Below are 72,089 nucleotides of genomic sequence, written 5' to 3'. Positions count from 1 at the left end.
GGTGCAAATGCGCTGATCTTTTTATCCAGGATCAATTGCTGCATGCGATGCAGATGTGTTGATAATTTTATCCAGGATCGATCGCCGCATGCAGTGCAGATGCGTTGATCTTTCCATCCACGATCGATCATTGCATGCGCTGCAAATGTGTTGCTATTTTTCGTTCTCGATTGACTGTCGCATGCAGTGCGAATGCGTTGCTCTTTTTGTCCTCGAGCGATCGTCGCATGCGGTGACCTGTTTCCTATAAAAAAAAGACTTGAACATCCCTTTTTGCCATCGCAATGGGGTCAGTGGGTGTGTTTCTCACACTTTACAACTTTTGCATTTCTAAGCCAATTTCTATACGTTTGATGCAACTTTTTCTTTCTTTTTGCTGCATATTCTAAATAAGATGGTATAAATAACTTGTATTTCTACAAGTTATCACCGATCTTTCCTAAAAATGCACGAACATGCACGAATGTCCAGACCTCATGTCCCAACATGCACGAATTAGGATCACTTCATATGTAGAAATTTACAACTCTTTGTAACAACTACAGAGTAGGCTGCATCCCATAGTGTTACCAGAATAAGGTATCCAACCTTATTCATATACTATAAATCATTTTGACTATTTAAACGAACCTGATCCACTTGTATGTCTCCACATAAAGTTCAAGTACTCATGTAATAGTCAAGGGACTTAGGTTTATTGGATTTCTAAAAAAACAATATATTCAATAAAAACTTATTGAATTTTCAGAATAAGTTCTACTATTTAGTAACCATGAGTTTTAGGACATAAAACCCAACATCTACTATCCCAAAAAGCGGCTAGGAGTGAATTCCTTCTTGCACCCTATGTCCCCAGCTATCTAACCAGTCTTACCCCTGAAATGGAAGTTTATTGAGTCGACGCTGTTGAGCTAACACTCACCTATGCAAATCTATGGATAATACCGAATAAACAGGAGTTCATAGTTAGCTTAGGATTAAGATAAGTTTACCTAGGTCATCGCTTTGAAATAGTCAGTCTTAAATAGCAAACAGCGTTATAAAGTAAGAGTGACTGATTTCATGGTCTAATCTTGTACAAACCCATTTGCATAGGACGACCCCATTCCCCATGTCATAACATGTACGAATTAGGATCACTTCGTTTGTAGGACTTTACAACTCTTTGTAATAACTACAAAGTAGGCCGCATCCAATAGTGTTACTAGAATAAGGCACCCAACCTTATTCATACTATAGATCATTTTGACTATTTGCTCGAACCTGATCCACTTTTTGAAGGAAATCGAATCCGAGATTTCCATGACTAGTTGAATAGATCATTCCAAATTACAATCATGAATGAACATTACAAATTACAGTCGTAAATGAAACATATAGTTATGTAATCGTCACAGAAATTACAAAAAGAAAATACAAATGAATAAGAAGAAAAGCTACGAACATTTGTCGACTCATCTCCACGCTTCTTGCTCACGAATGCTCGAACACAGCAACCTCAAACGCTCGAACAACACGACCGCTTCGTAGCACGAACACCACACACTGGAACTCCACGATCGCCTTGGTCACGAACTCCCTAACAACATGAACGTTCTCCACAGAACCAAGAAGGTTACCTTGGTATTCTCGGTGTGAGAATCTAGAGGGTGGGCTCTATGTGGATTTGTAATGAGGCAGACGAAGGACGAATGAATAATCGTGTACACATTGAGCAAGTGGGAGAAGACAGAAACCTATCGCATGGGTCGATGCCCAATCGTTTAGCTAAAGCTAAGAGATCGTCTAGCAAAAGCTGACTCTTCCAAGTAATCTAAAAATACTGCCAAAGACTGAGAAATCATCCATGACTACCTCGACTGACTCCTCCAAGTAGTCTGAAAATATTGAGATCATGCATCGTTGGAAAGTGCCTAGTGCATTACAGAGTCCAAATGGCATGTGTCGGAATGCAAACATACCAAATGGGCATGTGAAGGTTGTCTTGTCTTTGTCCTCTAGCACAATTGCTATTTGGTTATACCCTGAATAGCCATCAAGAAAACAGAAAAAACTCATTCCCAGCAATTCTATCTAACATCTGATCAATGAACGGGAGTGGAAAATGGTCCTTTTTAGTGGCCAAATTCAGCTTGCGATAATCCATGCAGATTCTCCACCCTATAGTTGTCCTTGTGGGAACCAATTGATTCTTGTCATTAGTGATGACTATCATCCCCCCTTTCTTCGGCACTCATTATATTGGGCTCACCCAATTGCTATTAGCTATCGGGTAGATGACAACAGTGTCCAGCCATTTTACTATTTCCTTCTTTACAACCTCCTTCATGGCAGGGTTTAAGCGGCGTTGCCTTTCTACTGATCCATTCTTTCCTTCTTCCAGATGAATCTTGTGCATGCAATACGAGGGACTAATTCCTCAAATGTCTGCCAAGGTCCATCCTAAGGCTTTTGCGTTATTTCTTAGGATCCGTATAAGAGCATCTTCTTTCTCTTTACTCATTGATGCAGAAATGATAATTGGTAACGTGTCGTTACTCCCTAAGTAAGCATACTTTAGGTGCACCGGCAATGGCTTTAACTCTACCATAGGTGGCTCTTCTAAAGATGGCTTGATGCGCTGCGATTCCCGTTCCGATAACATGAGCGATTCAAAATTAGATTCTGCATGAATTGCAACGCAATCCTCCTCCAACATTGCACTGATTTCAAAGTCCTCCTCCTCCATTTCCTTCATGGGTTTGTGCCACTGTTCTCCCGCAACTCTTTGATATATTGGCAGTTCTCTATATCTCCTGGGTACTTTAACGCACTGAGTATGTTGAATTTTACTTCTTAATCATCGACCCGAATGGTCAACTCTTCTTTCTGCACATCGATTAACGCTCTCCCAGTGGCAAGAAATGGGCGTCCCAAGATGATAGGAATTTCTCTATCGGCCTTATAATCCAGTATAACAAAGTTTGCTGGGAAGATAAACTTGTCCACTTGCACAAGAACATCTTCTATCTTGCCCTCCGGAAGCTTTATTGATTTATCGGCTAGTTGTAATGTGATTGTGGTTGGCCTTGCTTCGCCGATGTCCAGCTTCTTAAAAATTGACACGAGCATAAAATTTATGCTTGCCTCTAAATCACACAGTGCGTTTCCGACCATCTTCCCTCCTATGGTGCAGGGCAATGTAAAAGTCCCAGGATCCTTCATTTTTGTAGGGAGATTGTTTTGAAACAAAGCGCTACACTCATATGTTAGTGCAACTGTTTCATTTTCCCCAATCTTTCTCTTGTTTGCAAGAATATCCTTGAGAAATTTCACATAACTCGACATTTTCTCTAATGCTTCTATCAAGGGAATATTAATGTGTAGCTGGCGAAGAACATCTAGAAACCTCTGAAACTACTTGCTATCATCTTTCTTTTTCAGCCTGGACGGGAAAGGTGGAGGATCCCACCGTGTTTTTTGCTCACTTTGCTGTTTGGTGAGGTCCTATGCTTGTTGTGTGTCATTGGGTGGAGGTTGCGTTGATTGAGAATTCAAGTCTTGAGAGGCTTCATCTTTTGTAGATAATCTTACTTCTAAACAGGGGTTGCTTCCGTTATTCAATAACTGGTCATCATCAACAGTTAAATCTGCTAGTGTTATTACCGCATCTAGTACCTTCGGCATAATGGGGGCTGTCGTTCTGCCACTCCGTAATGTCAATGCATGGCATTGTTCTTTACCTCTTGCCCCCAACACCCCGATGAGCTTCCATGTTGTGTACTAGGCTTTTTCTTCTTTAATTCTCTCGTAAACTAATCTATCTGATCTTCTAATTCTTTGAGAGAGTCAGCTTGCGATTGTCTCATTGCCTCGCTCTTTTCAATATAATGCTTTAATGATGTCTCCAGAGACGAGGTACTGCAAGAGGTATCATATGCGAACAATTGGTCACAGTGTGGCGTACCTTGAGAATTACTTGGGTTGCAGTTCGGATTAGTGAAGACCAGAGGGTTGCCTCGATCCTTTTGATAACTAAATTGATAGAAACCATGGCCCTCCTAATTGAGATTCTCATCCAAACCAAAAATTGGGTGACACCCTCAACCAGGGTTATGGTTGTTGCCCAATGCTTTATCATACATACCATATATGGGTTGTTGATTCCATAGGCAGACGTCTACTGGATGTACCTCTTCCCATTGAGTGCAATCAATAGCGGTCGTATGAGTCACGACATTAACTTGCGTTGTTCCTTGGGAAAGAGTTCTCTACTGATTAGCCACCATCTGGAGGAGCAATGTCATCGTGGTCATTTGCTCGACCAATGCGCTCATTGTGTCCGTTGCCGCATCGGCCCTTTCTACTTTTTCTATCTCCAGACATCTTACCTCAAACCCAGTATCAATCCATTCGTCAAAATTTCGCGATATGCGATCCAATATGTTCTTTGCTTCCGCAAATGACTTATTCATTAATCCTCCCTCTGCGAAGGAGTCGGCAACTTCTTGCGTTGATGAGTCCAGGCCATTGTAAAAGGTTTCCATCAAAATACTATCAGAAATCTCGATATGCGAACAGTTCTTTACTAACTGCCGGAATCGCACCCAAACAGTGCTCAGGGTTTCATAACCTTTTTGCTCAAAATTCAAAATCTCCCTCTGCCTCTTTGCGTTGACAGACGGAAGGAAGAATCTGTTCATGAACCTATAACCAATTGCTCCCATCCATGAATTTCACCTGGATCTAATGCTTGGGCCCACCTCTTTGCTTCATCCCGCAATGTGTATGGGAATAGATACAGTTTAAGACTTTCTTGAGTTACACCAGGCATGAAGAATGCGCTACACATGTCTGCAAAATTAGTCAAATGTGCGTGTGGGTCTTCTCCTTGTAATCCTCCAAATTGTCCCACATTCTAAATCATTTGAAGCATGATAGGTTTTATTTCAAAGCTTGCATTCCCCTCAACTACTGGTCTTGAAATCCCTGGTGAAAAATTGTAGAAATCTGGCGCTGCATATTTTCTCATAGGGATGTTCTGGTCAGCAGCAAGAAAAACAAGACCTTGCACTGGCAAATCTCCCCTCTGGTTTCCAGCAGGTGCCATATTCTCATAAACCATACTTCTTCACCAATTAATTTAGCCCTAATGAACTCTGCGCGAAGAATACACTTGATCTCTGGGTCCACTTAGAGTTACCAGATCACCTCAGTACTTCTAAGTCGTTAGATTACTCTCGACGGTGAACATTCAGTACAAAGAGACCTGTCATGCACATAACATGACAATATTTAACATTAACCGTTAACCTTCCCCGGCAATAGTGCCATAAACTTGTAACATGTTTGGATTGATGATATAAATTGCTCACAATGATGCGATACTACTTCTAGTTATGCGTTAATTATGGATGTTCATGTAGTATGCCATGCGTTGTCACAAGTTTCCTTACGATGGAACCAAGTGTAATTCCACCGCAAGTTTCTCAGTGTGATCCAAGGTCGAACATGAGGACTGGTTTAGGTTATTGCGGTACGTTCATGATATATGCGACCAGGTTTTCAATCTTTAAAATGAGTTTATATAAGTATACAAATTGCAATAAAATAAAGGAAAGCAGTAAAGATGCGATAAAAACATAAAAATACAATAAACCTAAGCTAGATGATACAAGATATAGACTTCATGTACAAGATGCTGGGATTAAGGCTGGCTGTAAAAGTTATGCAAAGACATGGGATGCGGCGACAAGTCTTATGAATAGAATAGAAAGACAAAGACAAATAGTACAAACAACACAAGTTCTTAATTGGATTGAAGGTACAAATACTGTTCCGCTCTTCTCTTGGCGTACACCTCTCAGTGATCGGCCGCACTCCCACATGTCTGTGGTGAAATAGAGACTAACGTAATGAATGCAAAGTTGCTTCTATGTCTAGAAGTACTACTCACTTTAGTTAATGCATTCTCCTGACCTTCTATCGATAGATCAGAATGACAGCTTCACTTCTGCTCTCATAGGTGAAAATATCATCTAGTATGCTTTAGCTAAACGTATTTTATATCTTTAATACAGATTAAGTTCTTAGTGATTCATATTGCTCATCAAGGGGTTAAGAGACATCATGGAGAAAGTGATTAGTGGGTGAACAGAAATAGACAATGAAAGAGAGATAGAACAAATACAAACAAGTGCCATGTCTTGGCACAGATTTAATAAAGATCTGCTTGTCGGATAGGATGGATTTGATGGTAGGAAGAGCTTCCCTCTCAGGCTTGCTCTACCGGTAGCAGGGATCTTTGCATAGAGCTTCCGATCGAGAGTTTGGCAGGTTGGATCTGAGATTCACCTCTCGGCCTTATCTTGTCTTCTTCCCGGATTTCTTCTCTTAAGCACTTAACTCAGCCTTTTCTCTACAATCTAGCAGTACTTAGCCCCGTATCAAGTAGCATATCTTTTCTCTGAAATCAATGGGGTATTTATAGGTGCAGATCTTTGACTCTAGCCTTGTGGTCCCCACTCATGGTTATGGTAATTCCGAAGATAGAGGGATATTATTCCTTCTATTATGCAATCAGACCGTCAATTCTGCACAACCGTTAGTTGTATACGTGTCTCAATCGTCCGCTCTTGCATTGCTCAGTTACATCTTTCGATCATAGGTTCGCATGCGGTGTTTGTTTTTATTACCGCATGTGGTTGAAGCACAACTCTTGGATCGATTGTTGCATTGCGCCATCATTGCTGTAATCGTCTCTTCATTGTTGATTGACGGGCACAATGTGACAGAGATGCATTGATTAGTCTCTAGTGAGTCTTGAGCGCAAGCGATGACTTGGTCTCCTGCAAAACAGAGTAAAGTTTGGCTTGTTTTTCATCTTTTTGGTGTTAATGGGTGTAATCGCAAACATTTATAATTATTGCAATACTAGGCTAATTTTTATACAATTGGTGCATAATTACTAACTTTTTGCCGCAATATCTAGATAAGGTGGCATAAATAATTTGTATTTCTACAAGTTATCACAAAACAATGAGACTCCGGGAGAATTAGGATACCAATCCCAACACTTTTATGTCTCAACATAAAGTTCAAGTACTCATGTAATAGTCATGGGTCTTTTAGGTTTATTCAATTTCTAATAAGCTATAAATATATTCATAACAACTAATTGAATTTTCAAAATAAGTTTTATTATTTTACAAAACCATGAGTTTTAGGACAAAAAACCAACACCCCGGGGCCCAAGTTTTGTGCGCGAACCTTACGGCGCGAAAACGAACCCAAGGGTTAAGAACTATAAAAAAAAGCTGCGTGGCAGACGATTTTGGGAATGGAGCTCATTTAGTGCCCCAAATGGCCCCTGGAGCCTTGAGGGCCCAATTTTTGTACACGAACCTTCCAACGTGAAAAAGCGTGAAAACGGACCCAGGGGTTAAGAACTATGAAAAAAAGATGTGTACCAAACGATCTTAGGAATGGAGCTCGTTTGGTGTCAGGCTGCCCCGTGGCCCAATTTTTGCGCGAATCTTCCGGCGTGAAAAAGCACGAAAATGGACCCAAGGGTTAAGTACTATGAAGAAAAAGCTGTGGGCCAGAAGGTTTTGGGAACAGAGCTTGTTTGGTGCACCAAACGGCCCCCGGGGCCGTAGTGTCCAATCTTTGTGTGCGAACCTTCCGGCGCAAAAAAGCAGGAAAACAGACCCAGGGGTTAAGAACTATGAAAAAAAGCTGTGTGCCAGACAGTTTTGGGAACGAAGCTCATTTGGTACCCTAGACGGGTCCCGGGGCAATTTTTGTGCCCGACCATTTCGGCACGAAAAATTTCAAAAATGGACCCAGGGGTTAGGCATTATGAAAAAAAAAAACCGTGTGCCAGACGATTTTGGGAACAGAGATCGTTTGGTGCCCAAAATGGCCCTTGGGCCTCGCGAGCTGCCCTGGAGCCCAATTTTTTAGCACGAACTTTTCGGTGCGAAAACGGACCCAAGGGTTAAGAACTATGAAAAAAAGTCGTGTGCCATACGGTATTTGGAGCGGAGCTTGTTTGGTGCACTAAACGGCTCCCGAGGCCCAATTTTTGTGTGCAAAACATCTGGCGCTAAAAAGTGTGAAAACGGACCCAAGGGTCAAGAACTATGAAAAAAAGTTGTGTGCCAGACTGTTTTGGGAACAGAGCTTGTTTGGTGCCCAAAATGGCCATTGGGCCTTACGGGCTGCCCCGGGGCCCAATTTTTGTGCGCGAACTTGCCGGGGCGAAAATGTACGAAAATGGACCCAGGGTAAATAAGTATGAAAAAAAGTCGTGTGCCAAACAGTTTTGTGAACGGAGCTCGTTTGGTGCCCCAAACGTCCCCGGGGACCCCGTAGGCTATACTCGGGTCCAATTTTTGTGTGCAAACCTTCCAGCATGAAAAAGCGCGAAAACAGACCCACGAGTTAAGAATTATGAAAAAAAAGCAGCGTATTAGACGGTTTTGGGAATAAAGCTCGCTACGTGCCCCAAATGGCCCTCGGGGCCCCATGGGCTACCGCAAGGCCCAATTTTTGTGCGTGAACCTTCCGTCGTGAAAAAGCGCAAAAACAGACCCAACGGTTAAGAACTATGAAAAAAAGTTGTGTGCCAGACTGTTTTCGGATCAGAGCTCGTTTGGTTCCCTAAATGGCCCCTAGGGCCCCGAGGGCTACCCCGGGACCCAATTTGTGTTCTAACCATTCGGTGCGAAAAAGCTCGAAAACGAGCCTAGGGGTTAAGAACTATGAAAAAAAGCTATGTGCCAGACAGTTTTGGGATCGTAGCTCATTTGGTGGCCCAGACGGCTGCCTGATAATGGGTAGAAATGCACGTTATTATAGCGCAAGGATATAAAACAAAGAAGGATTGTGATGGTAAAAATATATAAAATTGCGTCAAAAGCATTAAGTTTATAACATTGCAATCGCATGCGTTGATGCGTTATTTTATGTGATGAAATAATGGAATGAAATGCGGTGATGGGGATGCATTGAGCAACAAGTTTTCTCAGCAGAATCCAAGTATAAATTCCACTGAGTTCCTGGTAAGTCCAGGGTCGAACTCAGGAACTAGGAAAAACAGTATTCGGTGATAATTTTTAAGAAGACTTTGCGGTAACCAATAAATCTAATAGTTGTTTTGGGTTGTTGTTTACGGTATAAAAAGTATGCGGCGGATTTGAGAAAAGATTGATTATGCGGTAGATACATTGAGTATGCGGAGGAACAGGTTGAGAAGTTCTTTAGCTAGTGTTTCTCGAGAATGCGTCAAACTATGCAATCATGCTACACTCATGCGACAGCAAATCATTTTCCAATGCAAATGCAGTGCTTCTAGTTCTAGGATGCATGTGATGAATTTGATAATGTCCATAAAGCTTACTCCTAAGTCTCCACTTTTTGCCTATGCGACGATGCAAGATGCACACAAAGACAAGGTGACCACACACAATCATAACCTATCTCTAGGATACATGTGATGCGTTAATAGCAAACAGTGCTTATTCCTAAGCTCTTATCTCTTGATTATGCATGCTAATTTGACTCTCCCGAGCCTAGATTCTAACCTGACTTTTCCAAGCCTAGATTCTATCCTTAGACTACCCTCCCGAGTATCTCTAATGGACGAATGATGCATACATAATAAAAGATAATCGCATAAAATGAAGATCCTCAGTTATGTTAGCTAAGTGCTTCTCAACCCATTCGACGGATTTAGCTACTCATGCATAATAAACAGAGAGTGAAAAGATATAAAGAAGTAGATTCCATTTCTATAGATGAGTTTATGTACAAAATGACAATGGAAGATAAGGATAGAGAGCTCGGTAGCAATCCCTTGCTTCCCAAGGTTTTTACACGGTTAACTCTATTCTATTCAAAAGATATTTCTGCTTCAGCAAGAGTTGGCCCTCTCTCTGATCTCGACGCTTCCGACACTCTTCCAAGTTCACTGGAACGATCTATCGACACATCTCGCTTCTCTCGCTTCCACTTAAGTAAAATAAAAACTAAGTACAAGGCTACTTCTAACTATGGAGAAAATTATCTAACTGACGAACTGGACGAAAAGACAAACCGAACCCCTTCTTTAAAGGTTGCCTTTGGTATTTATAGAGCTTCGGGTTGAAAGGCTTATTCCCTCTTATGATTACACTGATGGGATGGCATTAATTTTCTTTCTGATGCGCCGAATATTTGTCACCGAAAAGTTGAGTGTACTTGCTACAATAATTCGTTAGCGGCTTGTCAACTTAATTCTGAATTGACTGTCATCAGCTTTCTGTCCCATCGTGATTTCTTATGCTTTTCACCCAGATGCGCCCACCAAGTTGCGTCGGCTCTATGCGACAATCCTTCTTGAGCAGATATTTGCGAACACAAATCACCGCAAAGCCTTGTGGTAACGCTGCGCTCTTGATTTCTTGTGATCACATTTTTCGCCTTGTGTCAACGTATATTCTGCACAAAGATACAAAAGTTAATTGTTTTCATGCAATGAACACATGCGACCGCAATGTTATGAACTTAATGCTTTTTGGATGCAATCTTATATATTTTATCAATGCAAACCTTCATTGTTTAATACTTAACACTGTAATAACGTGCATTTCTGCCCGTTATCACACCCCCAAATTTAATCAATGCTTGTCCTTAAGCATAAGCTAAAGATTTTCTTTAGAAAGTCGACCGCAATCTCTTTTCCTAGATTTCTCAAGGATACTTCATTCAAATCTTATGCACCAAAATTTCCTTAATTCTTATTCAAGTCTCTTCTTAAAATATTTCTAAGACCTAGGAACCGCAAGTTTAACCTTCAAAAAGACTTTACTAGATTCCATGACATCGCATGATTTATTCAAAAAAAAAAAAAAAACTTTTTCACTGGGGTGTTAAATGATTTTTATCCTTGCATATTTTTGACATTATTATATATATATATATATACTTTTACCTTGCGCTGATCCAAGTGCCTCGCCTTCGTTTTGGCTTGCCCCCACGTGTGTTATGCGGACATCCAACTACGAGTAGGATCCGATCGCAACTTAATGATGATTTTTTTTTTAGAGAGCTAAAAATAGGAAGGTCGAAAATAAATACCTCACCCCCAAATTTAAAATGCGGCAATGTCCTCATTGCCAAAAGATTGAAAGAAATCATGCGATGTTCTTAGGAAGTTTAGTAAAGGGTCAATTTGAAAGAAAACTAGCAAACCACTAACTTTTAGAAACATTTCATGAGGTGACTGTCCTAAAATTAAGTTGACTCCAGTGTATATGAAAAAATAGAAGCATGTGTTTCATCATTGAAATCATAATTGGCAAAGAGAAAGCATGCGGTGACTTACTAAATTTATCAATGTTAAATGATTGTGGTAACCAAAGAGGATGCGATGATAAAAGTTTCAAAATTAAAATGTGATGCGATAGTGCAGAATTTGAAATAAAGTCAAGGAAAAATACAACACTCAAATTTGCGTTGTCGCCCACATTATTTGTTGACACATCCTGCTTTGCAGCGATCTTCTTTCTTTGCAATGCAGTGATGAAATAAAGAAGTTGCGTCTTCGTGTAGCGTCTCCGCAATCATGTACCTTGATTGTTTGCAAAGAAAACATTGAGAGAGTCAAATAAAGTAAAATGCAGATAGATAAACGATAATTGAAACATCGTAGTAATGAGAGTTCATGAATCATAAGTAAGCAAAAGGATACTCCAGAAGACTTGCACCCCAGATGATTTTTCTGTTGCATGCCAGCACAGGGGCCACTCCATTTCCTTTATTTCGGGTTTCTCAGGTCTACAGAGGTCTTTTCTCGCTGAAAATCACCCCCACAATATGCCTTGACTCTTTGCTCATTAACCTTAAATGTACGGGTCCCTTCCTCAGTAATCAACTCAACCGCACCATGCTGGAATATTTCTTTAATTATAAAGGGTCTGGACCAACGTGACTTTAACTTGCCAAGAAAGAGCCATAGCCGTGAATTGAAGAGTAAGACCTTTTGTCCGACATGGAGATTTTTACCGTGTAGCTGGCTGTCATGCCAATGTTTTGCTCGTTCTTTGTATATTTTGACACTTTCATAAGCTTGCGTTCTCCACTTATCAAGCTTGACTAGTTGTAGCTTTCTTGCTTCCCCTGCTGCTTTTAAGTCGAAATTAAGCTTCTTCACCGCCCACAACGCTTTGTGCTCCAACTCCAATGGCAAATGACATGCTTTACCAAATGCCAACGCATACGAAGACATGCCTATCGGTGTTTTATAGACAGTCCGGTATGCCCACAACGCATCGTCCAACTTTGTTGCCCAATCTTTTTACAAAGGCTTTACCACCTTCTCTAATATCAACCTAATTTCTCGGTTGGACACTTCAGCCTGACCATTCATTTGTGGATGGTATGCGATGACCACTTTGTGGAGGATATTATATTTCAGCAGTAGATTTTTAACAGAGTAATTGACAAAGTGGGAGCCTTCGTCACTTATTATGGCACGTGGAGTGACAAAACGCGTGAAAATATTTTTCTTCAAGAATTTGGAGACGACTACCGCATCATTTGCTGCGCATGCTATTGCTTCTACCCACTTAGACACTTTGTCGATGGCTAACAGAATATACTTGTGACCATTCGAAGGTGGGAATGGTCCCATGAAATCAATGCCCCAGACGTCGAACAACTCCAGTTCTAGAATGATGTTCATGGGCATTGCATGTTTCCATGAAATGTTACCCGTGCGTTGGCACCAGTCACACTTCATCACGTAGTCTCTGGCATCCTTAAATAATGTTAGCCAATAGTACTCACTTTGTAAGACTTTTGCTGCAGTGCGCTGCCCTCCAAAGTGTCCACCATATGGTGAATCATGACAATAATATGCATTGATGAGCAGCATCTGGTACATATAGTCGTATAATCTGGTCTGACCTCCTCTTATACAGATTTGGCTTATTCCAATAATAATATTTGCATTCATGTTTAAGCCTCTTATTTTGGTGGTCTGTGTACTCTTCGGGAAATTGCTCGGAAATCAGATAGTTGACTATGTCTGCGTACCATGGCAATTCTTCAATCTGAAATAGTTGCTCATCTGGAAACACTGCACTCACCTCTGACTCATTGCAGTTAACCTCAGGATTTTCCAATCTGGATAAATGATCCATAACTTGGTTTTCCGACCCCTTGTGGTCAATTATTTCCATATCGAATTCTTGGAGGAGGAGAACCCATCTAATCAGCCTCGGGTTCGCGTCCTTCTTTGTCATTGGATATTTTATCGTCGAGTGATCAATATGGATGAGTAGTTTTGTTCCCAGCAGATATGCTCTGAATTTCTCTAATGCAAATATTATCGCAAGCAGCTCTTTTTCTGTGGTGGTGTAGTTAGTCTGAGCAGGGTTTAAAGTCTTATTTGCATATACGATGGGATCAGTATTGTTTTTCTCTTTTATGCTAGCACTGCTGCCATCGCATACCTGCTCGCATCACACATTACTTCAAAGGGAAGTTTCCACTCTAGCGCGATCAATATGGGCGCAGTCATCAGTGCGTTCTTTAAAATCATGAATGCGTTGTGGCAATTATCATCAAAGTCAAATTTCCTATCAGCTTACAACAATGCACTCAACGGTCATGCTATATTTGAGAAATCCTTGACCAAATGTCTGTAAAATCTGGCATGCCCCAAGAAACTCCTTACAGCCTTTACACTTGTTGGGGGTGGGAGCTTTTCAATTGCTTCTATTTTTGCCTTGTCCATCTCCAACCCGTCCCGAGATACCTTATGCCCCAGCACAATGCCCTCTTTCACCATAAAATGGTGTTTCTCCCAGTTAAGTACGAGATTCGTCTCCTCACATCTTTTCAATATCTTTTCCAGGTTGGCAAGACAGACTTTGTATGTGTGCCCATAGACAGAGAAGTCGTCCATGAATATTTCAACAGAGTTTTCAAGATATTCTGAAAAGATGGCCATCATGCACCTTTGGAACGTGCTCGGCGCATTGCAGAGGCCGTACGGCATGCGGCTAATGGAACACGAGACATACGCAGTGGAATTAGGACCTAATTATACTTTAATTCCTCTTAAATTAAAGGAAATAAACATGCATCATGAAGGAAAAAACAATGAATTGAAAGTGTAGAGATGCTACCTTTGAAGCTCCCGAAAGCCGCTTTTCTCCGTTGAATCTCGACTTGAACTCTTTTGGACCACCACTAGAGTTGACCTACTATCCTCTGGACTCAGAACCGAGTTGTGGGACCCAGTGGATGAAGAGAATCGAGAGAGAGAAAATAGATGAAAATAAGGAATGGAATTTTGAGTAGGTTTGGGTGTTTCCTTTTTTTTTTCTTCACAAAGTTGCAATTTTCCAGCCCAAATATCAGAAAACTAATTTTCAAAATGGCAAAAGTCTTTTAACTAAATTGAAGAGCCCAATTTATAGTAAAAAGGCATGCAACAATTGCATGAAAAAACTTCACAAAAACCCAACACCTAGAATCCACTCACTTAGTGGGCTTAATGTTTCCACTATAAGCCAACATCTAGCCCACTATTTTGTTAGTGGAATTATCCAACAAAAGTTTGAATTTTCCCACTAACTATAGTCAAAGGGCAAAAAAGTCATTTGGTCAAATTCAAACTTTGACCAAAAAGTCAACATTTTGACTTTTTATGATTTAATCGTGTTGACTAATTGTCACCTCCCGAGCAATGAATCCGCATTCATTTTTTCGAAATTCAAATCACATTTGAATATAAGGTCGGTCAAAGTTTGACTTTTCAAAGTTAAAAAACAACTCTTTGACTTTTTACAACTTTGACCATTTCCATTATTTCCGAGCTTCCGAATATGAACATATTCATATTCTTGATATTTAAATCACATTTAAATATTAAAGCTGTATTTCTAAGCTGAAAAACTTGACCACTATATCACATATACTTGTCGGTTTCTCTCTCTCTACCTAATTCGAACAATTCGAATTATTCTATCATACTGTTCTAAGTTTATTCCATATGAGCTAGTAGGGGAACCTAATGGACCTATAGATCATGGGCTTCAACGATTCGAGATTAGCTAGCTAAACTCTTTAGACGTAGCTAATAAACATTCGTTAACTAACGGGTCATTTGACTAAAGTCCCATAGTTGCACTCCCCTCACTATAGATATATTTGTGTCCATTTGATATAACCATGATTAGTAAGTTAATCCTTCACAAGTTGTTCATAATCTCGATTGGGTCATAAAAACCGTTTTACCCTCAAGACCACATCTTGTTCCTTAAGTTCCATTGATCCTCTAATGAACAATTGGTTTAAGGTCTAACCTATAAACTGAATCCCTCTTGGGCCAAGGAGAGGGTGGGGTCCCTTGTTCAAGACCTGGATTCAGTACTAAAGGGAACAACCTATCTACTGTCCCTATAACAGGTAGGAGTGAATTCCGTCTTGTACCCTAGGTTCCCAGCTATCCACCTGATCTTACCCCTGAAATGGGAGGCTTATTGGGCCAGCGATATTGAGTTGCCCTCACATATGTAGATCTAAGGATAATTTTGAGTGAACAAGAGTTCATAGTTAGCTCAGGATTAAGATTAAGTTACCTAGGTCATCAATTAACGAAATAGTCAGTTTTATACATAAAACGGTATTTAGAAAGTAAAAAGTGATTATTTCATGGTTCAGTCTTATGTAAGCTCTTTACATAGGATGCCCTCTCTCACATATCTCTATATGAATGATTCAGGATCACATCGTGTGTACTAACTATAAAGTGGGCCGCATCCATAGTGTCCCCAGAATAAGGCGCCCAACCTTATTCATATACTATAGACCATTTTGGCTATATATTTGAACTTGATCCACCTTTATGTCACTACATAAAGTTCAAACTACATTAAATAGCCTCAGGACCTTAGTTTATTGGATTCAAGATTACAATTTCAATGACAAATTTATCTATAAAACAAAACAGAATATATTTATTAATTTACAAACTACGAGTTTTAGGACATAAAATCCAATAGCGGCGAAAAAAAAAAGTTCCATACGGGCAGGTGAATGTTCTCTTTTCCTGATCTTCAGGAGCAATCATAATCTGATTATAACAGGCATACCCATCCAAAAAGCAGTAGAAGTCATTTTCGGCTAGTCGATCCAACATTTGGTCAATGAATGGTAAAGGGAAATGATCTTTCTTCGTTGCTGCATTCAGCATGCGGTAGTCCATGCAAATACGCCAACCAGTGACAGTCATTTGCGATATCAGCTCATTATTTGTGTTGGGGACTACCGTCATCCCACCTTTTTTCGGCACACACTGCACGGGGCTGACCCACGTCTTGTCTGTTATCAGATAAATGATGCCTGCATCTAACCACTTGATTATCTCCTTCTTAATGACCTCTTTCATCGTAGGATTGAGTCTGCGCTGATGTTCGATCGATCCCTTGTGGTTTTCTTCGAGACGAATTCGATGCATACAGTATGCGGGGCTAATTCATCGAATGTCTGCTAGTGTCCATCCAATCCTCACACATATTTTCTCAAAATGCTCAACAACGCATTCTCCTGGTCTTCATTAAGTGCAGAGGAAATAATTATTGGCAGCTTTTCATTCTGCCTCAAAAATGCATACTTTAGGTGGTTAGGCAGGGTCTTCAGCTCTATTATTGGTGGTTCTTTTAAGGATGGTTGCATTGTTTTTCTTTCTTCATTTACTGTTGGCTCTTCTTCTTGGGTTGCGATCCTCATTTTCCTTGTTTGTTTTTTCTATGATCGCATTACATGCAACAATGGATGCGCTCGCATCCTCATCTTCGCTTTCGTCTTCAGGCTTCTCTTCTTCATTCAAACTCTGGTCGTCGTCAGATTCATTCAGGTCTTCTACATCAGAATACTTCATGGCACGGATGATGTCGAACTTGAGCTTCTATCCATTTATGCTCAAGGTGATCTCTCCTTTGCGCACATCAATCTGGGCACGACCTGTTGATAAAAATGGTCGCCTCAGGATGATGGGCACATCTTTGTCGGCTTCGTAATCTAAAATGATGAAGTCGTCTGATAATATAAATTTGTCGATTGTAACGAACACGTCCTTCACTTCCCCTCTGGATGCACCATAGATCTATCTGCTAGTTGGAGAGTCATGATCGTGGGCGCAAGTTGCCCCACATTCAACTACTTAAAAATCGACAGAGGCATCAAGTTGATGCTGGCTCCAATGTCACACAATGCTTGCCCGATGTACAATCCTCCAATGAAGCAAGGTATAGTAAAGCTCCCAGGATCACTCATCTTTAGTGAGATTATAGATTTCGAGCTCTATGTCAAAGCCACCGTGGAAAACTTACCAGTGCCTCCCTTCTTGGTCACCATATCCTTTAGAAACTTCACATAAGCGGGCATTTCCTCAATCGCTTCAGTGAACAGAATATTAATATGCAGATTTTTTAACATAGTCATGAAGCATTGGTACTATAACTCATCATTCTTCTTCTTTTCGAGTCTCTAAGGGAAAGGTGGCAACTGTACCTTCACGGTCCCCTGTTCTATTGGCTTTGAGGTGGACGCAATCTTTGGCTCTATCGCTTCTTTTTCTCCTTCTTCTTCTCGAGTCACCGCAATCTCAAGTTCCAGCGCAATAGAAGAAGTCCAGGTAGACTCCTTCTTCTTCTCCTGCGCGCAGACAGTTTTGGGAACAAAGCTCGTTTGTGCGCACTTTTCGGAGGGCGAAAATTTGAAAATGGACCCAGGGATTCAGAATGATAAGAAAAATTCGTGCGTGCAGACGATTTTGGGAACGAGGCTCATTTGGAGCCCCAAACGGCTAGAGGACCTGGCCGAGGTGCCCCGGTGCCCAATTTTTGTGCGCAAACTTTCTGGCAGGTAAAAATTTGGAAAGAGACCCAGGGTTTCAGAACAAAGAGAAAAATTCGTGCGCGCAGATGGTTTTGGGAACGGAGCTCGTTTGGTGTCCCAAACGGCTATTGGGCCCGATGAGGTGCATCGGGGCTCAATTTTTGTGCGCGAACTTTCCAGCGGGCGAAAATTTGAAAACGGACCCAGGGGTTTAGAACGATGAGAAAAAGTCGTGCGCGTAGACGGTTTTGGGAATGGAGCTTGTTTGGTGCCTCAAACGGCTATCGATCCCGGCAATGGTACCCTGGGGCCCAATCTTTGGCACGAACTTTCCGGCGATCGAAAATTTGAAAACGGACCTAGGGGTTAAGAACAATGAGAAAAAGTCATGCGTGCAAACGGTTTTAGGAACGGAGCTCCTTTGGTACCCCAAACAACTATCGGTTCCGCGAGGGTGACCTAAGGCCCAATTTTTGTGTGCAAACTTTTCGGCGGGCGAAAATTTGAAAACGGACCCAACGGTTTAGAACGATGAGAAAAAGTCGTGCGCGGAGACAGTTTTGGAAAATGAGCTCGTTTTGCACCCCCAAACAGCTATCGGGCCCCGGGGGGCTACTCTAGGGCCCAATTTTTGTGCCCGAACTTTTCGGTGAGCAAAAATTTGAAAACGGACCCAGGAGTTCAGAACGATGAGAAAAAGTCGTGCGTGCAGACGGTTTTGGGAATGGCGCTCGTTTGGCACCCCCCAAATGTCTATCGGGCGAGGGCTTTGGGAACGATGAGAAAAAGCCGGCAGGGGTGCCCAGGGGCCAAAATTTTTGTGCGTGAACTTTTCGATAGTCGAAAATTTGAAAACGAACTGAGGGGTTCAAAACAATGAGAAAAAGCTATGTGCGCAAACGATTTTGGGAACAGAGCTCGTTTGGTGCCCTAAACAGCTATCGGGCTTGGTGAGGGTACCCCGGGGCCCAATTTTTGTGCGCGAACTTTCCGACGGGCGAAAATTTGAAAACGGATCCAGGGGTTCAGAACGATGAGAAAAAGTCGTGCGCGCAGACGGTTTTGGGAACGAAGCTCGTTTAGTACCCCAAACGGCTATCGGTCACGCGAGGGTGCCTTGGGGCCCAATTTTTCTGCGCGAACTTTCTGGTGGAAGAAAATTTGAAAACGAACCCAAGGGTTCAGAACGATGAGAAAAAGTTGTGCGTGCAGACAGTTTTGGGAAATGAGCTCGTTTGGCGCCCCCAAACGGCTATTGAGCTAAGCAAGGGTGCCCTAGAGCCCAATTTTTGTGCGCGAACTTTACGACGGGCGAAAATTTGAAAACAGACCCAGGGGTTCAGAACGATGAGAAAAAGCTGTGCGCGTAGACGGTTTCTGAAACGGAGCTCGTTTGGCACCCCCAAACGTCTATCAGGCCTGGCGGGGGTGCCCCGGGGGCCAATTTTTGTGCGCAAACTTTCCGGTGGGCGAAAATTTGAAAACGGATGCAGGGTTTCAGAACGATGAGAAAAAAGCCATGAGCATAGACGATTTTAGTAACGGAGCTCGTTTGGTGCCCCAAACGGCTATTGAGCCCGGCGGGGGTGCCATGGGGCCCAATTTTTGTGCTTGAAGTTTCCAGCAGGTGAAAATTTGAAAACCAACCTAGGGGTTCAGAACGATGAGAAAAAGTCGTGCGCGCAGACAGTTTTTGGAACGGAGCTCGTTTGGTGCCCCAATGGCTATCGGTCCTGGAGAGGGTGCCTCGAGGCCCAAATTTTGTGCGTGAACTATCCGGCGAGCGAAAATTTGAAAACGGACCCAGGGTTCAGAACGATGAGAAAAAGCCGTGCGCGTAGGCATTTTTTGGAACTGAGCTCGTTTGGTGCGCCCAAACGACTATCGGGCTCGGCGGGGTGCTTTGAGACCTAATTTTTGTGCGCGCACTTTCTGGCGGTCGAAAATTTGAAAACGGACCCAGAGGTTCAGAACGATGAGAAAAAGCCGTGTGCGTAGACGGTTTTTGGAACAGAGCTCGTTTGGTGCCCCCAAACGTCTATCGAGCTTGGAAGGGTACCCTGGGGCCCAATTTTAGTGCGCGAACTTTCTGGCGACTAAAAATTTGAAAACGAACCCAGGGGTTCAAAACAATGAGAAAAAGTTGTGCGCACAAACGGTTTTCAAAACGAAGCTCGTTTGGTGCGCTAAACGGCTATCAAGCCCGGCGGAGGTGCCTCGGGGCCAAAATTTTTGTGCTTGAACTTACCGGTAGTCGAAAATTTGAAAAAGGACCGAGGGATTCAGAACGATGAGAAAAAGCTATGTGCTCATATGGTTTTGGAAACGGAGCTCGTTTAGTGCCCCAAACGGCTATCGGGCACGGTGGTGGTGCCCCGTGGCCCAATTTTTCTACACAAACTTTGCGGCGTGCGAAAATTTGAAAACGGACCCGGGGGTTCAGAACGATGAAAAAAAGCCGTGCGTGCAGACAATTTTGGGAACGGAGGTCGTTTGGTGCGCCAAACGGCTATCGAGCCCGGTGGCGGTGTTGTGGGCCCAATTTTTGTGCGCGAACTTTCCAGCGGGAGAAAACTTTAAAACAGACCCAGGTGTTCAGAACGATGAGAAAAAGTTGTGCGCGCAGACAGTTTAGGGAACGGAGGTCGTTTGGTGTCCTAAACGGCTATCGGGCCCGACGGGGGTGCCTTGGGGCCCAATTTTTGTGCACGAACTTTTCGGCCGGCGAAAATTAGAAAATGGACCCAGGGGTTCAGAACGATGAGAAAAGTCATGCGCGCAAACGATGTTCGAAACGGAGGTCGATTGATGTCCCAAATGGCTATCAGGCCCGACGGGGGTGGCATGGGCTTAATTTTTGTGCGCGAGCTTTCCTACGGGTGAAAATTTGGAAACGGACCAAGGGTTTCGAAACAATGAGAAAGAGTCGTGCATGCAGACGGTTTTGGGAAACAAGCTTGTTTGGTGTCCCAAACAGCTATTGGGCCTGGTGGGGGTGCATCAGGGCCCAATTTTTGTGCGCGAACATTCCGGCGGGTGAAAATTTGAAAACAAACCTAGGGGTTCAGAATGATGAGAAAAAGACGTGCGTGTAGACGGTTTTGGGAACGGAGCTCGTTTGGTGTCCCAAACAGCTATTGGGCCCGGCGAGGGTGCATCAGTGCCCAATTTTTGTGCGAGAACATTCCGGCGGCTGAAAATTTGAAAATGGACCCAGGGGTTCAGAACGATCAGAAAAAGCCGTGCGCGCAGACGGTTTTTGGAACGGAGCTCGTTTGGTGCCCCAAACGACTATTGGGCCTGTCGGGGGTGCCCCCGGGCTCAATTTTTGTGTGCGAACTTTCCGGCAAGCAAAAATTTAAAAATGGACCCAGTGGTTCAGAACGATGAGAAAAAGTCGTGCACACAGATGGTTTTGGAAACGGAGTGCGTTTGGTGTCCCCAAATGGCTATCAGGCCGGGCATGGGTGCCTCGGGGCCATATTTCTGTGCGCGAACTTTTCAGCAGGCGAAAATTTGAAAACGGAACCAGGGGTTCAGAACGATGAGAAAAAGTCGTGCACGCAAACTGTTTTGGGAATGGAGCTCGTTTGGTGCCCCAAACGACTACCGGGTCCGGCAGGGGTGCCCCGACCCCCAATTTTTGTGCTTAAAGTTTTCGGCAGGAGAAAATTTGAAAATGGACCAAGGGGTTCAGAACGATTAGAAAAAGCCATGCGCGCAGACGATTTTTGGAGTGGAGCTCGTTTGGTGCCCCAAATGACTATCGGGCCCGACGTGGGTGCCCCGGGCCCAATTTTCGGCTGCGAACTTTTCGGTGGGCGAAAATTTGAAAACGGACCCAGGTGTTCAAAACGATGACAAAAAGCCGATCGCAGACGGTTTTGGGAACACAGCTCGTTTGGTGCCCTAAACGACTATCGAGCCCGGTGGGGATGCCCCGTGGCCCTATTTTTGTTCGCGAACTTTCCGTCGGGCAAAAATTTGAAAACAGACCCAGGGGTTCGTGGAAACAATTTTGGGAATGGAGGTCATTTGGTGCCCTAAACAACTATCGAGCCCGGCGGGGGTGCTGTAGGCCTAATTTTTGTGCGCGAACTTTCCGGCGGGTGAAAATTCTAAAAAAGACCCAGGGGTTCAGAACGATGAGAAAAAGTCGCGCACACAGACGGTTTTGGGAATGGAGCTCGTTTGGTGCCCCAAACAGCTATCGGGCCTGGCGAGGGTGCCCCAGGGCCCAATTTTTGTGCGCCAACTTAATGGCGGGCAAAAATTTGAAAACAGATCCAGGGGTTCCAAACGATGAGAAAAAGTCGTGTGCGTAGACAGTTTTAGGAACGGAGCTCGTTTGGTGCCCTAAACAGCTATTGGGCCTGAGGGTGCCCCGAAGCCTAATTTTTGTGTGTTAACTTTTCGTCGAGGGAATATTGGACCCAAGGTTTCAGAACGATGAGAAAAAGTCGTGCGTCCAGACGGTTTTTGGAACGGAGCTCGTTTGGTGCCTAAACGGCTATTAGTCCCGGCGAGGGTGCCCCGGGGCCTAATTTTTGTGCGCGAAGATTCCGACCGAAGAAAATTTGAAAACGGACCCAGGAGTTCAAAACGATGAGAAAAACTCGTGCGCGCAGGTCGTTTTGGAAATGGAGCTCGTTTGGTGGCGCAAACGACTATCGGGCCTAGCGGAGGTGCCCCGGGGACCAATATTTGTGTGCGAACTTTCCAACGGGCGAAAATTTAAAAATGGACCCAGGGGTTCAAAACGATGAGAAAAAGTCGTTCGCAGATGATTTTGGGAACGAAGCTCGTTTGGTGCCCCCAAACGGCTATCGGATCCGGCATGGGTGGCCCGAGGCCATATTTTTGTGTGCGAACTTTCCGACAGGCAAAAATTTGAAAACGGACCTAGGGGTTCAGAACGATGAGAAGAAGTCGTGCACGCAAACGGTTTTGGGAACGGAGATCGTTTGGAGCCCAAACAGCTATCGGGCCTGACAGTGGTGCTTCGAGGCCCAATTTTTGTGTGCGAACTTTCCTACGAGCGAAAATTTGAAAACGGACCCAGGGGTTCAGAACGATGAGAAAGAGTCATGCGCGCGTTTTGTGCCCTAAACGAATATTTGGCCTGGCGGGGTTGCCCCAGGGCCCAATTTTTGTACGCTAATATTCCGGCGAGCAAAAATTTGAAAACGACCCAGGGGTTCAGAACGATGTGAAAAAGTCGTTCGCGCAGGCGATTTTAGGAACGGACCTCGTTTTGTGCCCCAAACGGCTATCTGGCTCGACGGTGTTGCCCCGGGATCGAAACGAATTTTTGTGCGAGAACTTTCTGGCGAGCGAAAATTTGAAAACGAACCCAAGGGATCGAAACGATAAGAAAAAGTCGTGCCCACAGACAGTTTTGAAAACTGAGATCGTTTGGCACCCCTAAACGGCCAGGGCTATCAAGCCCGGCATGGGTGTCCCGAGGCCCAATTTTTGTGCGCTAACTTTCCTGCGGGCGAATATTTGAAAACGTACCCAGGGGTGCAGAACGATGAGAAAAAGCCGTGCGTGCAGACGGTTTTGGAAACGGAGCTTGTTTGGCGCCCCCAAACGGCTATCCGCCCTGGCGGGGGTGCCTCGGGGCCCAATTTTTGTGCACGAACTTTCCGGCGGGCGAAAATTTGAAAACAGACCTAGGAGTTCAGAACGATGAGAAAAAGTCGTGCACGTAGACGATTTTGGGAACGGAGCTCGTTTGGCACCCCCAAACGGCTATCGAGCCTTGCGGAGGTGCCCTAGGGCCCAATTTTTATGCGCGAACTTTTCGGCAGGCAAAAACTTGAAAACGGACCCAAGGGTTCAAAACGATGAGAAAAAGCCGTGCGCGCAAATGGTTTTGAAAACGGAGCTCGTTTTGTGCCCCAAAGGGCTATCAGGCCCGGCGGGAGTGCCTTGGGGCCCAATTTTTGTGAGCGAACTTTCCGGCGGGCGAAAATTTGAAAACGGATACAACGGTTCAGAACGATGGGAAAAATTCGTGCGCACAGGCGGTTTTGGGAACAGAGGTCGTTTGGTGCCCCAAACGAATATCGGGCCCGGCATAGGTGCGCCGAGGCCCAATTATTGTGCGCGAACTTTCCGGCGAGCGAAAATTTGTAAACGGACCCAAGGGTTCTAAACAATGAGAAAAAGCCGTGCGCGCAGAAGGTTTTTGGAACGAAGCTCGTTTGGTGCCCCAAACGACTATCGGGCTCGGCGGGGATGCCACGGGGCCCGAATTTTTTGCGCCAACTTTCTAGTGGGCGAAAATTTGAAAACGGACCCAGGGGTTCAAAATGATGAGAAAAAGCCGTGCGCGCAGATAGTTTTAGGAACGGAGGTCGTTTGGTGCCCCAAATGGCTATCGGGCCCGACGGGGGTGTCGTGGGCCCAATTTTTGTGGCGCGAACTTTCCAGCGGTCGAAAATTAGAAAACGGACCCAAGGGTTCAGAACGATGAGAAAAAGTCGTGCGGGAACACGATTTTGGGAACGGAGTTCGTTTGGTACCCCAAACGGCTATCGGGCCCGTCGGGGGTGCCCAGGGCCCAATTTTAGTGCACGAACTTTCCGGCAGTCGAAAATTTAAAAAACAGACACAGGGGTTCAAAACGATGAGAAAAAGTCGTGCGTGCATAAGGTTTTTGGAAGGAGCTCATTTGGTGCCCCAAACGGCTATCGGGCCTAGCGAGGGTGCCCCAGGTCCCAATTTTAGTGCGCAAACTTTCTATCGGGCGAAAATTTGAAAACGGAGCCAGGGGTTCATAACGATGAGAAAAAGCTATGCGCGCAGTTGGTTTTAGAGACGGAGCTCGTTTGGTGCCCGAAATGGCTATCGGGACCAGGGGGCGCCTCAAGGCCCAATTGTAGTGCGCGAACTTTTCGGTGGGTGAAAATTTGAAAACGAACCCAGGGGTTCAAAGTGATGAAACAAAGCCGTGCGCGTAGGCGGTATTGGGAACGAGCTCGTTTGGTGCCCCAAACGGCTATCGGGTCCCGTGGGGTGCTACGGGGCCCAATTTTACTGCTAAACTTTCTGGCGGGAGAGAATTTGAAAACGGACCCAAGGGTTCAAAATGATGTGAAAAAGTCGTGCGTGCAGACGATTTTGGGAATGGAGCTCGTTCGGTATCCCAAATGGCTCTTGGGCCCGACAGGAGTGCCCCAAGTCTCAATTTTAGGGCGCGAACTTTCCGAAATGCGAAAATTTGAAAACATACCCGGGGGTGCAGAACGTTGAGAAAAAGCCGTGCGCGCAGACGCTTTTGGGAACGGAGTTCGTTTGGTGCCCCAAACTACTATCGAGCCCGTCTGGGGTGCCCCGAGGCCTAATTTTAGTGCCCTAACTTTCCAGCGGGTGAAAATTTGAAAACGACCCAAGGGTTCAAAACGATGAGAAAAAGTCGTTCGTGTAGACGGTTTTGAGAACATAGCTCGTTTGGTACCCCAAACGACTATCGGGCCCGACTGGGGTGTCGTGGGCCCAATTTTTGTACGCGAACTTTCCGGCGGGTGAAAATTTTAAAACGGACCCAGAGGTTCAGAATGATGAGAACAAGCCAAGCACGCGGACGGTTTTGGGAATGTAGCTCATTTGGTGCCCCAACGACTATCGTGCCCGGTGGGGGTGCCCTGGGGCCCAATTTTAGTGCACAAACTTTCAGGCGGGCAAAAATTAGAAAACGGACCCAGGGGTTCAAAACGAAGAGAAAAAGTCGTGCGGGAACTTGGTTTTGGGAACGGAGCTCGTTTGGTACCCCAACCGGCTATCGGGCCCGTTGGGGGTGCCCAGAGCCCAATTTTAGTGCCAAACTTTCCGGCGATCGAAAATTTAAAAAATAGACACAGGGTTTCAGAACGATGAGAAAATCCCGTCCGCGCAAAAGGTTTTTGGAAGGAGCTCATTTGGTGCCCCAAACGGCTATCGGGCCCGGCGAGGGTGCCCCGGAGCCCAATTTTAGTGCGCAAACTTTCCAGTGGGCGAAAATTTGAAAACGAAGCCAGGGTTCATAACGATGAGAAAAAGCTATGCGTGCAGCCAATTTTGGAAACGGAGCTCGTTTGGTGCCCCAAACGACTATCGGGCCCAACGGGGGCGCCCCAGGGCCCATTATAGTGCAAGAACTTTCCGGCGGGCGAAAATTTGAAAACGAACCAAGGGGTTCAGAGCGATGAAACAAATCTATGCGTGCATACGGTTTTGGGAACGAGCTCGTTTGTTGCCCCAAACGAATATCGGGCTCGGTGGAGGTGCTCTGGGGCACAATTTTAGTGCGCAAACTTTCCGACGGGCGAGAATTTGAAAACGGACCCAAGGGTTCAAAACGATGAGAAAAAGTCGTGCGTGCAGTCGGTTTTGGGAACGGATCTCGTTTGGTACCCTAAACGGCTATCGGGCTCGGTGGGGTGCCCCGGGGCCCAATTTTAGTGCACAAACTTTTCGATGGGCGAAAATTAGAAAACGGACCCAAGGGTTCAGAACGATGAGAAAAAGTTGTGCGGGAACACGATTTTGGGAACGGAGCTCGTTTGGTACCCAAACGACCATCGGGCCCGTCGGGGGTGCCCAGGGCCCAATTTTAGTGCGCGAACTTTCCGGCGGTCGAAAATTTAAAAAACAGACACAGGGGTTCAAAACAATGAGAAAAAGTCGTGCGTGTAGAAGGTTTTTGGAAAGAGCTCATTTGGTGCCCCAAACGGCTATCAGGCCTGGCGAGGGTGCCCCGGGGCCCAATTTTAGTGTGCAAACTTTCCAGCGGGCGAAAATTTGAAAACGGAGCTAAGGGTTCAGAACGATGAGAAAAAGTCGTGCACTCATGCGGTTTTGGAAACGGATCTCGTTTGGTGCCCCAAAGAGCTATCGGGCCCAACGCGGGCACCCCAGGGCCCAATTGTAGTGGGCGAACTTTCCGGCGGGCGAAAATTTGAAAACGGACCCAGGGGTTCAAAGTGACGAAACAAAGCCGTGCGCGCAGGCGGTTTTGGGAACGAGTTCGTTTGGTGCCCCAAACAGCTATCGGGTCTCGCGGGGGTGCTACGGGGCCCAATTTTAGTGCACAAACTTTCCGGCGGGCAAGAATTTAAAAACGAACCCAAGGGTTCAGAACGATGAGAAAAAGTCGTGCGTGCAAATGATTTTGGGAACGGAGCTCGTTCGGTATCCCAAACGGTTCTTGGGCCCGCCAGGGGTGCCCCCAGTCTCAATTTAAGGGCGCGAACTTTCTGGCGGGTGAAAATTTGAAAACAAACCCAGGGGTGCAGAACGATGAGAAAAAGTCATACGCGCAGACGGTTTTGGGAACAAATTTCGTTTGGTGCCCCAAACTACTATCAGGCCTATCTGGGGTGCCCCGAGGCCCAATTTTATTGCCCTAACTTTCCAGCGGGTGAAAATTTGAAAACGGACCCAGGGGTTCAAAACGATGAGAAAAAATCGTGCGCGTAGATGGTTTAGGGAACGGAGCTCGTTTGGTGCCCCAAACGGCTATTAGGCCTGACGGGGGTGCCCCGGGGCCCAATTTTAGTGTGCAAACATTCCGGCGGGTGGAAATTTGAAAACGGACCCAAGGGTTCAGAAAAATGAGAAAAACCCGTGCGCGCAGGTGGTTTTGAAAATGGAGCTCGTTTGGTGCCCCAAATGGCTATCGGGTCCGTGGGGCGCCCCTGGGCCCAATTGTAGTGCCCGAACTTTCCAGCGGGCGAAAATTTGAAAACGAACCCAGTGGTTCAAAGCGATGAAACAAAGCCGTGCGCACAGGCGGTTTTGGGAACGAGCTCGTTTGGTGCCCCAAACGGTTATCGGGCCCGGCAGGGGTGCCCCGGGCCCCAATTTAAGTGCACGAACTTTCCGGCGGGCAAAAATTTGAAAACGAACCCAGGGGTTCAAAACGATGAAAAAAAGCCGTGCGCGTAAAAGGTTTTGGGGACGAAGCTCATTTGGTGCCTCAAACGGCTATCGGGTCCGGACGGTGTGCCCCGGGGCCCAATTTTAGTGCGCGAACTTTTTGGTCGGCGAAAATTTGAAAACGGACCCAGGAGTTCAGCACAAAAAAAAAAAAAAAAAAGACATGCGCGTAGGCAATTTTGGAAATGGAGTTCGTTTGGTGCCCTAAATGGCTAACGGGCCCGGTAGGGGTGCCTTGGGGCCCAATTTTAGTGTGCGAACTTTCCGGCGGGCGAAAATTTGAAAACGGACCCACGGGTTCAGAACGATGAGAAAAAACCGTGCGTGCAGACGGTTTTGGGAACGGAGCTTGTTTGGTATCCCAAACGGCTATCGGGCCCCGCGGGGTTGCCCTAGAGCCCAAATTAAGTGCACAAACTTTCCGGCGGGCGAAATTTTGAAAACGAAGCCAGTGGTTCAGAACAATGAGAAAAACCCGTGCGTGCAAGTGGTTTTGGAAACGGAGCTCGTTTGGTGCCCCAAACGGCTATCGGGTTTGACGGGGGCGCCCCTGGGTCCAATTGTAGTGCGTGAACTTTCCAGCAGACGAAAATTTGAAAACGGACCCAGGGGTTGAAAGCGATGTAACAAAGCCGTACGCGCAGGCGGTTTTTGGAACGAGCTCGTTTGGTGCCCCAAATGGCTATCGGGCCCGACGGGGGTGCCTCGGGGCCCATTTTTAGTGTTCGAACTTTCCGGCAGGAAAAAATTTGAAAACGCACCCAGAGGTTCAAAACGATGAGAAAAAACTGTGCGCGTAAAAAGTTTTGGGAACAGAGCATGTTTGGTGCCTCAAACGGTTTTTGGGCCCGGCAAGTGTGCCCCAGGGCCCAATTTTAGTGCGCGAACTTTCCGGCGGGCGAAAATTTGAAAACAGAGCCAAGGGTTCAAAACGATGAGAAAAAGCCTCGCGCGCAGACAATTTTTGAAACGGAGCTCGTTTGATGCCCCAAATGGCTATCAGGCCTGGCAGGGGCGCCCGAGGGCCCAATTGTAGTGTGCGAACTTTCTGGCGGGCGAAAATTTGAAAACGGACCCAGGGGTTCAGAGCAATGAAACAAAGTCATGCGCGCAGGCCGTTTTAGGAACGAGCTCGTTTGGTGTCCCAAATGGTTATCGGGCCCGTCGGGGGTGCTCCGGGCCCATTTTTAGTGCGCGAACTTTCCGGCGGGCAAAAATTTGAAAACGGACTGAGCGGTTCTAAACGATGAGAAAAAGTCGTGCACGTAAAAGGTTTTGGGAACGGAGCTCGTTTGGTGCCTCAAACGGCTATCGGGCCCGACAGATGTACCCCGGGGCCCAATTTTAGTGCGCGAACTTTCTGGTTGGCGAAAATTTGAAAACGGACCCAGGGTTTCAGCACGATGAGAAAAAAACGTGCACGCAGGTGATTTTGGGAACGGAGCTCGTTTGGTGCCTTAAACGGCTATTGAGCCCGGCAGGGTGCCCTTGGGCCCAATTTAAGTGCGCGAACTTTTCGGCGGGCGAAAATTTGAAAAAAGAGTCAGGGGTTCATAACGATGAGAAAAAGCCGTGTGCACAGATAGTTTTGGAAACGGGGCTTGTTTGGTACCCTAAATGGCTATCGGGCACGGCAAGGGCGCCCTAGGGCCTAATTGTAGTGCGCAAACTTTCCGGCAGGCGAAAATTTGAAAATGGACCCAGGAGTTCAGAGCGATGAAACAAAGCCGCGCCGCAGGTGATTTTGGGAACGAGCTTGTTTGGTGCCGCAAATGGCTATCGGGCCCAACGGGGGTGCTTCGGAGCTCAATTTTAGTGCTCGAACTTTCCGGCGGGCGAGAATTTGAAAACGGACCCAAGGGTTCAAAACGATGATAAAAATCCGTGCGTGCAGACGGTTTTGGGAATGGAGCTCGTTTGGTATCCCAAACAGCTATTTTGCTCGGAAGGGGTGCCCCGGGTCTCAATTTTAGTGCGCGAACTTTCCGGCGGGCGAAAATTCTAAAACAGACTCGGGGGTTCAGAACGATGAGAAAAAGCCGTGCGCACAGACGGTTTTGGGAACGGAGTTCGTTTGGTGTCCCAAGGCCCAATTTTAGTGCCCTAACTTTTTGACTGGCGAAAATTTTAAAACGGACCCAAGTGTTTAACACGATGAGAAAAAGTCGTGCGCGCAGACGGTTTTGGGAACGGAGCTCGTTTTGGTGCCCCGGCGCCCAATTTTAGTGCGCAAACTTTCCGGCGAGCGAAAATTTGAAAATGGATCCAGAGGTTCAGAACGATGAGAAAAAGTCATGTGCGTAGGTGGTTTTGGAAATAGAGCTCGTTTGGGGACCTAAACGGCTATCAGGCCCGGTGGTGGCGCCCCAGGGCCCAATTGTAATGCGCGAACTTTCTAGCGGGGGAAAATTTGAAAACGGACCCAGGGGTTCAGAGCGATGAAACAAGGTCGTGCGTGTAGGCGGTTTTGGGAACGAGCTCGTTTGGTGCCCCAAACGGCTATCGGGCCCGGCAGGGGTGCCCCGGGGCCCAATTTTAGTGTGCGAACTTTCCGGCAAGCGAAAATTTGAAAACAGACCCAGGGGTTCAAAACGATGAGAAAAAGCTGTGTGTGTAAAAGATTTTGAGAACGGAGCTCGTTTGGTACCTCAAACGGCTATCGGGCCCGGCAGATGTGCCCCGAGGCCTAATTTTAGTGCGCGAACTTTCTAGTCAGTGAAAATTTTAAAACGAACCCAGGGGCTCTACACGATGAGAAAAAGATGTGTGCGCAGGCAATTTTGGGAATGGAGCTCGTTTGTTGCCCCAAACGGCTATCGGACTCGACAGGGGCCCTGGGGCCCAATTTTAGTGCGCGAACTTTCCAGCGGGCGAAAATTTTAAAACGGACCCAGGGGTTCAGCACGATGAGAAAAAGATGTGTGCACAGGCGATTTTGGGAACGGAGCTTGTTTGCTGCCCCAAACGGCTATCGGGCCTGGGGGGTGCCCTGGGGCCCAATTTTAGTACGCCAACTTTTCGGCGGGCGAAATTTTAAAATCGAACCAGGGGTTCAGAACGATGAGAAAAAGTTGTGCGCATAGGCAGTTTTGGGAACGGAGCTCGTTTGGTGCCCCAAACGGCTATCGGGCCCGGCGGGGATGCCGCGGGGCCCAATTTTAATGCGCGAACTTTCCAGCGAGTTAAAATTTGAAAACGGACTAGTGTGGAGTTCTGAACGATGAGAAAAAGCCTTGCGCGCAGGGCGAAAATTAAATTTGAAAACGGACCCAGGGGTTCATTCCCTTACCTTGAATGCTTTTTAGATGTGGAAGTTGTCTCCACAAACCAACACAGGTACACGGGTCCTTTCAACATGCTTTGTCCTCACTCACATGCATCATAGGAAAAATTCCCAAGAGGTCACCCAACATAGGATTGCTCCAAGCTAAGCACACTTAACTTTTGAGTTTTTATGATTAAGCCACAGAAAAGGAAGGTGCACTTTGTTGGTATAGTAGTAACTTTCAATTCTTTTAAGCCTTTCTTAACCATACTTTCATGTCCTTAAGATCCCTCTCATTCAGATGTGATATCGGTTCATTCATGCTAAAAGAACTCGTGTTGGTTTGTGGTGAAAATTTTCACTTCTAGAAGCATCCAATGCAAGTGAGGATGACGTTGCCAGGTCGTAGAGGATGTAGGGGAATGTCGGGGCCATCAAGTGCTGAATCCGGATTCCGAATCCTGGTCCTAGGGCATTACATAACGAATCTCCTTAATTTCAATGCAATTATTAGTTCATAGTTTTATTTAACACACCTCGATAGTTTAGGGTATAAATAAATTTTGTTCCTAATAGCATTATACCAGTAATTTTTATTTATTTTATTTTTTGCCATTGGAATATAATTTTGTATGTGTGAAATTCATATGCAACTAAAGTTAATATTTTTATTTACATCTATCTTTTTGCAACATTGCATTCGTAAGCTCCAAAAAAGATGGGGTCCATAATTTTTAATTAAAAAAATTCCATTTAGATAATGGAGAGTTTTAAAAAATAATACCTAACAATGTGTAGGCATAAAAGTGAATATTATCTCATTATTGCTAAGATATTTGAGAATGATTTGTAGTATTGACAAAAGTATATATCAAAGTGGTACCTCAAGTATTTGCAGCCATTAGAGAGAAAGGATGAGCCCTAAATATATGGATTCGATATTAACAATAATGAGATAGTGCTATGATAGATTTGATATTCAAAAATACAAGTACAATACATGTAAGTATGAACTTATGGATGAATTTAATATTAAGAGTCAATAATTTTTCATTTGTAGTAACTAAGTGTATAATAAATTTTAAAAAACAAATTACAAATATAGTAAAGTCTATCGATGATAGACTTTTATAGTTAATAGACTCTTACCTACGATATAGTTTATCATTGATAGACTATTTAAAATTTTTCATATTTGTAAATTTTCTTTTATATTATGCTATATTTGTTCATGTTTTGAACCTAATTACTATATTTGCAATTGCTCCTAAACAAATGATTGCAGAATATTTTTATGTATTGAAGTATGTTTGGATTGACAATCATATATTTGATCTTCTAAGATCAATTTATGGATCAATTATGTAGTTAGAACGGTATAGAAATAAAAAAATAACCATACACTATATATAGTGTCCTTTTTATCGTACTGTACTACATGTTTGAAATGTACTATCAACTAAGATTATTATTTTATTTTATTTTATTTATCTTTTCTTATACTTGGATAACATATAGTTTCAAACTATATTCAAAATAATATTTCCATAGATGAATAATTCGGTAGGCCTCTTTTTGGGCCAAGTCCAGAGTGATGCAGATGACTAAAGCCCTACTCGCTGTCCATAACAGCTGTAGTAGTCTCTGAGGAATGGAGAAATTTTTTTCCTTTTTAATTTTAGAAAAAAAAGACGTAATTAAGTATAACTATTTTAAACGGTAAAACTCTGAAAAATACTTTTATTGATCTATGAATAATAGACGGTAATAAACTTCCTATTACTAAGTGATAAAAGTCCAACACTTAGTCATAAAAAGTCTATCGTCATCTATTATTGATAGAATGTGATATTTTACTATATTCATAAATAAATTGACTCGTTTTTCTTTGTTTGAAAACAGTCCCATAAATTAATTAAAGATGAACTTCAATGACTATTTTGATATCTTTTTTAATTGTGGTATTATTTATTTTTATGTATAAGAAAAATTTGTTTGATAAATATTTTTTTTTTCAAACAAAAAAAAAATCTACTTTCTAAATACATAAAAGAAACAATGTAAAAGAAAGAGGAAAACAACAAAATTTTATCCAAAAATAAATATCTTTGAAAGGACACTTTAAGAACTAACCTAAAGTCTTCAACATTTGGACTTCATTCACCATAGTATTTACATTCAATAAGATATCTTTCAATTAAAAAAAAAAAAAAAAAAACGGAAAAGGGGAAGGGGAAAAAAAAAAGAACGAACCTTTTTTCTTTAAGCTATAATTTTATGTTAGGTCGAGCATAACTTTAAGTAGTTAATTAAGACATTTAATAATCTCTTCTACTAAAAACAAAACAATATGTTAATTTGATTGTGTACGGAAGAGACTTTAAACAAATATAGCTCATTCATAGTGCAATTTATATGACTTAACAACTACAAACTTATTGAAAATTATTATTATAATAATAATTGTAATTATTACTATAGATCTAGTTTAACTTTAGCCGCAACTATGGTTTAATAATTGATATTCCATCACTAATATGGCTACACTCTACATTCCTCTAAAAATAGTAGAATTTCCATGATGTAATTGTAATTACTTTGAATTCTCTACACTTCTATGTAAATATTTCCTCAAACTAACCTAGATATATTCAAATTAAATCCAAAGTATTTCCATCCAATAACAACATGAACCATAATATAATTAAATCATCCAACAAAATATTGCAAAGCAAGAAAATAATAATAAGGGACAGAGAATTTCAGATCAAACCATATGATGAGCTGAATTTAAACTGATTAATAATACAAAGGTTTTCCAAAGACCCAAATCTCCCCCCTTTCTCTATACCATGACATCAACATCATTATACCCAGCCCCACCAAATTAACAAAAGTTGAAAAATTACCCCCCAAAAAAAAGTCAAGTTCTTTCCTCATCTAATCTTTCATTGAGGAAGTGCAACATATACCAGCCCCCACTAAAACCCCACAAACCTAGCTGAAATAGTGTAAATCAAGTAGATTTTTTTTTTCTTTTTCCCCCATATTTACAATGCAACAAAAAAACAAAATAAAACCCAACTTACTGAAATTAAATAAAAGAGGAAAGTTAAAGAAAAGGGAAAAAAATGACAACTTCTACCCTCCAAATCTGAAAGTTTCAAAAGAGCTAAGCTTCAACAGAATCTCTTGCGTGGAAGATTGATTAATGATGATCGGAATGAGAGATTCAAACGACAGATTTTTTAATTCTTAACACATATGGTATGTCAATTGAGCTAAAGGGATCGAGGTTCCTCTCGGCGCAAAATCCAGACGGAAATGAAAATGAAAAATTCACAAACTTTTCAATTTGAATTCCTACTTCTTGCTGCTGACATGAACACTCCGATCCCCAAAGTTTGCTCTTTCTATTTTTCTTTTTTTCTTTTTCTTTTTTTTTTTCCTTAAGAACCAAATGAGACCCATTAAACTTCACAACAAAGTAGAGAGAAAAAAAAAAGGAAGAAATTCTAAAATCTAGTGAAGATATCAAGAAAGTGGGGTTTTTTCTTTTAAATTAAAATTCTTTCTCCCTAGATGAGGGAAGAAGTGATAGAAGAAGCAAGATTTGGTGGATCATGATGCCAATTTTGAGAGGTCCAATTATTATTACCAAAAAGAGAATTATGATCATTAGATTGAGCAACAATTTCATCTGTCTGATGATTTTGTTGTTGATCATCATCCTCCCAATTTAACCTCTGCATCCCATCTTCCAATTTCACATCTTTCACATTCAACCCTAGTTGATTTCCACCGTTAGATCCCATCACATGATCATCAAACGGTTGAGAAGAAGCTAGGTTTCCAAAAAGATTTGGATCAAACTTAGAAGCAAGCAACGAAGAAATAGAGGTTGAATTAGAAGATGGGTTATTGTTGTTATTACCAAATAGACTAGAATAGCCTGAAAGGAGTGAACTTGAATTGAACCCATTAAGATTAAAGTCCCTATGATCAATATTTGGAGAAGAAAACCCTAAACCAAGAGCATTTAAATGAGTTTGAAGATGATGATGATGATCATACCCGGAAAATGGAAGGTTCAGATCAGAGGTGGAGCCATAAAAGATATTATGAAGTGGGTTAGTGTTACAGGAAGTTGAAGATGAAGATGTCGAATCCGGGGCGGTCGGGGCGGGGGACGACGAGGAATGCGTAATGGTGGCGGTGGCAGAGGCAGTAGTAGGTCTTTTGAGACGCTTGTTTTTCCGACAACCACCACCGACGGGGACGTTCCTCAACGTGCCGCCACGAGTCCAGTAACGCTTACAAGCCTTGCAAAAGTGGCGAGGCTGAGACAAGCTGTAGTTGTTGTAGTAACAAAATTTGGTGTTGGAAGAATCACAACGAGGACATCTGAGTTGTTCTTGTTGTTGTTGTTTTTGTTGAGTCTTTTGATCTTGTGATGTTGGTAATTGTTTGTTGTTGTCCATTATTATTCCAGAAGATGAGCCTATAAGATTCAAACCCTTTTGATGATCATGATCTAAATTGGTTGGATGATTATTATTCTTCATCATCTATATCAAAAGAAAAGAGGAAGAAAAAGGGTTGTGAGAATTAATACATACACATATTATTCCAATTCCAAAGAGAAACCAACAAAACAAAGATGGGGTGTGGTCAGTTTTTATTTGCTGTAATAATTTGAGAGAGAGGGAGAGAGAGAGAGAAGAATTGACTTACTTGAGGCCATTGGTTAGGAGATGAAGAAATGAGAAGCATTTTCTCACAGTTTCCCAGCATTATTTTGGTTTTGGATCTCTCTTTTCTCAGAGGGGAATTTTGTTAGAGAAACAAAGTGTAAACAGACAAAGAGTAGGTGATGAAGATTATATTTGAGACTCTTTCTCTCTCTGACTGTCCTTAGGGGTTGAAAATGTTATGACTTAAGAGGAGTGAGATTGGGCAGAGGATTTCAAGGGATTAATTTGATCATTTATATATATACATATAATTTAATGAGAATTTCACATGCTGTGTGGATCTAAACTTTTTTAAACCAAACCTATACTCTCTCTCTCTCTCTTCACTTTTTCTTTCTTTGTGTCTGATCAGAACAGTGAAAGAATGTAGAGAAACATTCAGAAATCCAATAATAAAAAAAAAGGAGGGGTAATAAAGTTTCAAGAATATTACAGATGAATCTTTAGAGGTTCAAGAAAAGAAAAAGGGGAATGTGTGTGAGAGAGACTAGAAAAAAAAAAAAAAAAAAAAAAAAAAAAAAAAAATGGCATGCACAAATTTGATACTCTTTCATTTAATTTCTTTTTCCTATTTTGTATTGGGGTAGTAAGAAAAATTTTACGTACTATACCTTAATCTTATAATTTATAATTAGAAATTAGCCCTTGTGATTTTAAAACCATGTGACTCATAAATAATTCCTATGGTAGGATACTATTTATGGAAATTTTTTCAAATTAAAAACTATTTATGAAGTTGTATCAAACTATATGGACAAAATCCTAATTTTTAAAATCATAGAGAGTGTGTGTTTGAAATATATTTTCAAGTGTTTAATTTATAAATTTATTCAGTTTGAAAGGAATTGGAGTGTTTGACAATCACTCAAAGTAACTTTTCAAGTGTATTTTAATCACTTTTTATCAAAAGTGTTTAAATAAAAATGAGTTTTTTGAAAAATAATTTTTTTCTCAAATTAATCTAGACAGACTCTAAATTATAACTTTCTCCAAATGATAAGGACCAAATTTATAATTTAATCAATATTTAAGAATAGTGGTAGATGTACATACCAAATAAAATAATATATCATTTCATTAATGAGGAAAAATATTTAAGTGTATCCTGAGCTGCATCTATTTTTCCGTCATTTAACTATAATTTGTTTTTCTTTTTTTGGTTAAATATTTTTTGAGTTATTTCTTTTATGTAGTTAGATTGAGTCGTTAAAAGATGAGTATAGTTTAGAATGTATCCAAATGTTCAAAATGATGTGTCAAATGCTAGTATTTTTATTTTTATTATTATTATTATTATTATTTTGGCTTACCATTTGACTGCAGTAACATTTTGCTTTATGTTGAAGTAAAAGTAAAACCAAATATATACAGAGGGAATCCCTAGAGTGCTCAATGCCCAATGTAAAGCATCTAAAACCATAATCCCACCACTTCACCACTTCCACTTTAACCCCCAAACCCCTTCAACGTTTTCTTTCACTGTCTGGTTGTTTTAAGAAAAAGCTTTCCACAAAATCTATAATATTTTGATCAAAGTATCTAGTTAAACTCAAAAATATATTATATTATATCAACATCTATGTTAAATCACTATTGAGTTTACAACTTAGGGGATTATATTTAATTCATTTTTATTAGCAAACTTGGTACTTTTTTTTTTTTTAATCTCCACATCATAAAGTACTCCAAAGGTTAATATATCTTAGTCACTAAACCATGTAAATTTTTTATTTTGGATAAGATAGAACTAAAATAATAATTAAGTAAAATTATAAGATTTGTTTGAAGAAAAATGAACCATATCAATCAATGTACTAACATAGACACGCGCATTAAAGTAAAAGCGATAAAAATCGAGCTAAGGTAGATAGAGTGGGAAATTATTAAAATGGGGTTATTGGTAAAAATTGATATGTATTTAGATTTGAGTTTAGGTAGGGTTTGTGGGGATTAAACATATTACTTAGGTAGAAAAATAATATAAGACCCAAAGGCCAAAGGTTGTGATAATAATAATAAGGGGTGTGGGTTTGGTAGAAAAGAAAAGGAAATTGAGAGAGATGGGGAATGGGGCCAAAACATGCAAAGAAGGGGGTTAGTGAGTAATAAATAGTAATTGCATTATTGATGGTTATAATTTAGATGACTTTTGTGGACATCTAAAAAAGCCCTATTTTGAAATAGGGGAAGGGAAATATTGAAGGGGTTGGTACAAAAACTATATCTTTCTTTCTAAATGGGAAGTATTCCTTTTAGGCATGAATTGGTGATAATTCCAAGAGCAAGGGGACAAAAGAGAGTAACATGTGGGGGTGTCCTTTAAAAAAAAATCACTTTATTCTCAAGGAGGGGATTAAGAGAAGAGCATAAGGGTTATTCAAAACAAAAAAGGTGTTTGAGAGGGCCATGTGGTGGGCAGCTCAGCCTGTTACAAGGGGAAGAGAGAATTAAAGGGAAAGTAATATAGGGTAAGGAACAAATGGATTTTGTAGTAAACCAAGGGATTTTCTCATTTCCCCTAACATTCCATCATTATTCCCTCACCACTTCTCTTGTTTTCTTATATATTAAATTTGCTTTGGTTTTAGGGGAATATTTCACTTTTAATATTAACTCTCTCTCTCTCTCTCTCTCTCTCATACACATCTCTTTAAAATCTATACTTGTTTGATTATTCATGAAATAAGACTTAAGATTAGTTTTTTTTTCCCATAGATTTTAGAGATTAAAATATTATATATACATTCAATTAATAACATTATCTCATCATTCAGCTTTTTACATACAAGAGAGGGAGATTTTCCAAGTAGAAGATATACTTATATCAAAGAAATATGAAATTTTCTTGAGTAAATTATGTATTTCAAATCTTGTATCTCATAAAGATGGTGAGATGTCTTCATTTGTCAAATATGTGAATTTTATATACTCCCTCAAATTATTTTGCCAGTTTTCATATTGAATTAGATGAGAGTAGTTTTGGAATAGAAAAAAAATCAAGTAACGTAATTTTTAGTCATCTATATTATTTTTAACATATTTTACCATATTTACATTATTTAAAAGGTTAATGACATAGATGTTAAGATATAATCAAAATTTGATACTCAAAACAATTCCCTTAAAATATAAAGTTATCTACTAGATATCATAACATTGAAAGTTCAGAGATATTTAAATTAACGAAAGTGAGAAAGTGAGAAACAAAGAAAAAATATTTTAAAAGAAAAAATATTTCATGCAAGACTAGGTTGCACTTGTTTATTACGACATAGTATGTGGCTCAACCATAACTTGTCGCATGACAATTTTTTATAATATTTTAATTTTTATGTGGCTAAACGGATATCAAGGTTTAAAGCGTTGAAGTCTTAATTTTATAAAAAAATTCAAGAAAAGTGTTAATAAAATGTTGATATCGATTAAGATTTTTAAAAATATTTAAATTCAAACAAATTAATGGATTTATTATATATATTATATTTACATTAGTTACATTTTATTTCTTATTATGTACATTTCCTAAATTTTAACGATATTAATTAGGAAAAAGTACTATTTTACCTCTAATATAATTAATATCATTTTGATAGATAGAAAGATGGTTTGAAACATCATATGTCGACAGAAGTTTAATACCATTTCGAGTTGCTGTATTTTGAAGGGAGAGAGAGAATTATGATTTATGGGGTCCTATTGAGAAGAAAGGGGCAGGAGAGGAAGGGCAAGCAGCAGACAAGAAAATACAAACTGGCAAATATGAAAGAAACCCAACATGCACGCTTTTGAAAGCAAACATAATACTTGTGGAATTTTGAAAGCAAAGATAATATTTGTGGAATTTTGAAATTTCAATCAAAGAGGAAAAGGGAAATTAAAGAGGGGACCTCAATAACTCATTTACATATCCCATTTGTGTTCATCAGACAAAGATCTCCATTCTCATTTTGCTTGCCTTGCTTATTTGGACATCCACTTCCAATTTCCCTTTAAAAAAAAAATCAAATAAAAAAAATCTTCCTCTAATTAATTATATTTGTATTTGGGTGTGTCAATCATAACCTCTAACTTGAGTCCCTATTCAATGATGTTTCACACCCACTTCTTTTTTTTTTTTCAATGACACACCCAAAATGTTTTTCCTTATATTCAATCTTTTTGTCCATCTTCTCTCATGGACGATAATCATATGCTATGAGTAGTGATAAGATCCATTTCAAATTCTCCATAAAAACTCAAATTTTGTTGGCCCGCAAAGTGTTTGTTCCATCATTGAGTGTCATTTCAATAGATTGAATACGTTAATAATATTTTCATATGTTATCAACCTCGACTTAATTATAGCTCTTAAAATTGATAATAGACACGTGATTCCTTCTTAAAGTTAGTAGTTTAAATGTACAAATTAGCTCCATTATAACAAAAATTGAATTTTGTATGCTCTTATATAATTCAATGAAAAAAGTAAATGGAGAGAAATTGGAGGAGTTAAAATGTTAATATAACACCTCACTATGTATTTATCAAGAAAATGATTAGAAATAAAGTGATTGGAAAAGATATTTTCTTGTTCACCCCATAATTAGTAGGAAATTATGCTTAATGGTAATTTATTGTAATCAAAATTAAGCAATCACAGTCATAGACAATGATATGATTTGTCACATACACCTTGAAAAAAAAAAGTAGTTGTTTCAAGTATGGCTTTGTTATAATGTGTTTATAACTCTAAAAAAGCCAAAAAGTAACCTTTTAAGTGAAAAACTATATATGAACATTAACTTGAATTAAAATAAGAAAATTTTTGGAATTCAAATCTCTCTTGTTCAAATACCATTTTATGTCACATATTGTATATTATTGAGGTGTTGTGATCGGAAAAGTGAAGTAATTTTGTATAGAATTATGGAGCAGTTGGTTGATATGAACTAGTGGAGGGGAGTTCCCATGAGATGGTCAAACTTGGGAAATTGGAAAATTCCAGTGAAGTAGTAGCCATAGATGGCCTTTATTTTAAACAAATACTTCTCTCTTAAAACTTTTTTACACATGCCTTATCTTGGACTCTTGCTTGTGGAAGTTTCTCTATATCCTTAGCTTCTATATGGGGGCATCAAATTAATTCTAAGATACCCATTTCCTCATTCATTTATGAGAGGGAAGAAAAATTATTCAATATGACCGTTATCGAAGGATATTCAAGACAAGACACGGGTCCACAAGTAGGTTATTTAGATCCAAAATGAAAAGATGTGATCTTGAGTCTTGAGTTGGTATTCTAGTTGAGTCTATGCAATTTTACCAAAAGGATAATAATAGAGCTAAACTCACCGATCAAAATCATGTAACATTGACAACCACATCGATACACAGACACCATCAACATTACACATGTCTATATTACACCATGGATTCTATAAATAGTCACATTCTACTACCTTAAGGTGTAATAATCTGTGAACTTAGTCAAACTAAGAAAATATACTCATGAAATCACATCAGTGCGGTTCTTTTATAAGTTAGCTCGAATCAAGTATTCGAACCAAGGGCCAATAACAAAAAAAGGAGCAGCCTGGCGAGAATTATGCACCAACAACCGTCACATTTACTTGACTTATCTTTTTAGTTTATATGGTTGAATGTAGGATAGATGAACAAAAATTCTTGACAATATACCATTGTTCATCGCTCATTGTACCAACTTTTTTGAATCAGTTCGACCTCGTTTCGCAATCATTCTGTTTTTTGTTTTGATTTTTTGAAAATTAAGTCTATTTTCTCTCTATTTCTTACAATGATTTGCATCTTTATTAAGTATAATGGTATAATTCTTAGCCAAATTTTAAAAACAAAAACAAGCTTTTAAAAGTTATCTTTTTTAGTTCTCAAAATTTAGTTTGGTTTTTTAAACTATTGATTAAAAGTAAATAAAAAAAAAAGGAATATAGAAATGGAAGTCGTGTCTATAGATTTAATTTTTATGAATAAAAAATTAAAAAATAAATAATTACCAACAGAATCTTAGAAATATAATATATGTTTGAAATTGTTTGTGAAGAGGGAGAGGAATTGGGTGAATTTCTTTAAAAATTAGAATTAAACGGAGCAACATTTTTAGTGAAAAGAACACAAGTGGGAAACCAACATCTACTGGCAATGCAATGACGACGCTCGTCAATTTTCTTTTAGAATTACAATTTTAAAATCAATTTGTATATTTAATGATATTAATTTTGATTCACGAGGTTATCAACACATGAATTATATAAATATAAAATTTATAAAAGGTTAAAACATCACTATTCATCCTACACTTTTATTTTAGTTTTAATTTACACTTGGTTTGATAACCAATTTATTTTTTGTTTTTATTTTTAAAAATTAAGTTTATAGGCATTACTTCCACCTCAAAATTTCTTTCTAGTTATCTATTTTTTATCAATGGTTTAAGTAACTAAAATAAATTTTGAAAACTACAAAAATGTAGCTTTCAAATAGTTGTTTTTGTTTTTAGAATTTGACTAAGAATTCAACTATTATATTTAAGAAAGAAGCAAGTCATTATAAGAAATGTGGATGATATAGACTTATTTTTAAAAAAAATAATAAATCAAATGATTATCAAACAAGATATTAATCTTACAAAAAAAAATGCCACCCATAACATCTATGTCAGCCTTTCCGTCTGAATGCATTCAAAAGGCATTCCGAAAAAACCTTTAATAAACCTTCGATACACCTTTTTTCAAAGCCTATCTAACATTTGAAAAATGTTGAAATAGATCCCATTGAAAAAAACTTTTTCAAAAATTTACTTAATTCGAAAATCATTATTTTTCGAAAGTCATATGTCTTCGATAATTGTCAAATTATTTATCGATAATTATTTATTGTTAAATAGTTTTTTCGAAGGTTTTCATTATTTTTAAATGCTTATAATGCTATTTTCAAATATTTTAAAACCTTCATAAGAACTTATTTATCAACAATTATACATCCTTCAAAAATTATTTCATAAAGCTTTCTACATTTATTGACAAATCTTGAAAGGTCTTTTTTACTAATCCATCTACCTGTAATACCTTGAATCACAAAGTATAAAAATAGAATAGAAAAAATAGACAACGACATGGATGAAAGTAAATTTATATATCATAAAAGTACAAAAAAAAAAAAAACTATCGAAATCCTATAACATCAAATTACAGTCGATCAACTAGAAACAAATTCTTGATGTATCTTTGCCATCATTACAATTAGTATCCGTAGAAACAAATGCATCTGCTTGAAGCTACTTTTGACCCATCCTTTCTATCTTTTCTGGTTGAAGCAAAACATGCTCCTAAACCTACAAATACAAAATATATCTTTCTGATTAGAAAATAAACATATAAATACAGTATACGAACAATGACCAAAAAGATGTCCTTAGATGATAAACTCTTGGACGAACAAAAACAAGCATAACTGTGTATTACTCTAGAAAAATATACATTTTCAGGAAATCACCTCTAAGCATTTCATGTATGCATTTTCATAATTGCACACAACCCAGAAAAAAGAGGTGATTTTTCACTCCTCCTAAGGGATGTGGTAAAGATACATATTCTCTTTTCTCAATCACAAAATGAGTTTACTCAGTTCACAATTGGCCAAAAACTAAACACCAAAACAATAACAGGGAAAAAATAATATGAATTTTAACAAATATTGTTGTGAGTTGAGGTGAAAGACATGCAGGGCAGAACAGAGAGAGAGAAAAACAAAGAGAGTTGAATGTCAAAAGAAAGCAAACTTCACTCTTTGATAAGACACTATGTCTTCTCCTCAACTTTTCCAAAATTTGAGAAACCTTAGAGCTATACAATATTAATCTAAAATATAAGAGAACTCAAAATCATTTAGTTGTTCGGGCCTCAACAACATATTAGTCAGACTTTGATGTATATATGAAAGAAACTTCCTTTGATAAAACTGTTTAGCCACCTATAAAGCGCTATATCTAATGACTAGTTCATACCTAATAATATATGTTTGTCAAATCATATGTCATTGTGAAAAACATAAGAACAATCTCACATTGATTACTAAAAGGTTCAAAGACTATATAATAAAGATACATATAATTAAGTGAAATAGAGTGAAGTTACTTACATCAAGGCTTTCCATTTTCCTTCTCTGCTCAGCGAGAACAACATATATCAGTTGCCAATTATCAAGAAAATAGCTTTTCTTCTTAAAAATGCATAATTTAAATTTAAGAATATTATATAAACTTAAAGGTACAGGCTTTCAATCCTACCTTTTTGTCATTTCCTGAGGAGCTTGAGCAAACCTAGCGATTATCTCCTCAATACTACCAACAAGTAAGGAAGAGCAAAGCATTAAGATTATAATCACGCTAACGTTATGGAAGTTCCTGGCACCACCACCGCTTAATCCACGAAGTAGATAGTAATGAAGTAGAAGATCAAAATCCAGTCGTATATCCAAAGAACAATTTGAGGATTGATTCTTATTCACTGAGCGTACTATCCTACCTCTTGATACAAAGGTTTGGAAAATGGTCCCCAGGTCCCTTTGTGATCAAAACTGTGCTACCCAACAGAACTACGTTTAAGTCACCATCTACATCAGTGCCAGAGAGAGCTCCGGCTTCTAGGTGAAGCTTAGTCCTTCGGACCTTTCAATCTCACAACTTTAGTAGCTCTAAAAAACGGTTATTTTCGCATTTGGATTGACCTATCGTACATTGAGAATACCCTAAAATGGTCTCGATCTTATTCTTTCTTAGCATTATTGTAAACCATTTGATCCTAGTCCTCTTGCGTGGAAGGAGCCAGATGAAAGAGATTTTGCTTTTCTCGAACTGAACACGTTTCCAATACTGACAGCAGCTCCCACTGAAGCAATTGTAGCAGCTCCCGCTGCATGAATGCACAGTAAGACCAGGAATGCCCTATTTAATCTCTTCCTCTCCCATCAAGTTCATCCGCACTAGCACTAGTATATGGCGTGGGCATACGCTGGTTCGATAAGCCAAAGAAAAACAACCACCGCTTGGTTCGATAACCCATCGATCTTCGTTATAACCAAACTTCATATCTCGAACCAAGCGTGTGGTTGTTTTTCCTTGGCTTATCGAACCAGAGTATGCCCATTCTTCCTTTCAATCCACATCGGCAAATTGAAGGTATTGCACTAAGAAAGACTCCTGTCATTGCTAAAGGTCAGATTTTCACTCAAGCTATTTCTTTAAAAAAGAGGAGCAAGCAAGGTCAGGCTTTTCAGCTGTATCTATTTTATTAGTTCATGATCAAACACACTAAGCCAATTACTAAACTTTGATTTTTAAGAACATATTGTGCCTTGTTTTCTCAACATTCCCTAAACATGTTTCAATTCTTATGAAATTTATAGGTAGAAGTGTTTATAAGGTTAATTTTGATGAAGCAAAAAGGAAAAAGTAGAAGTTCAAATGAAAATACGAATTGAGAAATGCATAAGAAAGTTCAATCATATATGAATTAAAGTTTATTTGTACCACTAGAATTCACACAATGCATTTGGAGGAACTTTGATTTGTTGTTATGCAAAGCTAACTCCACCATAATGATCGTCAATAAACACAAAAAGTGTATAAATAAGTATTACAAAGGATCCCTGCTTATATAGACAACATCATGTCACCAACCTTACCTTGAAGAAGAGGCTTAGATTCTCTTCAGATCAATTAATATGAAAGTAAGGCTTCTACTTCATCCTATATCTGCTGGGGCTTGACGATTATAGATCACATACACAAGAGAGAGAATAAACAAGTAAAAGAAAAAGATAAGTTCTCTAATTTCCAATAATTAATGTTTGCAAAATATTATGAATTACTTCAAATCAATATTCAATAGAATCACTAACAACAAAACCTTAGTTTATCTAAAATTTATGAGTTTAACCAACAGATTAATCCGAATGCCCAAAGACGATCCCCAAATCTTCAGAAATTCACAATGTCTCCATGAAAATTTATTCAAATAAAATTTCCAGAAACCATGATCCTGTAAAGAAACGAATAAATTCAAACAATCAAAGATTCAACTTCCAAATCAAGTCATCGAGGCAAGAATTTTGGTTTCGAATTACTAACATTGAATTTGATCGTGTATCAAATAACTTCCACACTTGAATTTAATGAGAATTATTGATGTGTGTTGCTATGTTTCATAAATAATAATGATAATGTGCCCTGCTATTAGAAGAAAGAAAGAAAAAGTTATGAATGAAACATAAACAATAAAGTTAATATATATATTTGTTGGAAATAGGGTTTTAACCTAGGGGCATTTATGTAATTGTGTAAGACCCCTAGGGTTTCATACTGTCTATTTATACCGTGAGTCCTATGTATTTAGTGTATCAGTTTTAAAAACAAATAAGAAAAGACTTTATATTGTGGTTTTTCTCCCTGCACTAGGGTTTCCACGTAATCCTATTGTTTTTCTCTTCCCTATTCTCTTTTTTAACATGATATCAGAGCGCGGTGACGAAAACCTAGCCGTTATGGAAGAGAATCAACCTCAATCCTTCTCTGTTGATGGGTCTTCAAGTTTTGACATGAGAATGGCAATCCGAGCAGCGGTAAAGGAATGTTTTCAGGATGCCCTACCGGAATTCATATTTGCCGTTCAGGTACAATCCATGGGAAATTGCCCTCAGCCAACCGGGTATCACCATTCCGGAACTAGTCAGAATCCGATCGGAGCTGGAATTGGCTGCGAGGAACCATCGATTCACGATCCGAGCTATCACGATCATGGCAGAGTCGACGGCGGTCACAGCAGAGTCGGTGGTCTCAGACGTGAAGAACAAACTGGCCACGAGGAGACGTTGACCGTCGATCGGAGCTATCAAGGCAGAAGCAGCAGTGTCGAGGGCGAGGAGCAGAAAAGTGATGATCTAATTAGGGTTAGTACCGGTCTGGAGCAAACCGGACAGGTTCGAGTTGAACCAGGGCAGACCAGCTAGACCTGGTATTTTGATTTTAATTCCGACCGGAACCGATCCGACCCAAGGCTATCTCGAACCAAGAACGCAACTTTTAATTCCGACTCGCGATCCAACCCACGCCTGGCCCAACCCGAAAGATCAGTCCTTAATTTCGACCCGTGATCCGACCCACGCCTGGCCCGACCCGAAAACTCATCTGTCCAGTTTTTTGCGCCAACCGATCCTCTTTCAGCCATCCAGCCCGACCCGGTGACCCAGTTTCCTTCAACAGTCGACCCAATGGTTTTTTCACATCCAATAGCCAAGGTCTCAAGCAACCAATACCTGTTCCAATCAATTGTGGTTTAGTTTGTTACCCAGACAATGTGAGACAACGGTTAGCTTACCTGTAACAGCAGATTTCTGATTTGGATACAATGTTCGGTGCAAATCCTCAATCGGTTTATTCATAAAATCTGGTAAATTCATTACCTGTAGTGCCTAACGTTTCCTACTTATCTGGTTCGATGGGTAATTATGCAGGATTTATCATTGGAAAAAAAATTAAATGGTCAGAACTATTTCTTTTGGCCTCAATCGATCCGAATGGCCTTAGAAGGGCGTCACAAGTTTGGATATTTGATAGGAAAAATTCCAAAGTCGGCCTCAGGTGATCCACAAGAACGAATTTGGAAAGGAGAAGATTCGTTGCTTCAGTTTGTCTTGGTGAATAGTATAGAACCCCAGATAGGAAGACCGCTATTATATGTTGCCATAGTCAAGGATATCTGAGAGGCGGCACAAGATCTATATTCTAAACGGCAGAATGCCTCTCAGCTATATACACTCCATAAACAGGTTCATGAATCCAAACAAGGGTCTATGGATGTTACCTTTTATTTTAACAAATTGTTGAAGCTATGGCAGGAAATGGACTTGTGTAGAGAAATTGTCTGGAATTGTCTACAGGATGGGGCCTAATATTTGAAGATTGAGAAAGCAGATCGTGTTTATGTGTTTTTGGCTGGATTAAATCCAAAGTTTGATAGGGTTCGTAGTCGGATCTTGGGCCAGCGCCCGATTCCTTCACTTCGAGAAGTCTGTTCTGAAATACGACTAGAAGAAGATCGGTCGTGTGCCATGAATAATACCACCTCAACTACTGATGTAGCCGCTTTCGTTGCCAAGCCGTCCAATACTGATGGTGATAAGAAACCTCCTCCCGTTTGTGAACATTGTAAAAAGCTTTGGCATACGAAGGATCAATGTTGGAAATTACACGGGAAGCCCCCAAATAGCAAGCGACGGCAGTCTCATGAAAAATCTAATACTAGTCGTGCCCTGGCAAGTGATTCAGTAGATGACAAAACTCAAAAGAAGTCTCCTGGTGACGATAAACACAACTCAAGTATAGTTGGGGTGAGTGCAATTGCACAGTCAGGTAATTTTCCTTCTTTTGGCCTAATTAGTGTGAATGGTAAGAAACCATGGATTGTGGATTCAGGGGCTACTAATCATCTTACGAGTTCCTCAGAGTTATTTATGTCATATAATCCGAGTGTTGGTAATGAGAGGATTCGAATTGCAGACGGGTCTTTTGCCCATGTTGCAGAAAAGGGCAATATATCTCCATTTCATGGTTTAATTCTATGTGATATCTTACATGTGCCTAAAATATCATATAATCTATTATCTGTCATAAACTAACAAGAGATTTGAGGTGTAAGGCAATTTTCTCACCTGATTCAGTTTTATTTCAGGATCTGAAATCAGGGATGACGATTGGCCTGTCCGACACGATAGGGGACTCTACTTCCTTTCTGACGAGGCTTCCTCTAGGAATGATCACCAATCGGGGTTTATGTCTTTAAATTTCTCTGTTTCTGAAAATGATATTATGTTATGCTATTTTCATTTAGGACATCCGAATTTTCAATATATGAAATATTTATTTCCTCATTTATTTCGTAATGCTAGTACTTCTTCTTTTAATTGTAATGTTTGTATTCGTGCCAAGCAACATCGTGTTTCTTTCCATTCTCAGCCTTATAAACCCTCGAGTCCTTTTTCTCTTGTTCATAGTGATGTATGGGGTCCCTCACCGGTTACTACTTTCACGGGAAAACGGCAGTTTGTCACGTTTATAGATGATCACACCCGTCTCATCTGGGTTTTCCTGCTCACTGATAAATCTGAAGTGTCATCTGTTTTCCAACAGTTTTATACAATTGTCGAAACTCAATTTAAAACAAAGATTGGGATTTTAAGAAGTGATAATGGGCAAGAATTATTTAATGCCTCTTTCAAAGAATTTCTCGACTCTAAAGGTATTGTTCATCAGAGCTCATGTGCTTACACTCCGCAACAAAATGGAGTAGCTGAGCGTAAAAATTGGCATCTGGTTGAAGTAGCCCGATCTCTTATGTTATCCGCCACCCTTCCGTCATATCTTTGGGAAGATGCAGTTCTTACTGCTGCTCACCTCATTAATCAGATGCCCTATCGTATTCTTACTCTTCATACCCCTTTAGAATTGTTTAAAGAGTCTTTTCCTACTACTTAGTTGATCTCTGATGTTTCTCTCCGGTTTTTGGTTGTGTTGCTTTTGTTCACTCCCATGGTCTAAACCGCACGAAATTTTCTCCTCGTGCTCAGAAGTGTGTCTTTGTTGGATATCCACTCCATCAACGTGGATATAAGTGCTATCACCCGTCATCTCGAAAGTGCTATGTCTCAATGGATGTCATCTTTCTCGAGGATCAGTCGTTCTTCCTTATTAGTCGTCTTCAGAGGGGGAACATAAATGAAGAGACTAACTAGTCCTTTTATACTATTCCTTTAGAGTCAGTGCCCATTCAAACCTTTTCTAAACCTAGTTCTGATCATGATAGTCTGGTTCTTCCTACCAATCAAATTCCTTGGAAAATGTACTACAGGAAGAATTTCAGGAAGGAAGCAGTGTCACCTATTGAACCAGAACTACCGGCTCCAATACAGGAGTCAGACTTGTCATCAGGTCCAGGTATATATATTCCTAATGATGTTGATTTATGTATGGAGAATGATGAAGGCAGGCATGACAAGGGGGAAGGAAGCAGTGATACGGAGAGAGTGATAGAAAGGGAAACTGTAGAGGATGAAATGATTGAAGCTACGGAGGATGAAACGATCTGTGCTAATGATGATGTGGAAGATACTACTGAAGTTTCTGATATATAGATAGTAAATCATGGTGAGAAGCCTGAAGAGGTGAAAGAATGTGATGCGTCACTTGATCTTCCTATAGCCCTAAGGAAAGGTACCCGTTCATGTACTAAATATCTTATGCATAGTTACATGACATATAGTAATCTGACATCCGAGTTCAAGGCTTTTACTACTAGCTTGGACACTGAGGTGGTTCCAGATAACATAAGTATTACAATGAAAAAACCAGAATGGCGGTCTACTGTTATGGAAGAAATAAGAGCTCTGGAAAAGAATAAAACCTGGGAACCGGTGATTTTTCCTGAAAGACACAAAACAGTAGGATGTAAATGGGTGTTTACTATAAAGTACAAGTCAGATGGGACGATTGACCGATACAAGACTAAACTTGTTGCAAGAGGTTTCACCCAAATATATGGAGTGGATTATTCTGAGACTTTTTCACCTGTGGCTAAACTTAATACGATCTGAGTGCTTCTATCAGTAGTTGTGAGTAAAGATTGGCCCCTACATCAGCTTGATGTTAAAAATGCATTTTTGAACGGGAAACTTGAGGAGGAAGTCTATATGAGTCCCCCTTCCGGGTTCGAGAGTCAATTTAAAAATAAAGTGTGTAGATTGAGGAAATCACTATACGGGTTGAAACAGTCTCCAAGGGTCTGGTTTGACAGGTTCACGACGTTTGTGAAAGCACAGGGATATATTCAAGGATATTCCGATCACACTCTTTTTGTAAGAAGATCAACATCAGGGAAAATAGTTGTTCTTATTGTCTATGTTGATGATATTGTTTTATCTGGGGATGATGATGTAGAAGTCACAAGACTAAAAACAGAGATGGCTAGAGAGTTTGAAATTAAAGACCTCAGGAAGCTAAGATACTTTATGGGAATGGAAGTGGCTTGCTCAAAAGAGGATATATCAGTTTCTCAACGAAAATATACACTGAACTTGCTAAAGGAAATAGGTATGACTGGGTGTATACCTGTTGACACGTCAGTAGAATACAATGTGAAAATTGGTGATAAGAGTGATGGAATTCCAATTAATAAAGAAAGGTATCAACGGTTAGTTAGGAAGTTGATATACTTGTCTCACACAAGACCAGATATTTCTTATGCAATAAGTGTTGTGAGTCAGTTCATGCAAGCTCCTTGTGAAGATCATATGATAGTAGTTAAACGTATTCTTCAGTATCTGAAAGGAACTCCTGGTAAAGGCCTAATGTTCAAGAAAACCAATAAACGATCTGTTAAAGCTTACACTGATTCTGACTGGACAGGATCTGTTGTTGATAGAAGATCAATGTCTAGATATTGTACGTTTGTCTGGGGAAATCTAGTCACCTAGAGAAGTAAAAAACAAGAAGTTGTTGCTAGAAGTAGTGCTGAGGCAGAGTATCGGGCCATGAGTCTAAGGATTTGTGAAGAAATCTGGTTGAAGAAAGTATTATCAGATCTCCAACAAGATAATGAGCTTCCAATGAAATTATTTTGTGATAATAAAGCTGCCATAAGTATTGCAAACAACCCAGTTCAACATGACAGAACTAAACATGTGGAGATAGACAGACACTACATTAAGGAGAGGTTAGACAATGGAAACATATGCATCCCTTATATTCCTTCAAATCAATAAGTTGCTGATGTACTTACAAAAGGGTTATTGAGACAAAATTTTAATTATTGTGTAAGCAAGTTGGGGCTTGTTGATATCTATGCACCAACTTGAGGGGGAGTGTTGGAAATAGAGTTTTAACCTAGGGGCATTTATGTAAGTGTGTAATATCCCTAGGGTTTCCTACTATCTATTTATACAGTGAATCCCTATGTATTTAGTGTATCATTTTTAAAAACAAATAAGAAAATACTTTATATCGTGGTTTTTCTCCCTGCACTAGGGTTTCCACGTAATCCTGTTGTTTTTCTCTTCCCTATTCTCTTTTTTAACAATATTAAACCAATCAATCTGATGTATATATCTTTTTCATAGGTGCTCATCCCATGGCTGGAATAACTAGTTCAGACAGGTTTGATTGCAAAAGAGGTTTTAGAGTATGATACGAAAAAAAAACGAACTATCTTCTACACATCCTCTATGAATTTAATGGTATAATCAGGCTCAATCAATACACTATTAACATTTGCCAAAGAAGCTAAGTTTTATTGTAATAACATCATTTGATATGTTTAGCACTCTCGATGGACTCTAAGAGCTAACAATAAATAACAGTTTCGCTTTCAGAGTTTATCGAACACAAGAATCTCCTAAGTTCATACCTCTTGATGAATCTCGAAAGGCAGAAGAAAGACATTGTTGCCACATTGGCGAGCGAAAACTTGAACAATGTGATTGAACGATCTTGCATGATTGCTACCACAAGAAGCACAAGCCATACCAAAATCGGTCTACAGAGCCAACACACACAAAAATGGATATTGAAAGAAAAAAAAGACAATCAAATACAATCATATAATGCAACAGGAAAAAAAAAATGATTAAATTATCTTACATAGGCGGAGACGACGGAGACGACGGAGGAGATGCCGAACAAGTAACAAAGTGATCAAGAGGAGAAGTACCAAAGTGACCGAAAGGAGAAGCAACCTAGTGGAGATAACCTGGAGTGACAACGTGTTTAAGAGGAAGAGAATTAAGCACTAGAAAAGTGGATACAACGATTCTAAGCAAGAATTAAGACCTAGAGAATGGTTTTTTTTCCCTTTCTAATTTTGGTTTTTTTTTCCTTTCTATTTTTTTTTTTTAAAATCATAATCTTTTTCAAAGATTTTTGAAAATTCATCGATAAATATTGATTTTTTTCAAAGACTCTAAATAACCTTCAATAAAAGTAGGTATTTTCAAAGGTTGATAAATATCTTCGATAAAAGTTAAAACATTTTTCTTATTTAATAAATATTATCTTCTTAAAAAATTTAATAATTTTTTTGTAAGAATGTATATATTTTAAAGGTTTTGTAAAAATCTTCCTAATATATTTTGAAAAGGTTCTTAAAGTCCTTTAATAAATGTATATTATTTTCAAAGGTCACAATAATCTTCAATAAAACTTAGATATTTTTTAAAAGCTTTCTAAAAACCTTCGATAAAGGGTAAATATATTTTTCAAAGATTCTTAAGTTTCTTTGATAAATGTAATTTTTTTTCGAAGGTGTCTTATAAGGTTATATCTTTTTCAAAAGTTCTTTAAAACCCTTCGTTAAAGAATAATATATTTTTCAAAGGTTTTTAAATCCTTTAATAAATATACACTTCAAAGGTGTTTAAATAACCTTTGATAAAAGGTAGATATTTATTAAAGGTTTTTTCAACACCTCTAATAAATATATATCTTTTTTTAAGGTTTTCACTAATCTTCAACAAAAATTACATATTATTCAAAGGTTTTTCCAATACCTCCAATAAATGTATATCTTTTTTTAAAGAATTTAATAACCTCCGATAAAAGATGGTTGAAATAGGTTAATTTTCTTGTAGCATGTCGAATTTTGCTTTCAATGCCGTGGTTATTCCACACAAACAACAACGATCAACATTTGGTTCTACATTTGGTTCATACGTTTAATTTGGTAATAATTTAGCTTTTTAATTTTTACAAGTAACAATTTTGTCTTTATACTTTCAAACTTATGACAATTTAGTCATTATCGTGAAAAATATCATCAAGCTTAATTGTCAATTTTGATTATGTAACAACTTAGTCTTTATAATTTATAAACAAAATTGACCCTTATTAATAAGTTTATCGATCTACATATGTAAGAAATTTTCATGAAATCTTGATAGTATTTTCATTATAAGAACTAAATTGTTACAAATTGTAAAGTGCAAGGATTAAATCGATAGTTATTAAGTTGGACTAAAATTATTACAAATTTAGAAGTATAGAAGACTAAATCGTTATAAACTAAAGTTCATATACTAAATTTTTATATCTTTGAAACATGGACCAAATGTGATTTTTAACCCAATTTAAAATTATAAAAAAAATAAGCTTAAAAGATCATATATACGTAGATCTAAATCTCACAAAGACACATGAATTGCCATTATTGTACCTAAAACTGTAAACTATTATAGTGGAATAATTTAATTATTATTTTTGGATGAATTATTTTATAAATACACAAGTGTAAGTGTGAGGAAGATAGGTGTTATTCTGTCCCATGTTGCAAAGAAAGATATATTAATAAAAGAAGATTTAAAATTGTAAAATATCAATATGTCATCATTATGTTGATCTTACAATGATCTGCTTACGTTAAATTTAAATTCTTTGCATTTGTAACCTTGTTGTCGTCCATTATCCAGTGTGTCGTAATTAATTATTTATCTCTTTAGCCCTTTAGTTTAATCAATTTATTAAATCTCTCTCCTACCTAATTTAGGTTCTCCTCGTCTACCCATCAAAGGCCAAAACAGAGGATTTGCTTCTCTATATATATAACAGCGATCCCACCAAAAAAAAAAAAAAAAAAGTTACAATAATAATTTGATGGTTGAAAGACAAAAAAAATAATAATAATTAAAAAAAAAAAAAGAAAATAAAGCCATCATCTCGTTGGTAATAACTAAGAGTATACATGAGTTGGATTGAGTTGAAGGTATTTTTAGGACTAACCCGAAAATTTGGGTTGATTGGGTTAGCAACTCAAATGACCCGACCCAACCCAACCCAACCCTTAAAATTCGGGTTCGGTTGTGTTGGGTTGTCGGGTTATAACTTTTTTTTAATTAAAAATATATAAATTTATATATAACACATAACTAATAACTAAAATTTATAAAATTTAAATACTAAATACCAAATATCTATGATATTTATTGTAACTTTAAATAAAGATAAATATCATAACAATTTTAAAAGAGAAATATTAAAAAATCACAAATTAATCAATATGAAATAATCAAACTTTAAACAAAAATGTATACATATTATTAATATATATAAAATTTGGGTTGGGTTAGGCCAACCTAAATTTTTTTTAGCTAACCTACGTCCCAATCCAACTCAACAAAAATAGAAAAAGTTGAACCCAACCCAACTCAAGAATAAAACTAACCCAACTCAACCCTTACATTTTGGATTGAGTAGTCCAGATTGTTCAAGTAATCGAGTTATTTGAACACTTCTAATAATAACTCGGCGTAGGAAGCGATGTTAGGGTTTGGATTTCTTAATCATAAGTGAGACTTGTCAAATTATTTGAATTTATTTGATCGAATCTTGTAATTTATACTAATTAATTCTTAAGGTATCATTATAAGCTTGATTTAAATCTTAATCATGCTTTGTTATAGTTTATCTTAATCCAACTAATTGACACATTTTATATATTAACACTTTGTAACTTTGTTATAAAAGTTTAAAAAATATATATAAAAGATAAAAATTAAAAAAAAAAAAAAAAGAACAATGTAACAAGAATAAAACGTTGAATTTCAATAAGTTTTCGATTTGATTTCTACATTATATCAAATATTGGTAGCATATTGAATACTAATCATATTTTTAGTTTTTGTTAAGAAAAACAACACTTAACAAAACAAACTAAACTATAAATTAATAATATAAAAAAGTAAAAAAGAATACGTCCATAATGGGCGAGATCATCAAGTCATATTGCCTTCAATCCTAGTCTAGCGAGCATGTGAAGCAAGTTCATGGACAACTTAATTGCACTTCTGATTGATAAGGAGAAAATAATGGATTATGTCTCTTCAATTCAATGAAGATCTTGAATGAGATGAACAAAAGTAGGGAGCTTGTTATGTGGCATAGGCTTAATATTCTTATTTGATTAATAAATTAAATTAAGAATCTTAATGTTATAGAAACCAAATTGAAACTACATCAGAATTTATAGGAATTTAATTGATAATTTGACATAATGTTGATTTACGCGTTATGGTTTAAGATTGTTTTCAAAATTGTACATGTTAAAATAATAATGATACTAGCAAGTATCCATGATTCTAAATAATTTCTCTAAAATAAATGATGCCTAAAGTCTAAAGAGCTAGTGAAATAATGATAAAAAATAAAATAAAATAAGAGAAATTTTCATATTTGAAAAACAAGAAAGCATTGTGATGGAAAGTTATTGAGGTTATCACAATGTAACTGATAATTTTATATATTTTAAATGATTGAAAGAAAAATTATAAAAAAAATATTTTAAATTTATATATAGTGATTATTAAAAAATATATACATTTTCATAATCACATCTACTATACTTATATTTCAAGTGGCGTAATTGAATAATTATTATAATCACATTTTTAGTTATTGAATTATTATTTGTGGGGAAGGGATAAGGGTTAAGAAGTGAGATTTTGGGTCTAAATTATGAAGGTAAATAATAATGGTTAGAATATAGGGTCAACTACGAATAATTATTATAAGTAAGTTTTAATTACTCTCACAAAAAGCCACTAATCATGCCCACTTTAGCCCTAATTTTATGGAACTTAAAAAAAAGGAAAACAAAACAAAATAAATAAATAAAACCCTAATTTTATGGGACCGTGCTTTGTAAATTTAGCCCATTATGTGGTCGGCTGAGATTGGTGTACGGCGGACGCGCACCGCCATTGTTACCATCATTATTTCTGCCTTAAAATAATTGCAATTTGGTACATTTCATTTCACCGACACTTTCCCCGACAGTTGGTTCTGTCGGGACGATATGGGCCTTATTGGGCCATCGACTGAATGCAGAATTCGGAATTATCGGGCCTTGTCAATTCATTTCGTGGGCTTATCTTGATTTAAAAGTGGGTAAAAAAGAAGAATACGTTAGTTTAATTATGATCTTTGTAGTATGTAGCGAAAAAAAAGGAAAAATCTAAAAATATAGCATCCTTTAAAATATTTACAAATATCGAAGTGTTGATCAGTCAGCTTTTGATTTTTTTTCTAATTTTCAATTTTTCCTTCTTATCTTATTGTTCATCTCGTTCTTCCATTTTTTTTAACTTTCTTTCCTTTTCTCTAGTTTTTATTATTTTCTTTCCTTTTTTTTCATTTTCTTTCCTTTTCTCTGGTTTTTCCTTTTCTTTCTCCAGTTTTTATTTTTTATTTTTTTAATATCATTTCTTTAATTTTTTTCTTTCCTTTCTCTAATTTCTTTTTATTTTATTTCCTTTCTCGAGACTTACTTGAAAGTGTCTAATTTATAAATGACTTGATATCAATAAATCAATCATCAAGTTTGATTATTATAATGAAACATTAAATAGGAAATGAAAACGGATTTGAAAGAAACTAATTTTTTTAGTCCTCAAATTTGCATCATTTTTAGAAACATTTCTTAAAAGTCTGAAATAAGAAACAATAATAATTATTAAATAAGTTTATTTCTCAAAAGATGAGAAATGAGAAATTATCAAACAGACCAATAGTTTTTTTCCCCTTTCTATAGGATTTTAAGAGTATAAAGTCTATTAGTAATAAACATAAGAAAATGAATTATCAATTGATAATTCATTATAAACTTTAAGAGTATAAAGTTTATAGATGACCCAAAATGAGGGGCACAATTTAAATATTTGTGTATTTGTGTATTGGTATTATCATTTTTTAGTGATTTTAGTGACAGAACTTAGATAGATATCATTCATATTCATGTATAGTGATATCAAACTTAGGTAGATATCAGTGATAGAAGTTTATTAGTAATAAAAGTCTATTATTAATAATCACGATAAAAGTTTATCAATAATAGTCATTCATAACATTGAGTGTTAATCTTTCAAAATTCAAGTCACTGATGAAAGTCTATCGTGATAGCCACTGATATATTCTATCATTGATAACTTAACCTTGGATTTTCTTTCACAGTTAACAACTATTTATTGAAGTCTATCATCGATAGCCAATTTAGTGAATTTAATAAATTAATAAAGTTGAATCTTTGTGTAACAATCTGACTTTTCAAAGACTATACTAGGCCAATACCTCATGGATGCAAATTTTGAAAAAAAAAAAATCATAGCAATATGTCCATAGTGCATAAATTTATTTAGAAACAAATATGACAACTTCGAAACTATTTATAAAATGAGAATTTAAATCAATAAAAAACTGTTACTCGAAGTCTCCAAGAATAACATTCATGTGATTTTTTTTTAAAAAAAAAATCTAAATTTTTTTTCTGACATCAAGATCTAGTTCCAAAACTTTAAATAATAGAAAAGACATGAAAACTATAAGGAAGCGTTGAAGACAAGTCTCAATGGTACAACTCATGGATTCGTCTTGTCATTCACCAGCTTATCTTTGTCCTTACTGAAGGTTTTGAATACCCACAATAGAAGCATTAAATGCAATCGTGTCTCTAATTTTTATTTTATAGAATAATTAAAGCAGAAAACGGAAACAAGTGATAAACAATTTTTACATTAAGCATGTTGTCTACTATGAAATCTAAGAGAAAATTCAGGGAATTTGAAGGACTTGCCCTTGAAGAAAATTGTTTTCTCGAATCCTCTTCAAATCACAGCAAGAACACGAATGGTCACCTTCCCCCGATCTCACATTGACAACAACCTAATACGAATACCACCACGAGGTCTTCCTCAATGTTTTAAAGGATGAGAATCATAGAGAGTTGTGAACTTCTGAATTAATTTTGGTAAAGGAGGAATTAATATTGCTTGAGAGAGTTTTCACAATGAGATTCTAGGAAGGAGATGAAGAAGATCAAGTGGTTGTCCTCTCTCTATGAAGTTCATGTATATGAGGGAGTTGAGGGGTAGAAGGAGTTATCCTATAACCTAATAAAATTATATGAATCATATTCATATTAATTTTAACCTATAATTCTTATATGAATCATATTAATATAATTAATATTTGAATCATATTCAAATATTTAATTCTCTCATTAAAATTTATATTATAATGTATCATATACATTATATTAATTATATTTCATATAATTTATTCTTTTTAATTAATTTGAATGATTCAAATTAAACAAAAAACAATTTGATTCTCATAAATTCTTATTGAGCTAACAAGGGGATCTTATGCACCTATAGATTGAAGCTCCAATGATACTTGATTAATTAATTAACCTATTTAATTAAATTAATCAATCTTTATTAATTGTCAGTCACTCCACTAAAAATCGATAGTTATACTCATCGTACTTTAGATATATTTTTGTGTCCTTTGGATATAACCAATCAACGGTGCATTCACCATTCACAAATTGCTCGTAAGTACAATTGGGCCAAAATTACCGCGTCCCTATAGTTACACCTAACTCCTAAAGTACCACTGATCCCTTTAATGAACAATTAGCTATAGTCCAACTATAATCGACCCTGTTGGGATTAGTGTCCTAATTCTCCCGGAGTCTTGTAGTTTGTAAACTGTACACATTGCTATGAATAAAATAAGAGTTACTTTATTTGGCATTTACTCATATCAAATAAACAAAGCTCCATGGTTATTGTATGTAAACTTAAGCATGTATATGGGGATACACAAGTAGATCATGCCTAAAGTAATAACCTAAAAAGGTCTATAGTATAAGGATTAAGGAGGGATACCTGATCCTGATGACACTACGGATCAGGTATCCCTAGTGCTAAAGCAAAAGTCGATTGATAACACATTTCATAACCTCGTAATAACTGTAATTGATCCCTAGAGTTAGCTTTTACGATGAAACCTCCTTGATTCATAAGTCCTAACTTGAATTGCTCGTACTCCCTAGAGCTAGTTAACTCATTGCCCATGCAAGAGAAAATATACTATCCTGTAATGCTCCAAACCCACATTTAGCAACTTCTTGTCATCAACTCAACTTTATTACCAAGTCTAGCCCTTATGCCAATGGTTATATTGGAAGATCCAACTTACTTACTTTTGTGCGTATACCACTTTTGTCTACCTCAAGCTAGATTATTTTCCTTTTTCAATCAACTTGATGGTCTTTCTAGTTCATGTTTCCAACTAACACACAAACTCAGAATCCCTTAAATCTTACTAATGCCCTTAATGATTTACCTCTTAACTAATGAATCCTCAACATACCATGTCAATAGTTCTCGATCATCTACTACTACTAGTAACTCCATTTTAGCTTATCCCTTCTCGACCTTCTATTTCGGCAATAGATTCTTGTGTTAAAACAAAGTTCCATACCAATCACCTACATAAGCTATCTTTCCATCTAACACATATTGTCTTAAAGTTCCACATGATAATGAGGTATTCTTCTTTTACACTAGAACAAATACCTTGAAACCTCTCGTATCAAGCCTTCAAACCATACTTAACTAGTAGTTTCGAACACATTAAATTTCTTTCTCTTTCCAAAAGAGTAAACTTCCTTGGATACTTTTTCTCTCAATCACACTTATCTCTGATAAAGCCACTAAATTCAAGACACCTCTCCCCCCCTTTTGTTTTTTTTCCACTTTCCAAGTGGAATATAGTCTCTTTACTAAATTATATTTTACTTAACTCCTCCATAAGTCTTTATCTTTCTCACTAAGAATTTCCATCTTGTAGAATTCCCCCTTGCCAATTTGCATACTTTTAAACTCCAAAAGATTTTTGTTTCTTCAAATTTGCGTAACTTGGATCTTCTCATCACAATAAGGTGTAGGGTTTAGTCTAGGTATACTAAAATAATCATTCAACCTAAACAAATAACACCTTGCTTTAACCCCTTTAAGTCCAAGGTCATATCCAACTATTTTAGCTTCCTTTAATGACATCTACTTCGCCAGGTATTCCAAAAGAATCCTTCATATCATTACACATACTTTACCTAGTCCATCAAGTCGTAGTATTACCCAAATGATTATGACTTATGAATCCTTTCTAAAATTCTTCTCGAAATGTTGGGTTTTTAATACCTCAAAATCTTCAATGAATTTATAGACTCTTTTTTCTTTTCCTCCTTATTCATAAAATAACTTTTAGCCTTATACTTGAGTACTAGTCCTTGATCAATTCTCGTCTCGATAATTTTATTCATTGGCTTAAACATTTAAATACCTTCATTCCTAAATTGTCATAACTCTACATAGTTTCATCAATCTTTAGCATCTCTGAACTGAGGCATATATTTGTTCATTCCTAACATAATTTCCATGAGATAAACTAGTACCAAGTGACCTCATAATTTACTTACTTTACTTTTCTCCTTTTGTAGTGTCGTATCTGATAATCCTCTTATAATAACTTCTAACGAGTCACTGACTTAGCATTAGAACATAACTGGTGCATTTAAGTTAAACAAATATATTAATGCACAACTATCATAAAACTTGTAATTGATAAGACGTACCTGGCGATGACGAGGAATCCGTTCATAGGCCACAGGGACAATCTAGACTTACATAGTAAGTCAGTCTACAGAACCCAAAACATGGGCTCTGATACCAACTATAACGACCTGATCCCCTAGGACTTAAGTTAGGCCGTTACTAAAATACATGCATGTATGGAACTTAAAACGACACTCTTTTATGATGAAATAAATGCTAAATAGATAAGGGGAGTTCAAAAGTCCTTTATTAAATGCAAATATTAAAAACAATAATGGGGTACCCATAAATCATAAAGGTTAATAAATAAGTATGAAAAACAATTCTTAATAATAAGTTTCAAACATAAAAACTAAAATTTAGCAAAAACATGAAGGAAATCTAAGTCTTATGAACGGAAGCATAAAAAATGGTCCCAGTGGCTCGATCACGGATCCGCTTGTCATTCGCCAGTGTGTCCCTACTCTTACCTGAAACAACAATATGAGAAAGAATGAGTATAAAATACTTAGTAAGTAACCCCGCTACTGGGGTCAGGCTAGACATCTATTTCCTTTAGATACCTACCTCTGGTAAAACATATAAACTGCTCTAGTCCTCTTAGGACACATATACACATGAAAAAACAGGAGACTGAGTTGTATCCTACTATAGTTAAGTATGTCCACTACCTCTGGTGAATCCCGAAGGAAACACAATCTGGTGAATCCCGATGGAGACAAAAACTGGTGAATCCCGAAGGAGACACAAACTGGTGAATCCCGAAGGAGACACAAACTAGTGAATCTCGAAGGAAACACAAACTGATGAAACACAACATACACATATATCTCAATATCATTAGATCAAATACAACCATATGGAATCACATACCATCTCATGCTAGCATTCAAGTGTCTATGTGCACAAATAAATCTTTCAGACCCTCAAGCAAGAACATACATCGGTTATACTAAACTATCAGTTCATCATGCTGTCTTTCTACCATAACATTCATCCATCATGCTAGCATACATCCAGTGCCTGGCTCGTTGGCATATCCAGTAGTAAGATTACTTATCTCAAATTTGGTCCCAAATTAATCCAAGTAATTAACCTTCTTACAACTCTTGGAAGACTTTGAATCCACCCTATAACATAAATTACAAATATTAATTTAGCACCCCTAGTCCAAAAATAATAAATCCAAAGTTTTAAACTCATCTTTGGGGTCTAAATCTAATTAACCGAATTAAATCAAATGTCCCCAAATTTAACTTACTGAAGTCGCGGCTTGGTTCGAGGTCAGTTCTGAAGTTCTATTTATTTGTCCAAACTGAACCTAAATTAAAACCAAAGTATAATAACTAAATTTTCAATGATTACCCTTAATAAAAAAGGGAACCAAATCAACTACTCACCCAAACTTACCAAAATTGACGGAACTCATAATCTTATCGGTAGCACCCAAAAGACTTTAAAATCCCTCCAAACTTTATATCTAAAATTCAAAATCACAATTAATCCAGTAATTAGGCCCATAATTTGTTGGTTATTCAAAACTTAAATAACAAATCCTCAAATTCCCAACAAAACTCATATATTTTATTTTATTTTATTTCATTATATCTTATTTTACCTTATTTTATTCTCTTCCTTCCACTTTTAAATCCCTTGCTCCTTTAAAATTTTCAACTAAAAAAAAAAAAGAATTTAACCAATCCCCTCCCAAAATAAAATTAATTCCTGACATCAGTTTCAAATTAAATTTGTGTGACATAAAAAGTTCAATTTCCACAATTTCCCTCTGATTAAACAATTAAAACGAATCACCTCTTTCTTTACGATCAAATCACAATAATTACACTTAAATTTCCAAAATTCCAAAAATTCCCTTTAATACTAGAAAATACTGAAATTACATTAATAACAAAATTTGAGGTGTTACAGTCATTGCAAAACTAGATGTCACATGGGATTCATGTTAGTTTTGCTAAACCGTATTGGATATTGTATGTTTTTCAATGAGTATTTGCTTAAAACCTAACGTAGGTCAATGTGTTTTTGTTTTCAACAACATATTTGATTTTCCGTTAAATACCTCTAATTTGATCGATTTCATACAGTGGAAAGAGTCTTGTAAAATGTATTTCGTGGTAAACAATCTCGAGTTTGTCATGGTTGAGGAATGTCCTCAAATCCCGACCCTTGATGCACCGCGAAGTGTTTTTAATGCATATGAAGTGTGGATGAAGGCTAATTTATTGGCCCGACTTCACATTTTGGCTAGAATACCTGATACTTTAGCTAAAAGGGTTGAGAACATGGTCATTGCACGTGAGATCATGGACGTTGCAAGAATTGTTTGAATGTCAGTTCTTACCTTTCGAGCACAGAGGGATAGATGACAAATATACCAGTAATGTCAGTTCCAAAGTTAATCTCTAGGAAGAGAAAGCAAGTGTTGCTGACTCTATTGAAGTTCATCAACGAGAAGTGTTCTCTGACATGGAACTTGGAGAATATTTAGGTTCTGATACAAATCCCACTACTCTCCAAAAGAGGAGGAAGTTTAAAGACAGTAAATATGATTTATTAGTCTTGGAGACGTGTTTGGTAGAGAATGATGATTCTGCGTATATCCTTGATTCGGGTGCTATAATCACATCAGTTCCTCTTATCAAGGATTTAGTTCCAGGAAAACGTTGTCACAGAGAGATTTGACTCTTCGAGTCGGTACTGGTGAGGTTGTTTCAGTTGTTGCTGTAGGCAGGATGAAGTTATTTTTGAACAAGAAACATTATCTATTACTGCATAATGTTTTTGTAGTTCCTCATATCAAGAGGAACTTAATCTCGATTTCTTGTCTCATTGAATAAGATTATACCATCTTCTTTTCTGAGAGTAAAGTGTTTATTTTCAAGAATGGCATGGAGATTGGTTTTGGTTCAATGGAAAATAACTTGTATGTACTAAGGCCGTTAGTCATAAAAGCCTTGTTTAATACTGAAATGTTCAGTACGACGACAACAACTAAAAGACCAAAGGTTTTTCCTAAAGAAAACGACCATCTTTGGCATCTAAGATTAGGTCACATCAACCTCAATAGGATTGAGTAGTTGGTGAAATGTGGACTTGTAAAGAGTTTAGAAGAAAACTCCTTGTCGGTGTGTGAATCATGCCTCAAAGGCAAGATGACCAAACAACCTTTTACTAGAAAAGGTTACAAAGCCAAGGAAGCCTTGGAGCTTGTACATTCTAACCTCTATAGTCTGATGAATATTAGGGCTCGCGGTGGATATGAATATTTCATCTCTTTCATAGATGATTATTCAAGGTACGTGTATCTCTACCTAATGCAACGCAAGTCTGAAGCCCTTAATAAGTTCAAAGAGTATAAGGCTGAGTTGAAAACTTATCAAGAGAATAAAAACACTATGATTTGATCATGGTGGAGAGTATATGGACCTCCAATTCCAAAATTATATGATAAATCATGAAATTACGTCCCAACTCTCAGCCATAGGTACACCTCAGCAGAATGGTGTATCAGAAAGGAGAAACAAAACTTTATTGGACATGGTTCGATCTATGATGAGTTATGCTCATCTTCAAGACTTGTTTTGGGTTTTTGCAGTGGAGACTGCATGTTATATTATGAACAACGTTCCCTCGAAAAGTGTTTCTGAAACATCTTTTGAGATGTGGAGAGGTCGTAAAGTAGTTTACGCTACTTTAGGATTTAGGGGTGTCCGTCCCACGTTCTTGTGGCTAATCCGAAGAAGTTGGAACTACGTTTAAAAGTTTGCCTCTTTGTAGGCTACCCCAAGGAAACGAGGGGTGGATAGTTCTATGATCCGAGTGAGAATAAAGTGTTTGTTTCTACAAATGTTATCTTCTTACAAAAAGACCACATTAGGGATCATAAACCATGAAGTAAGCTTGTTTTACGTGAGATTTCTATTGAGACTGAGACTATTGAGGGTTCAAGAGTTGTTGAACAGACTGACAGATCAACAATAGTTGTTGAGATCGGTTCATCTAGTTAACCATCTCAAGAGTTGAGACTGCCTCAACGTATTGGGAGGGTTATGAACCCACCGAAACACTACATGGTTTTGACTGAAGCCCAGAATGTCATTTCTAATGATGGGGTCAAGGATCAATTGTCTTTTAAGCAAGCGATGGAGGATGTTGACAAAGTTGAGTGGATTAAAGCCACGAACCAGGAAATGGAGTCTAAGTACTTCAATAAAGTTAGGGAACTTGTAGATCAGCATGATGGGGTAAAACCTATAGGGTGTAAGTGGATCTACAAGCGAAAACGAGGTGTAGATCAAAAGGCGCAAACCTTTAAGGCTAGACTCGTGGCAAAGGATTATACCTAGGTTGAGGGAGTGGACTATGAGAAAACTTTCTCACCTGTTGTTATGCTCAAGTCTATCAGGATAATCCTGTCTATAGCCACATTTTATGATTATGAGATATGGCAAATGGACGTCAAGACTTCCTTTCTTAGTGGTAATCTTGAAGAGACCATCTACATGGCTCAACCAGAGGGGTTTGTAGTTCCAGATCTAGAAAAAAGAGTTTGCAAGCTTAATAGAGTCCATTTAGGGGTTGAAACAAGCATTTAGATCGTGGAACATTAGATTTGACAATGCAGTCAAATCGTTTGGCTTTGATCAGAACGTTGATGAGTCTTGTGTTTACACGAAGATCATCAACAACTCAGTAGCTTTCCTAGTACTGTATGTGGATGATATTCTACTCATTGGGAATGATTTAGGGTTTTTTACTGACAAATAAATGGCTAGTTGCTTAGTTCCAAATGAAAGATTTAGGTGAGGCACAATATGTTCTAGGGATCCAGATCATTTGAGCTCGTAAGAACAAGAGGTTAGCCTTGTCTCAAGCATCGTACATAGATCAAATATTAATCAGGTACAGGATGCAGGATTCCAAGAGGGTTTTATTACCCTTCAGGTATGGAATTGTCTTGTCTAAGGATCAATGTCCTAAGACACCTCAAGATGTTGAGGTGATGAGACGGATTCCCTATGCTTCAGCTATTGGAAGCTTAATGTATGAAATGTTATGTATCAGACCCGACATTTGTTATGCAGTAGGGATTGTCAGTCATTATCAATCCAATCTAGGATTAGATCACTGAACAACGGTAAAAATGATCCTCAAGTATCTTCGGAGAACGAGGGACTACATACTCATGTATGGAGATAAGGATCTGATCCTTACATGATACACAAACTCTGACTTTCAGACTGATAGAGATTCTCAGAAATCGACATCATGGTCAATGTTCACTCTGAATGAGAGGTTGTAATGTGGCGAAGCATCAAGCAAGGATGCATCTAGACTCCACTATGGAAGCCGAAGATGTACCTTCTTGTGAAGCAGCTAAGGAGGTTGTTTGCCTGAGGAAATTCCTTACAGATTTGGAAGTTATTCCACATATGGATTTGCCAATCACTCTTGATTGTGAAAATAGCAGGGCTATGGAAAATTCAAAGGAACCTCAGAGTTATTGTAGAGGCAAGCATATAGAACGAAAATATCACTTGAGCAGGGAGATTGTGCATCGCGGTGATGTGATAGTCACGAAGATCGCGTCGGAGCACAATGTTGTTGATCCGTTTACAAAGGCTCTCACGACTAAAGTGTTCGAGGGTCATCTAGAGAGTCTGAGTCTACGGGACATGCGGCATCTTGTCTAGAGCAAGTGGGAGGTGATATTGGGGAATAGAGTATGCCCTAGTTTATTGTATATTGTACTTGTAATTTTTCATGTATTGTACATTAGTCTCCCAAGGCAATGTTGGATTGTATCAACAAGCAACAGAAGCGACAAGGATCATTAAGCACTCTAATTCATTAATTTTGGTAGAATATAAAGCACGCTATTGAAGAAATAAATGGGTTTCAAGTCATACCTTTGTAGAACTCTTGAAATCTCGATTTCCAACTGCAAATCTCTCCAAATCTTGTTGTAGACCACCAAAAGATCTTCCCCACTATTCTCTTAGTGCTCTAGATTGAGTTGTGGGAATCAAAATAAGCTTGAATCAAGGGAACTTAGAGGATAACTCACAGCAACAACCCACTTGAAGAACTCCTTCTTCAACCTTAATTTTCCGCAAAATTCTATTGATTGCATTGCCTCAAATTCACTCCAATCTTCTCAATATATTGTCGACCATCATGTAAGGAAGATAGCTGCATGAGTTGCAGCTCATGCTTGGAGTAATTGAAGCCTAAAGATGGTGGGTTATGGGTGAGCTACTTGAAGATGGCAATGGAAAATATCATTTTTCATTTTATGTATTTTTCAATTTTCAAATTCCAAATTTGATTTTAGAAAAACAATTTGATTTCAAAAATTAAAATTATTAATTTTATAAATTAATTTTTCTAATAAAATTAATAAATAATTATTTAAATAATTTAAATAATTCTAATTAATTTCATATCAAATATTAAATTAGTTGTACACAAATCCACCTTCATATATTTAAATCATATTTAAATATTAATTCTCCAATTTCGTTTAATTCTCAAAATTAAACGTGTAATTATATCTTATATAATTACTTATTTCTTTAATTTTAATTTGAACGTTTCAAATTAACTTATCACGCTACTCCAGAGCTAATCCGTTTACGAGCTACTAGGGGGACCTCGCGAACCTACAAATCATGGGCTCCAACGATTCAAGATCAATCGAATAAACTCATTAAATCGAATTAACCCTCATTCGTTAACTAATGGTCACTTCACTAAAGCTCATAGTTGAACTTCACTCACTATAGATATATTATGTCCACTCGATATAACCATGATTAATAAGTTAACCCTTCATAGGTTGTTCGTAATAATGGTTGGGTCAAATCTCTATTTTACCCCCGAGATTACCTCTTGTTCCTTAAGTCTCACTGATCCTCTAATGAACAATTGATTTTTTATCAAATCAACAAACCAAGTCCCTCTCGGGCCAATGAGAGAGTGGGGCCTTTTGTTCAAAACCCAGAATCAGTACTTAAGGGAACAAACTCTCTATATTCCTAACAGTGGGTAGGAGTGAATTTTGTCTTGCACCCTATGCCCCCAGCTATCTACCCGGTCTTACCCCTGAAATGGGAGGTTATTGAGGCGACACTGTTGAGCCAACCATCACCTATGCAAATCTAAAGATAATCCTAAATAAACAGAAGTTCATAGTTAGCCTAGGATTAAGGTCAAGTTACATAGGTCGTCGCTTTGATATAGTCAGTCTTAATAAGTAAACAGTGTTATAAAGTAAGAGTGACTGATTTCGTGGTCCAATCTTGTACAAACCCTTTTGCACAGAGACGCCCCCACTCCTTATGTCATAACATGTACGAATTAGGATCACTTCGTTTGTAGCACTTTACAACTCTTTGTAACAACTACAGAGCAGGCCACATCCAATAGTGTTACCAGAATAAGACACCCAACCTTATTCATATACGATAGATCATTTTTACTATTTACTTGAACCTGATCCACTTTTATGTCTCTACATAAAGTTCAAGTACTTATGTAACAGTCAAGAGACTTTTAGGTTTATTGGATTTCTAATAAGCAAAACATCTATTTCAATAACAACTTATTGAATTTTTAGAATAAGTTCTATTGTTTACAAACCATGAGTTTTAGAACATAAAACCCAATAGGCATTAGGACAAGTGGGAGATTGTTGGGATTGGTGTCCTAATTCTCCGGGAGTCTCGTAGTTTGTAAACTATACACATTGTTATGAATAAAATAAAAGTTATTTTATTTGGCATTTACTCATATCTAATAAACAAAGCTCCATGGTTATTGTATGTAAGTTTAAGCATGTATATGAGATATACAAGTGGATCATGCCTGAAGTGATAACCTAAAAAGGTCGTTAGTATAAGTATTAAAGAGGGATACCTGATCCTGGTGACACTACGGATATGGCCCATTTTGTAGAGGTTTGTAAGTGTTGTGAACTACTATAGATGGTAGATCCTGACCATTCATGTGGAGACATGCGAGCGGGGGTATCCTATACAAAGAGTTTGTATAAGACCGGACCACGAGATGACTAGTCTCTTTACATAACGCCGTTGATACTTGAGATTTACATCTCACCTAAACGACCATAGGTGACATGACCTTAATCCTGAGTGTTTTGAGAACTACTGCCTTTGAGGGCGATCCTTTGATTAATAAGGGTGAGAGTGGCCAGATTGCCAACTCAACATGCCTACCTTTTTGGGGATTTGTCTGATTTGGGAGATGGGAACTCAGTTACAGAAGATGGAATTCACTCATTCTTCGAAGTAGGGGTAAGTAGAGGGCTGATTCTAGGTCTTGAACATAGTGGCCATAATTTCTCTTTGGAAGAGAGGACTCAGTCATAGTAGGACTATGACTTATGTTCATTAGAGGGATCAGTGGTACTTAAGAAGTTAGATGTAACTACAAGGGCATAACGGTTAATTGGCCCAACTATACTAACGACTGATCTGTGAAGGGTTATCGCACTGTTGATTGGTTGATATGGACACAAAATATATCTGTAGTAAGGAGAGTGCAGCTATCGGTCTTTAGTTGAGTGCCCGGCAGTTAACGGATGGTGGATCCCGTGACTAAAGAGTTTAGTCAGTTATTCACGTACTGTTGGAACTTCAAGCTATAAGTCCGTAAGGTCCCTTTGGTAGCTCAATGGATTGAAGTTGAGAAACAGTTCTTAGGTTGATTTGAAATATTTAAATTGACAAGAGGAAATTTGATTATATATGATATGATCGGTGTGATGTATGAGATACATCAAGTGGAGAATTAATGTAAATGTGATTTACATTAAGTACCATAAAATAGAAAAATAGCTATAATTTATATGTTTCATAAGATGAAATATTAAAACTATAGGTTATAAATATAATATGGTAAGTTGGTTATCATATATATTTATAATAATATTAATTATTAGATAATTATCTCTTTTTCTCTAATAACCAATTGAGTGGGAGGTTATTGGTGATTTTATGGTAACCGTGAGATAAAAGGAAAAATGTTTTCCTAATTTTAGGAGAGTTCCTATTCTCAGAAAGGAACTCATGACAAATCTATTAAGTGAAATTGTTTCACTAAACGATAGCTGAAAGAGAGACTAAACGATCGTAGAGTGTTACTATATGATAGTTCACTCAGCTGGTCGTAGCTAAATGAATGGAGGGCATTTGCTATACGATAGACTGCCTTCTTCTACACGATTGAGCATTTGTCTATACGATAGACACTTCTCATCTCCCACTTGCTTAATTATCTACACGATTTTCATTCCTCCGATCTCTTCCTCTAACCAAGTCCACACAAAGACCACAATTCTGGGTTCTCACACCGAGAATACCAAGGTAGCCATTCTAGTGGTGTTCTCACTCAACTCGACTGAGGTCGAGGTTTTAGAGGTCATTTGTTGTGTGTTCACGGTGTTCTTGTGGTGGTTGCTATTCATCGTGTTGTGTTGCGGTTGTTGTGTTTAAGCGTTCGTGTGTTGCTGTCTTGGAGACTGAACAAGCGTTCATGATCCAAGGAGTTTTGAAGAATGAGTCTTCAAAGGTATGATACTTTATCCCTTGATCTCATCTTAAGCATGCTGTAACTTCGTATTATGCATGACCTGTAAGTTTCTGTTTCTTGTACTGTAATTGTGTATGTTCAATATCAAATGGAATTTGAAACGATCATTCCGCTGCTCATGGAAATCCTCATGTTTTATTTCCTTCAAACCTCTCTTAGGGCAGGTGAGGGTGTAGCACCACATTGTTCAAGCCCCAAAACCAGCCCTTAAAGGAACAATTTCTCTACTCACTTAATAGTAAGGAAGGAACGAATTCCTTCTTGTGTAACTGTGTTCCCAACTCCCCAATCAGAGGAATCCTCAAAATGGTAGTCTTATTGAGTCGGCGAATCTGGCCACTCTCACCCATACAAATCAAAGGATCGCCTTCATAGGTAGAAGTTCACAACTCACTCAGGATTCAGGTTAAGTCACCTATGGTCAGCCTGGTGGAATGTAAGTCTTTTCTAGCAACGGTGTTATAATGAGAGACTATTCATGTCGTGGTCCAGTCTTATACAAACACTTTGTATACGATACCCCGCTCACATATCTCCACGTGAATGATCCAGATTAAATCATTTTTAGCACTTTACAACAATTGTAACAACTACAAAGCGAATCGTATCTGTGGTGTAACCAAGATAAGGTACCAAGCCTTATCTATCTACTACAGACCATTCAAGTTATCACTTAAACATGATCCACCTATATGTCTTCACATACATGTTTAAGTTTCAACAAATAACCTTTGATCTTAGTTTATTGATTTTTGGGTTAATTGATAACGGGAAGAAATGCACGTTATCATAGTGCTAAGTTCTTAAGCAATGTTGGATTGTGTTGATAAAACATGTTAAATTGCGTCCATCAAGCATCAATTTCATAATATAGCAGTCGCATGCGTTCATCGCATAGAAACAGTTGATTTTAGTTTTTTTTTATGCAGAATATGCGTTGACGCAATGCAAGAATTGCGATCATAGGAAATCATTGGTCGAGCGCAACTTCCCCACAAGGCTTTGCGATGATTGTGTTCGCAAAAATTTTCCCGAGAAGGATTGCCGTAACTTGGTCAGTGTAACATGGTGAGCGCATCTGAGTGAAAGGCTAATTAATCGCGATGGGACAGAAAGCTGATAATAGTCGAATC

The 72,089-nt window shown here is 38.4% G+C and overlaps 2 protein-coding genes across 2 annotated transcripts; one reads left to right on the top strand and one right to left on the bottom strand.

Annotated features, from left to right (window-relative positions):
- Window positions 1-33,823: 33,823 nt before the first annotated feature.
- On the bottom strand, window positions 33,824-36,303 carry LOC120083880 (uncharacterized). The gene is made up of 2 exons (XM_039039786.2): window positions 35,798-36,303; window positions 33,824-35,631 (listed from the first exon to the last, which is right to left on the bottom strand). Exons 1-2 carry the CDS (start codon window positions 35,855-35,857, stop codon window positions 34,642-34,644), a joined length of 1,050 nt encoding a protein of 349 aa, XP_038895714.1. The 5' UTR covers window positions 35,858-36,303; the 3' UTR covers window positions 33,824-34,641.
- Window positions 36,304-47,406: 11,103 nt separating this feature from the next.
- LOC150034818 (uncharacterized) lies at window positions 47,407-50,019 on the top strand. Its single transcript, XM_090316855.1, has 4 exons — window positions 47,407-47,526; window positions 47,791-48,439; window positions 48,561-49,304; window positions 49,643-50,019. The coding sequence occupies exons 1-4, from the start codon at window positions 47,407-47,409 to the stop codon at window positions 50,017-50,019; spliced, it is 1,890 nt and encodes a 629-aa protein (XP_090172981.1).
- The last annotated feature ends 22,070 nt before the right edge of the window (window positions 50,020-72,089 follow it).

This window comes from Benincasa hispida, chromosome 8 (assembly GCF_027475165.1).
Source record: "Benincasa hispida cultivar pf3 chromosome 8, pf3_genome.v1.1, whole genome shotgun sequence".
Taxonomy (NCBI): Eukaryota; Viridiplantae; Streptophyta; class Magnoliopsida; order Cucurbitales; family Cucurbitaceae; genus Benincasa; species Benincasa hispida.
Note: the sequence above shows the minus strand (reverse complement) of the source record. Positions and strands in the feature narration are given on the sequence as shown.

Coding starts and splice junctions, on each gene's coding strand:
- LOC150034818 (XM_090316855.1), top strand. CDS start 47,407: ATGGCCTTAGAAGGGCGTCACAAGTTTGGATATTTGATAGGAAAAATT. Junction 47,527..47,790: donor CGTTGCTTCAGTTTGTCTTG/GTGAATAGTATA, acceptor TAATATTTGAAG/ATTGAGAAAGCAGATCGTGT. Junction 49,305..49,642: donor CATTAATCAGATGCCCTATC/GTATTCTTACTC, acceptor CTATTCCTTTAG/AGTCAGTGCCCATTCAAACC.
- LOC120083880 (XM_039039786.2), bottom strand. CDS start 35,857: ATGCTGGGAAACTGTGAGAAAATGCTTCTCATTTCTTCATCTCCTAAC. Junction 35,632..35,797: donor CTCCTAACCAATGGCCTCAA/GTAAGTCAATTC, acceptor CTTTTGATATAG/ATGATGAAGAATAATAATCA.